The sequence below is a fragment of the Drosophila biarmipes genome, chromosome 2R, assembly GCF_025231255.1.
Source record: "Drosophila biarmipes strain raj3 chromosome 2R, RU_DBia_V1.1, whole genome shotgun sequence".
NCBI lineage: Eukaryota > Metazoa > Arthropoda > Insecta > Diptera > Drosophilidae > Drosophila > Drosophila biarmipes.
In genome coordinates this window covers 23719203-23789906 of record NC_066615.1, presented here as the reverse complement: position 1 = coordinate 23789906, position 70704 = coordinate 23719203, and the positions used below count along the sequence as shown (strand labels likewise).

The 70704-nt window shown below is 35.5% G+C and overlaps 4 protein-coding genes and 2 long non-coding RNA genes across 11 annotated transcripts; 1 reads left to right on the top strand and 5 right to left on the bottom strand.

Moving 5' to 3' along the window:
* Positions 1-10888: 10888 nt before the first annotated feature.
* On the bottom strand, positions 10889-20057 carry LOC122818192 (uncharacterized). Of its 3 annotated transcripts, XR_007763935.1 has the most exons (5): positions 20012-20057; positions 12607-12646; positions 11261-11415; positions 11015-11143; positions 10889-10907 (listed from the first exon to the last, which is right to left on the bottom strand). It is a non-coding gene; the product is annotated as an uncharacterized LOC122818192 (long non-coding RNA). The 3 variants fall into 3 exon arrangements; XR_007763937.1 differs by lacking the exons at positions 10889-10907; positions 11015-11143; positions 12607-12646 and adding an exon at positions 19850-19889 and having other exon boundaries at positions 11309-11415; XR_007763936.1 differs by lacking the exons at positions 10889-10907; positions 11015-11143; positions 11261-11415; positions 12607-12646 and adding exons at positions 18510-18658; positions 19850-19889.
* An 18249-nt stretch (positions 20058-38306) lies between these two features.
* LOC127010962 (uncharacterized) lies at positions 38307-41949 on the bottom strand. Its single transcript, XR_007763938.1, has 4 exons — positions 41908-41949; positions 41762-41811; positions 39047-39106; positions 38307-38369 (listed from the first exon to the last, which is right to left on the bottom strand). It is a non-coding gene; the product is annotated as an uncharacterized LOC127010962 (long non-coding RNA).
* A 1732-nt stretch (positions 41950-43681) lies between these two features.
* LOC108022204 (uncharacterized) lies at positions 43682-44875 on the bottom strand. Of its 2 annotated transcripts, none has more exons than XM_017091057.2 (4): positions 44717-44875; positions 44468-44648; positions 44155-44413; positions 43682-44102 (listed from the first exon to the last, which is right to left on the bottom strand). In XM_017091057.2, coding segments are annotated over exons 1-4 (813 nt in total). In that variant the 5' UTR covers positions 44719-44875; the 3' UTR covers positions 43682-43731. The 2 variants fall into 2 exon arrangements, with proteins under 2 accessions (XP_016946546.1, XP_050743166.1); XM_050887209.1 differs by having other exon boundaries at positions 43682-44099.
* Positions 44876-46711: 1836 nt separating this feature from the next.
* LOC108023116 (protein takeout) lies at positions 46712-47939 on the top strand. Its single transcript, XM_017092382.3, has 4 exons — positions 46712-46853; positions 46946-47183; positions 47245-47378; positions 47438-47939. Exons 1-4 carry the CDS (start codon positions 46769-46771, stop codon positions 47893-47895), a joined length of 915 nt encoding a protein of 304 aa, XP_016947871.1. The 5' UTR covers positions 46712-46768; the 3' UTR covers positions 47896-47939.
* Positions 47940-48631: 692 nt separating this feature from the next.
* Positions 48632-50455, bottom strand: LOC108023115 (MORN repeat-containing protein 3). Of its 3 annotated transcripts, none has more exons than XR_001768067.3 (3): positions 49845-50454; positions 49222-49781; positions 48632-49160 (listed from the first exon to the last, which is right to left on the bottom strand). XR_001768067.3 is itself a non-coding variant. In XM_017092381.3 (2 exons), exons 1-2 carry the CDS (start codon positions 50320-50322, stop codon positions 49342-49344), a joined length of 918 nt encoding a protein of 305 aa, XP_016947870.1. In that variant the 5' UTR covers positions 50323-50455; the 3' UTR covers positions 48632-49341. The 3 variants fall into 3 exon arrangements, 1 of the variants encoding a protein (XP_016947870.1); XR_001768068.3 differs by having other exon boundaries at positions 49226-49781; XM_017092381.3 differs by having other exon boundaries at positions 48632-49781; positions 49845-50455.
* Positions 50456-67462: 17007 nt separating this feature from the next.
* Positions 67463-70436, bottom strand: LOC108023080 (protein krueppel). Its single transcript, XM_017092330.3, has 2 exons — positions 70087-70436; positions 67463-69559 (listed from the first exon to the last, which is right to left on the bottom strand). The coding sequence occupies exons 1-2, from the start codon at positions 70121-70123 to the stop codon at positions 68085-68087; spliced, it is 1512 nt and encodes a 503-aa protein (XP_016947819.1). The 5' UTR covers positions 70124-70436; the 3' UTR covers positions 67463-68084.
* Positions 70437-70704: the final 268 nt, after the last annotated feature.

The following is a 70704-nucleotide window of genomic DNA, read 5'->3' as shown; positions in this document are numbered from 1 at the left end:
GATTCTGGTTTGGCCATAAATTCTTGATGCTAATTTTCAGTAAAAAAATCGTTTTTTGTACATAACAAATCCAAAAATTGTCCACAAGAAGGGTGACATACCGCGATGGGTTTGTATTTAAATTCCAAATTAATTCGCATTCAAATCTAGACACTTAATTTTTTTTGTACAAAACCAAGCCAAAAAATTTCCAAATGAAGGGCGACATACCGCGATGGGTTTGTATTTAAATTCCAAATTAATTCGCATTCAAATCTAGACACTTAATTTTTTGTCGATTTTTTGCCAAAAAATTATGATGTCCACTTATAAAATATGAAAAAATTGACGACCAAAAACCGCAGTGAAAAGGTTCTGTTTTGGCCGTAAATTCTTGATGCTAATTTTCAATACAAAAAAATCGTTTTTTGTACATTACAAATCCAAAAATTGTCCAAATTAAGGGTGACATACCTCGATGGGTTCGTATTTAAATTCCAACTTAATTCGCATTAAAATCTGAACACTTAATTTCTGGTCGATATTTTGCAAAAAAAATAATGATGCGCTCTTATAAAATATGAAAAAATTGCCGAAGTTGAGATTCTTTTAAATCTTTCCGAAATAGCTGTAGACAGTTTGCTTAGGTGATTGGCTGCACAATAAGGTAAGCCTTTTTATCAGGAAAACCCGATTTAGCAGCATTGCGATCAAAAATCGCAGTGAATATGTTCTGATTTGGCCATATATACTTGATGCTAATTTTCACTTAAAAAATTGTTTTTGTACAAAACCAAGCCACAAATTGTCCAAATGAAGGGCGACATACCGCGATTAGTTCGTTTTTAAATTGCCAATCAATTCGCATTAAAATCTTGACTTAATTTTTTGTCGAATTTTTGACAAAAAATTATGAAGACCACTTAAAAAATAAAAAAAAATTGCCGAAGTTGAGATTTTTTGGATCTTTCTGAAATTGGTGCAGATCGTTAGCTTAGGTTTTTGGCTGCACAATAAGGTAAGCCTTTTGTCAGGAAAACCCGATTTAGCAGCATTGCGATCAAAAACCGCAGTGAAAAGGTTCTGTTTTGGCCATAAATTCTTGATGCTAATTTTCAGTAAAAAAAATCGTTTTTTATACATAGCAAATCCGAAAATTGTCCAAATGAAGGGTGACATACCGCGATGGGTTCGTATTAAAATTCCAACTTAATTCGCATTAAAATCTGGACACTTAATTTTTTGTCGATTTTTTGCCAAAAAATTATTATGCCCACTTATAAAATATGAAAAAATTGCCGAAGTTGAGATTCTTTTAAATCTTTCCGAAATTGCTGTAGATCGTTTGCTTGGGTTAATGGCTGCACAATAAGGTAAGGCTTTTTATCATGAAAACCCGATTTAGCAGAATTGCGACCAAAAACCGCAGTGAAAATGTTCTGCTTTGGCCATCAATTCTTGATGCTAATTTTCAGTAAAAAAAATCTTTTTTTTTACCAAATAAAGCCAGAAATTGTCCAAATGAAAGGTGACATACCGCATTGGGTTCCTACTTAAATTCCCAATGAATTCGCATTAAAATGTGGACACTTAATTTTTTGTGTTTTTTTGCCTAAAAATTGTGACAAAAAGTATTATAAAATATGAAAATACTGCCAAAGTACATCATTTAGATTGGGTTATTTGCTGCACAAAAAGGTACAAAACTCGCTGTCTCTTCAACACAACTCGACCGCTGCGATTGGCGTATTGTTAGCATATTTTGTTAGACATATAGCATATTGCATAAGGATAATTGCATATAGCATAAGGAGACATATAACCGATTGTCACATTGCGATAAAAGAGGACGGCAATACTGTCGCCGCTATTTTAACAGAGCTCTAACGCTGCGATTGGCGCATTGCTAGCACATTTCTGTTTTTGCCAGAGGTTGTTAGCCTCAATATTGCGCCAACAATTTTTAGTACTCTCCTTTTATTATTTTTAAGCTTCTGTAAACATCAGGAAAAATTACCTAATTTATAAAATCCCGATTACACACCTTATATTATTTAGAATGTTTTGTAGAATTTATTGAAAGTTTAATTTTCAGTAAAAAATCGTATTTTTTATTGTAAAAAAATAAGCCAACAAATTGTTCAACCAATTGGCATTAAAGTCTGGACACTTCATTTATTGTTCTATTTTTGGCAACAAATCGTGATCTAACGCCTTGCAACAAATAGCCGAACAAATTGATTAGCTGCACAAAACGGTCGGCCGTTGGCAGGGGAATCCGATTTAGCCGATTAACGTAAAAGAAGCAGTGACAAATTCCCCTTGTTTGTTCAAAACAAAGCAACAAATTGTTCAATTGTAGAGTGTCATACCGCGCTGAGTTCGTAATTGAATTCCCAATTAATTGGCATTAAAATATGGGCGCTTTCATCAACAAACGCAGTAAGAAACTTCTCTTTTGGCAAAAAATTGCTGATGCTAATTTTCAGTAAAAAAAACCTTTGTACAAAACAAGATAAAACCGCAAAGCAACAAAGTCAAAATGTGGAATGCTATACGACGTTGTGTTCGAATTAAAATTCGCAATTGATTGGAATTTAAAACTGGATACATTAATTTTTTTTATATTTTTTTCAAAAATTAATACAACAAATTTAAAAATATCTTGTGTGTCCGTTTACATTTTTTGAATTAGTGAGGCGTGTGCATTTGCCCGTTTGTTGCTGTTTTGCCTTCTTTCCCTTGAATAAACATTAACTGTCCACTCACCTGAATTTAATGTTGATCCTTGTTTTCTGTTTTTGTTTCACTTTATCTGTAGTTCGTTCACCTGTGAAGTAATAATGATGTAATCAATTAGATAAAGGTACACATAATTTCAAGAAACAAGTTTTACATTATGTATGTCACATGTAAAAAATAGTGTTTCTGAATGTTAATTTTCATTAAAACAAAATAGTTATTTGTCTGACACAAAGCAATTTACTGATTTGCTCATAAATTCTTGACGATAATTTTTAATTTGTAAAAAAAATTAGGTTTTTGTACAAAACAAATCAAAAAATATCCAGGTATAGAATGTTATACCCCATCGGGTTTGTAATTACATTCGCAATCGATTGCCTTTAAAATCTTAAAACTTTAGTTTCTCTCAATTTCTTTAAAATATTACTGGAAAATATACTTTACTTTAATTATTTGTGACTTTTAAGAGTAGTTTAAAATAAATGTGAATGTGTGTGGAGTGAGGCCCGTGCGTATGTATGTATTTACTTGTTTAAAAACCACATTTGGGAACGTTTTTGCAGTTTTTGTTTCTTTCACTTAAAAAAGTGCACTTTTAACCACCTTTATCAATTTTGTCCACTCACCTGAATTTAATTTTAATCCTTGTGTTTGTGTTTAACTGCTCGTGTAACTCGTTTACCTGTGAAAAAACGGATGCAATATATTAGATACAGGTAAATAGGATTTTTTCTTTTACATATAATTACAATAAATAAAATATGCATGCTGTGTGGCTGGCCAACTTACCTTTTTGTAAAAAATTCTCGTTCGCGACGTCCGTTCTCACTACACTGCGCACTTAATGAGCACCGCTCAGAGTCCGGTAAATAGGAGTCAGGCAGCGCGAAAGAAGAGTGTGAACACAAAGAAATATAAACTTAAATTAAGAGAGCAAGCACCGTGGGAGTGAGAGGAAGAGATGGTGAGAGAGGGTGGGAAACAGAGAGCGGTAGGTAGAGAAAGGGTGACAGAGACGGTCAGAGAGCGGTCTTACCCAGGCTGCTGAAATAGACGAAACTCCAGAGTGCGTGAGCTTCTGGGAGGGTTACAGTTAGAGGGAGCTGGAGAGGGCAGGAAAACACGATACATTCTCATTATGTACTGCGTATTTAGTAATCTACATATGTAAAGCAGCTTAATAACGGCCAACCAAAAAATTAACAAGAAAAAAAGGAAAGCTTCATATATAAGTAGAAATTCTTTGGAATGTTTCCGAAAGTGCTGTAGACCAATAGCTTGTGTTATTGACTACACAAAAAGGTCAGCCTTTTGGAAGGGGAAACCCGATTTAGCAGAATTGCGACCAAAAACCGCATTGAAAAATTACTGTTTTGGCCATAAATTCATGATGCTAATTTTCAGTAAAAAATTGTTTTTTGTACAAATTGTCCTAATGATGAGTGAATTAATTTTTGGAAATTGCTGTAGATTGTTAGCTTGGGTTATTGACTGCACAAGAGGTCAGTCTTTTGTCAGGAAAACCCGATTTAGCAGAATTGCGACCGCAGTGAGAAATTCCTTTTTTGGCGATGAATTCCTTATATTTTTTATTTGGCTATAGTTTGATTTCTTGTACGAAATAATTATTGAATTCCGAATCAATTAAATTTAAAATCGTGACTCTTTAATTTGTGTCTATCTGTGGCAAATATTAATGAAAACAAATTAAAAGATTTTTTGGGTGCCCGATTTAATTTCTTAATGACCCTTTTCCAAATCGATTGGAACGCAAAACTGGACACTATAATTTTTGTCGTTTATTTTTTATTTAATTTTAAATGTTAAAGCCAATCAAAAAGATTGTTTTACCCTTTTATATTCTTATATTTATGAATATATTTATTTTTTTATCAATGCACCTATATGTTGTTTACCTTTCTATGTTTTTTCTGTTCGTCCTTTTTAGCGAAGTTTAAATATCTATTGTAAATGTGTGTGGATTGTATTTATAAAAGAATAACATTTTGCCACGTTCTTGCATTTTTTGTTTCTTTCACTTAAAAAAAACAGCTTTTTTAACTAATTTTAACACTTTTGTCCACTTATGTAAATGTGGACTTTTTCACTTAAATAAACGTGCACTTTTAACTACTTTTAAAACTTTTGTCCACTTTGGATATGTACGTATTCATTTATTAATGAACACTTTAAAGTTAAGTTTTAAAAGTAGTTAAAAGTGCACGTTTATTCAAGTAAAAAAATACACATATACATAAGTGGACAAAAGTGTTATAGTGTTTTGGCCTGTTCTCGCTGTGTTTCTTTCTTTTAACACTTTTACTTTTAACACTTTTGTCTACTCACCTGAAATTAATTTTGCGTTTTACTCAGGAGACTCGTTTACCTGTGAAAAAATAGATGCAATAAATTAGATAAAGGTACATTTGATTTTTTCTTTTACATATAATTGCAATAGGTAAAATAGGCATGCTTTATGGCACATGTAAAAATAATTGCCCAACTTACATTTTTGTAAAGAACATTTCGTCCGCGACATCCGACCTCATTGAACACTCCGCTCTAAATGAGCACCACTCAATCGGAGGGGAAGGACAGAGGAATTTAGAGCCAGAGAGTGAACACAAAGAGAAACTAATATTAAAAAAAAAAGTACAGAGCTAGAGAGGGAGAGAGAGAGGGAGAGAGAGGGAGAGGGATTTGGTGAGAGGGAGAGGGGAGGAAAAACACGTTACATTCCCGTTATGTACTAAGCATTTAAATATGTACATATGTAAAGCTTAATAACGGCCTGCCAAAAGAATAAACACGAAATAGAAAAGGAATTGTACAGATGAAAACAGATTACACGATTTAATTCGCATTAAGATGTGGACACTTAATTTTTTGTCGATTTTTTGCCAATAAATTGTGACATAAAAAATTATAAAATATGAAAAAATGTCGAGGTTGAGATTCTTTTGGATTTCTTCGAAATTGCTGTAGATTATTAGCTTGGGTTATTGGCTGCACAAGAGGTCACCTTTTTGGCAGGGGAAACCCGATTTAGCAGAATTGCGACCAAAACCACAGTGAAAATGTTCGGTTTTGGCCATAAATTCTTGTTGCTAATTTTCACTAAAAACAAAATCGTTTCTTGTACAAAACAAAGCCAAAAATTGTCCAAATGAAGGGCGACATACCGCGTTTGGTTTTTTAAATTGCCAATCAATTCGCTTTAAAATCTTAACACTTATTTTTTTTTTCGATTTTTTGCCAAACAATTATGGTGACCACTTATAAAATATAAAAAAATTGCCGAAGTTGAGATTTTTTGGAATTTTCCGAAATTGCTGCAGATCGTTAGCTTGGGTTATTGGCTGCACAAAAAGATCAGCCTCTTGAAAGGGGAAACCCGATTTCGCAGAATTGCGATCAAAAACCGCAGTGAAAATGTTCTGCTTTGCCATCAATTCTTGATGCTAATTTTCAATAAAAAAAATCGTCTTTTTGTACCAAATAAAGCCAGAAATTGTCCAAATGAAGGGTTACATACCGCAATGGGTTCGTACTTAAATTCCCAATTAAATCACATTAAAATCCGGACACTTAATTTTATGTCGATTTTTTGCCAATAAAACATAAAACATTTTTTGACATTAAAAATTTTAAAATATGAAAAAATGCCGAGGTTGAGATTCTTTTGGATCTTTTCGAAACTGCTGTAGATCATTAGCTTAGGTTATTGGCCGCACAATAAGGTAAGCCTTTTTATCAGAAAAACCCGATTTAGCAGCATTGCGATCAAAAACTTAATTTTTTTCGATTTTTTGCCAAAAAATTGTTACAAAAAAATTATAAACTTGAGGTTGGATCTGTCCGAAATTGCCGTAGATCGTTAGCTTGGGTTATGGGCTGCACAAAGCAGCATTGCGATCGAAAACCGCAGTGAAAATGTTCTGTTTTGGCCATAGATTCCTGATGCTAATTTTAAGTAGAAAAATCGTTTTTTGTACAAAACAAAGCCACAAATTGTCCAAATGAAGGGTGACATACCGCGATTGGTTCGTTTTTAAATTGCCAATCAATTCGCTTTAAAATCTTAACACTTAATTTTATGTCGATTTTTTGACAAAAAATTATGAATACCACTTATAAAATATAAAAAAATTGCCGAAGTTGAGATTTTTTGGAATTTTCCGAAATAGGTGTAGATCATTAGTTTGGGTTATTGGCTGCACAAAAAGGTCAGTTTTTTGTCAGGGATACCCAATTTAGCAGAATTGCGACCAAAAACCGCAGTGAAAATGTTCTGCTTTGGCCATCAATTCTTGATGCTAATTTTCAATAAAAAAAAATCGTTTTTTGTACAAAACCAAGCCAAAAAATTTCCAAATGAAGGGCGGCATACCGCGATGGGTTTGTATTTAAATTCCAAATTAATTCGCATTCAAATCTAGACACTTAATTTTTTTTGTACAAAACCAAGCCAAAAAATTTCCAAATGAAGGGCGACATACCGCGATGGGTTTGTATTTAAATTCCAAATTAATTCGCATTCAAATCTAGACACTTAATTTTTTGTCGATTTTTTGCCAAAAAATTATGATGCGCACTTATAAAATATGAAAAAAATTGCCAAAGTTGAGATTCTTTTAAATCTTTCCGAAATTGCTGTAGATCGTTTGCCTAGGTTATTGGCTCCACAAAAAGGTAAGCTTTTTGGTAGGGAAACCCGTTTTAGCAGCATTGCCATCAAAAACCGCAGTGAAAATGTTCTCTTTTGGCCATAAATTCTTGATGCTAATTTTCCGTAAAAAAAATGAAAAGTTACATACTGCGTTGGGTTTGTATTTAAAATCCCAATTAATTCGTATTAAAATCTGGGCACTTCATTTTTTTTCGATTTTTTGCCAAAAAATTGTGACAAAAAAATTATAAAATATGAAAAAATGCTAAAGTTGAAATTCTTTTAGTTTTTACGAAATTTCTGTAGATCGTTACTCGGATTGTTGCCTGTATAAAAAGGTCAGCTTTTTGGCAGGGAAACCAGATTTAGAAGAATTTCGATCAAAAACCGCAGTGAAAATGTTCTGTTTTGGCCATAGATTCCTGATGCTAATTTTAAGTAAAAAAATCGTTTTTTGTCCAAAACAAAGCCACAAATTGTCCAAATGAAGGGCGACATACCGCGATTGGTTCGTTTTTAACTTGCCAATCAATTCGCTTTAAAATCTTAACACTTAATTTTTCGTCGATTTTGTGACAAAAAATTATGAAGACCACTTATAAAATAAAAAAAAATTTCCGAAGTTGAGATCTTTTTGATCTTTCCGAAATTTTCCGTTTTTTGTCCAAAACAAAGCCACAAATTGTCCAAATGAAGGGCGACATACCGCGATTGGTTCGTTTTTAAATTGCCAATCAATTCGCTTTAAAATCTTAACACTTAATTTTTTGTCGATTTTTTGACAAAAAATTATGAAGACCACTTATAAAATAAAAAAAAATTGCCGAAGTTGAGATTTTTTGGATCTTTCCGAAATTGCTGCAGATCGTTAGCTTGGGTTATTGGCTGCACAAAAAAGTCAGTTTTTTGTCAGGGATACCCAATTTAGCAGAATTGCGACCAAAAACCGCAGTGAAAATGTTCTCTTTTGGCCATAAATTCTTGATGCTAATTTTCCGTAAAAAAAATGAAAAGTTACATACTGCGTTGGGTTTGTATTTAAAATCCCAATTAATTCGCATTAAAATCTGGGCACTTCATTTTTTTTCGATTTTTTGCCAAAAAATTGTGACAAAAAAATTATAAAATATGAAAAAATGGAAAAGTTGAAATTCTTTTAGTTTTTTTACGAAATTTCTGTAGATCGTTACTCGGATTGTTGCCTGCATAAAAAGGTCAGCTTTTTGGCAGGGAAACCAGATTTAGCAGAATTTCGATCAAAAACCGCAGTGAAAATGTTCTGTTTTGGCCATAGACTCCTGATGCTAATTTTAAGTAAAAAAAATCGTTTTTTGTACAAAACAAAGCCACAAATTAACACTTAATTTTATGTCGATTTTTTGACAAAAAATTATGAATAACACTTATAAAATACAAAAAAATTGCCGAAGTTGAGATTTTTTGGAATTTTCCGAAATAGGTGTAGATCATTAGTTTGGGTCATTGCGATCAAAAACCGCAGTGAAAATTTTTTGTTTTGGCCATCAATTCTTGATGCTAATTTTCAGTAAAAAAAAATCGTTTTTTTTTTACCAAGTAAAGCCAGAAATTGTCCAAATGAAGGGTGATATACCGCGTTGGGTTCCTACTTAAATTTCCAATTAATTCGTATTAAAATGTGGACACTTAATTTTTTGTGAATTTTTTGCCTAAAAATTGTGACAAAAAGTATTATAAAATATGAAAATACTGCCGAAGTTGAGCTTGGATTTTTCCGAAATTGCTGTACATCATTAGATTGGGTTATTTGCTGCACAAAAAGGAACAAAACTCGCTGTCTCTTTAACACAACTCGGCCGCTGCGATTGGCGTATTGTTAGCATATTTTGTTAGACATATAGCATATTGCATAAGGATAATTGCATATAGCATAAGGAGACATATAACCGATTGTCACATTGCGATAAAAGAGGACGGCAATACTGTCGCCGCTATTTTAACAGAGCTCTAACGCTGCGATTGGCGCATTGCTAGCACATTTCTGTTTTTGTCAGAGGTTGTTAACCTCAATATTGCGCCAACAATTTTTAGTACTCTCCTTTTTTTATTTTTGAGCTTCTGTAAACATCAGGAAAAATTACCTAATTTATAAAATCCCGATTACACACCTTATGTAGAATTTATTGAAAGTTTAATTTTCAGTAAAAAAAAATCGTATTTATTATTGTAAAAAATAAGCCAACAAATTGTTCAACCAATTGGCATTAAAGTCTGGACACTTCATTCTATTCTGTTCTATTTTTGGGAACAAATCGTGATCTAACGCCTTGCAACAAATAGCCGAACAAATTGATTAGCTGCACAAAACGGTCGGCCGTTGGCCGGGGAATCCGATTTAGCCGATTAACGTAAAAGAAGCAGTGATAAATTCCCCTTGTTTGTTCAAAACAAAGCAACAAATTGTTCAATTGTAGAGTGTCATACCGCGCTGAGTTCGTAATTGAATTCCCAATTAATTGGCATTAAAATATGGGCGCTTTCATCAACAAACGCAGTAAGAAACTTCTCTTTTGGCAAAAAATTGCTGATGCTAATTTTCAGTAAAAAAAACCTTTGTACAAAACAAGATAAAACCGCAAAGCAACAAAGTCAAAATGTGGAATGTTATACGGCGTTGTGTTCGAATTAAAATTCGCAATTGATTGGAATTTAAAACTAGATACATTAATTTTTTATATTTTCTTTCAAAATTAGTACAACAAATTAAAAAATATCTATTGTCCGTTTACATTTTTTGAATTAGTGAGGCGTGTGCATTTGCCCGTTTGTTGCTGTTTTGCCTTCTTTCCCTTGAATAAACATTAACTGTCCACTCACCTGAATTTAATGTTGATCCTTGTTTTCTGTTTTTGTTTCACTTTATTTGTAGTTCGTTCACCTGTGAAGTATTAATGATGTAATCAATAAGATAAAGGTACACATAATTTCAAGAAACAAGTTTTACATTATGTATGTCACATGTAAAAAATAGTGGTTCTGAATGTTAATTTTCATTAAAACAAAATAGTTATTTTTCTGATACAAAGCAATTTACTGATTTGCTCATAAATTCTTGACAAAAATTTTTAATTTGTAAAAAAAATTAGGTTTTTGTACAAAACAAAGCAAAAAATATCCAAGTATAGAATGTTATACCCCATCGAGTTCGTAATTACATTCGCAATCGATTGGCTTTAAAATCGGAAAACTTTAGTTTCTCTCAATTTCTTTAAAATATTACTGGAAAATATACTTTACTTTAATTATTTGTGACTTTTAAGAGTAGTTTAAAATAAATGTGAATGTGTGCGGACTGAGCCCCGTGCGTATGTATGTATTTACTTGTTTAAAAACCACATTTCGGAACGTTTTTGCAGTTTTTGTTTCTTTCACTTAAAAAAGTGCACTTTTAACCACCTTTATCAATTTTGTCCACTCACCTGAATTTAATTTTGATCCTTGTGTTTGTGTTTAACTGCTCGTGTAACTCGTTTACCTGTGAAAAAACGGATGCAATATATTAGATACAGGTAAATAGGATTTTTTCTTTTACATATAATTACAATAAATAAAATATGCATGCTGTGTGGCTGGCCAACTTACCTTTTGTAAAAAATTCTCGTTCGCGACGTCCGTTCTCACTACACTGCGCACTTAATGAGCACCGCTCAGAGTCCGGTAAATAGGAGTCAGGCAGCGCGAAAGAAGAGTGTGAACACAAAGAAATATAAACTTAAATTAAGAGAGCAAGCACCGTGGGAGTGAGAGGAAGAGATGGTGAGAGAGGGTGGGTAACAGAGAGCGGTAGGTAGAGAAAGGGTGACAGAGACGGTCAGAGAGCGGTCTTACCCAGGCTGCTGAAATAGACGAAACTCCAGAGTGCGTGAGCTTCTGGGAGGGTTACAGTTAGAGGGAGCTGGAGAGGGCAGGAAAACACGATACATTCTCATTATGTACTGCGTATTTAGTAATGTACATATGTAAAGCAGCTTAATAACGGCCAACTAAAAAATTAACAAGAAAAAAAGGAAAGCTTCATATAAAACGAGATTAAACGATAAAATATGAACAAATTATCGAAGTAGAAATTCTTTGGAATGTTTCCGAAAGTGCTGTAGACCAATAGCTTGTGTTATTGACTACACAAAAAGGTCAGCCTTTTGGAAGGGGAAACCCGATTTAGCAGAATTGCGACCAAAAACCGCATTGAAAAATTACTGTTTTGGCCATAAATTCATGATGCTAATTTTCAGTAAAAAATTGTTTTTTGTACAAATTGTCCTAATGATGAGTGAATTAATTTTTGGAAATTGCTGTAGATTGTTAGCTTGGGTTATTGACTGCACAAGAGGTCAGTCTTTTGTCAGGAAAACCCGATTTAGCAGAATTGCGACCGCAGTGAGAAATTCCTTTTTTGGCGATGAATTCCTTATATTTTTTATTTGGCTATAGTTTGATTTCTTGTACGAAATAATTATTGAATTCCGAATCAATTAAATTTAAAATCGTGACTCTTTAATTTGTGTCTATCTGTGGCAAATATTAATGAAAACAAATTAAAAGATTTTTTGGGTGCCCGATTTAATTTCTTAATGACCCTTTTCCAAATCGATTGGAACTCAAAACTGGACACTATAATTTTTGTCGTTTATTTTTTATTTAATTTTAAATGTTAAAGCCAATCAAAAAGATTGTTTTACCCTTTTATATTCTTATATTTATGAATATATTTATTTTTTTATAAATGCACCTATATGTTGTTTACCTTTCTATGTTTTTTCTGTTCGTCCTTTTTAGCGAAGTTTAAATATCTATTGTAAATGTGTGTGGATTGTATTTATAAAAGAATAACATTTTGCCACGTTTTTGCATTTTTTGTTTCTTTCACTTAAAAAAAACTGCTTTTTTAACTCATTTTAACACTTTTGTCCACTTATGTAAATGTGGACTTTTTCACTTAAATAAACGTGCACTTTTAACTACTTTTAAAACTTTTGTCCACTTTGGATATGTACGTATTCATTTATTAATGAACACTTTAAAGTTAAGTTTTAAAAGTAGTTAAAAGTGCACGTTTATTCAAGTAAAAAAATACACATATACATAAGTGGACAAAAGTGTTATAGTGTTTTGGCCTGTTCTCGCTGTGTTTCTTTCTTTTAACACTTTTACTTTTAACACTTTTGTCTACTCACCTGAAATTAATTTTGCGTTTTACTCAGGAGACTCGTTTACCTGTGAAAAAATAGATGCAATAAATTAGATAAAGGTACATTTGATTTTTTCTTTTACATATAATTGCAATAGGTAAAATAGGCATGCTTTATGGCACATGTAAAAATAATTGCCCAACTTACATTTTTGTAAAGAACATTTCGTCCGCGACATCCGACCTCATTGAACACTCCGCTCTAAATGAGCACCACTCAATCGGAGGGGAAGGACAGAGGAATTTAGAGCCAGAGAGTGAACACAAAGAGAAACTAATATTAAAAAAAAAGTACAGAGCTAGAGAGGGAGAAAGAGAGGGAGAGAGAGAGGGAGAGAGAGAGGGAGAGAGAGAGGGAGAGAGAGAGGGAGAGAGAGAGGGAGAGAGAGAGGGAGAGGGATTTGGTGAGAGGGAGAGGGGAGGAAAAACACGTTACATTCCCGTTATGTACTAAGCATTTAAATATGTACATATGTAAAGCTTAATAACGGCCTGCCAAAAGAAAAAACACGAAATAGAAAAGGAATTGTACAGATGAAAACAGATTACACGATTTAATTCGCATTAAGATGTGGACACTTAATTTTTTTTCGATTTTTTGCCAAACAATTATGGTGACCACTTATAAAATATAAAAAAATTGCCGAAGTTGAGATTTTTTGGAATTTTCCGAAATTGCTGCAGATCGTTAGCTTGGGTTATTGGCTGCACAAAAAGATCAGCCTCTTGGAAGGGGAAACCCGATTTCGCAGAATTGCGATCAAAAACCGCAGTGAAAATGTTCTGCTTTGCCATCAATTCTTGATGCTAATTTTCAATAAAAAAATCGTCTTTTTGTACCAAATAAAGCCAGAAATTGTCCAAATGAAGGGTTACATACCGCAATGGGTTCGTACTTAAATTCCCAATTAAATCACATTAAAATCCGGACACTTAATTTTATGTCGATTTTTTGCCAATAAAACATAAAACATTTTTTGACATTAAAAATTTTAAAATATGAAAAAATGCCGAGGTTGAGATTCTTTTGGATCTTTTCGAAACTGCTGTAGATCATTAGCTTAGGTTATTGGCCGCACAATAAGGTCAGCCTTTTTATCAGAAAAACCCGATTTAGCAGCATTGCGATCAAAAACTTAATTTTTTTCGATTTTTTGCCAAAAAATTGTTACAAAAAAATTATAAACTTGAGGTTGGATCTGTCCGAAATTGCCGTAGATCGTTAACTTGGGTTATGGGCTGCACAAAGCAGCATTGCGATCGAAAACCGCAGTGAAAATGTTCTGTTTTGGCCATAGATTCCTGATGCTAATTTTAAGTAGAAAAATCGTTTTTTGTACAAAACAAAGCCACAAATTGTCCAAATGAAGGGTGACATACCGCGATTGGTTCGTTTTTAAATTGCCAATCAATTCGCTTTAAAATCTTAACACTTAATTTTATGTCGATTTTTTGACAAAAAATTATGAATACCACTTATAAAATATAAAAAAATTGCCGAAGTTGAGATTTTTTGGAATTTTCCGAAATAGGTGTAGATCATTAGTTTGGGTTATTGGCTGCACAAAAAGGTCAGTTTTTTGTCAGGGATACCCAATTTAGCAGAATTGCGACCAAAAACCGCAGTGAAAATGTTCTGCTTTGGCCATCAATTCTTGATGCTAATTTTCAATAAAAAAAAATCGTTTTTTGTACAAAACCAAGCCAAAAAATTTCCAAATGAAGGGCGACATACCGCGATGGGTTTGTATTTAAATTCCAAATTAATTCGCATTCAAATTTAGACACTTAATTTTTTTTGTACAAAACCAAGCCAAAAAATTTCCAAATGAAGGGCGACATACCGCGATGGGTTTGTATTTAAATTCCAAATTAATTCGCATTCAAATCTAGACACTTAATTTTTTGTCGATTTTTTGCCAAAAAATTATGATGCGCACTTATAAAATATGAAAAAAATTGCCAAAGTTGAGATTCTTTTAAATCTTTCCGAAATTGCTGTAGATCGTTTGCCTAGGTTATTGGCTCCACAAAAAGGTAAGCTTTTTGGTAGGGAAACCCGTTTTAGCAGCATTGCCATCAAAAACCGCAGTGAAAATGTTCTCTTTTGGCCATAAATTCTTGATGCTAATTTTCCGTAAAAAAAATGAAGAGTTACATACTGCGTTGGGTTTGTATTTAAAATCCCAATTAATTCGTATTAAAATCTGGGCACTTCATTTTTTTTCGATTTTTTGCCAAAAAATTGTGACAAAAAAATTATAAAATATGAAAAAATGCTAAAGTTGAAATTCTTTTAGTTTTCTACGAAATTTCTGTAGATCGTTACTCGGATTGTTGCCTGTATAAAAAGGTCAGCTTTTTGGCAGGGAAACCAGATTTAGAAGAATTTCGATCAAAAACCGCAGTGAAAATGTTCTGTTTTGGCCATAGATTCCTGATGCTAATTTTAAGTAAAAAAATCGTTTTTTGTCCAAAACAAAGCCACAAATTGTCCAAATGAAGGGCGACATACCGCGATTGGTTCGTTTTTAACTTGCCAATCAATTCTCTTTAAAATCTTAACACTTAATTTTTCGTCGATTTTGTGACAAAAAATTATGAAGACCACTTATAAAATAAAAAAAAATTTCCGAAGTTGAGATCTTTTTGATCTTTCCGAAATTTTCCGTTTTTTGTCCAAAACAAAGCCACAAATTGTCCAAATGAAGGGCGACATACCGCGATTGGTTCGTTTTTAAATTGCCAATCAATTCGCTTTAAAATCTTAACACTTAATTTTTTGTCGATTTTTTGACAAAAAATTATGAAGACCACTTATAAAATAAAAAAAATTGCCGAAGTTGAGATTTTTTGGATCTTTCCGAAATTGCTGCAGATCGTTAGCTTGGGTTATTGGCTGCACAAAAAAGTCAGTTTTTTGTCAGGGATACCCAATTTAGCAGAATTGCGACCAAAAACCGCAGTGAAAATGTTCTCTTTTGGCCATAAATTCTTGATGCTAATTTTCCGTAAAAAAAATGAAAAGTTACATACTGCGTTGGGTTTGTATTTAAAGTCCCAATTAATTCGCATTAAAATCTGGGCACTTCATTTTTTTTCGATTTTTTGCTAAAAAATTGTGACAAAAAAATTATAAAATATGAAAAAATGGAAAAGTTGAAATTCTTTTAGTTTTTTTACGAAATTTCTGTAGATCGTTACTCGGATTGTTGCCTGCATAAAAAGGTCAGCTTTTTGGCAGGGAAACCAGATTTAGCAGAATTTCGATCAAAAACCGCAGTGAAAATGTTCTGTTTTGGCCATAGATTCCTGATGCTAATTTTAAGTATAAAAAAATCGTTTTTTGTACAAAACAAAGCCACAAATTAACACTTAATTTTATGTCGATTTTTTGACAAAAAATTATGAATAACACTTATAAAATACAAAAAAATTGCCGAAGTTGAGATTTTTTGGAATTTTCCGAAATAGGTGTAGATCATTAGTTTGGGTCATTGCGATCAAAAACCGCAGTGAAAATTTTTTGTTTTGGCCATCAATTCTTGATGCTAATTTTCAGTAAAAAAAAATCGTTTTTTTTTTACCAAGTAAAGCCAGAAATTGTCCAAATGAAGGGTGATATACCGCGTTGGGTTCCTACTTAAATTTCCAATTAATTCGTATTAAAATGTGGACACTTAATTTTTTGTGAATTTTTTGCCTAAAAATTGTGACAAAAAGTATTATAAAATATGAAAATACTGCCGAAGTTGAGCTTGGATTTTTCCGAAATTGCTGTACATCATTAGATTGGGTTATTTGCTGCACAAAAAGGAACAAAACTCGCTGTCTCTTTAACACAACTCGGCCGCTGCGATTGGCGTATTGTTAGCATATTTTGTTAGACATATAGCATATTGCATAAGGATAATTGCATATAGTATAAGGAGACATATAACCGATTGTCACATTGCGATAAAAGAGGACGGCAATACTGTCGCCGCTATTTTAACAGAGCTCTAACGCTGCGATTGGCGCATTGCTAGCACATTTCTGTTTTTGCCAGAGGTTGTTAACCTCAATATTGCGCCAACAATTTTTAGTACTCTCCTTTTTTTATTTTTGAGCTTCTGTAAACATCAGGAAAAATTACCTAATTTATAAAATCCCGATTACACACCTTATGTAGAATTTATTGAAAGTTTAATTTTCAGTAAAAAAAAATCGTATTTATTATTGTAAAAAATAAGCCAACAAATTGTTCAACCAATTGGCATTAAAGTCTGGACACTTCATTCTATTCTGTTCTATTTTTGGGAACAAATCGTGATCTAACGCCTTGCAACAAATAGCCGAACAAATTGATTAGCTGCACAAAACGGTCGGCCGTTGGCCGGGGAATCCGATTTAGCCGATTAACGTAAAAGAAGCAGTGACAAATTCCCCTTGTTTGTTCAAAACAAAGCAACAAATTGTTCAATTGTAGAGTGTCATACCGCGCTGAGTTCGTAATTGAATTCCCAATTAATTGGCATTAAAATATGGGCGCTTTCATCAACAAACGCAGTAAGAAACTTCTCTTTTGGCAAAAAATTGCTGATGCTAATTTTCAGTAAAAAAAACCTTTGTACAAAACAAGATAAAACCGCAAAGCAACAAAGTCAAAATGTGGAATGTTATACGGCGTTGTGTTCGAATTAAAATTCGCAATTGATTGGAATTTAAAACTAGATACATTAATTTTTTATATTTTCTTTCAAAATTAGTACAAAAAATTAAAAAATATCTTGTGTGTCCGTTTACATTTTTTGAATTAGTGAGGCGTGTGCATTTGCCCGTTTGTTGCTGTTTTGCCTTCTTTCCCTTGAATAAACATTAACTGTCCACTCACCTGAATTTAATGTTGATCCTTGTTTTCTGTTTTTGTTTCACTTTATTTGTAGTTCGTTCACCTGTGAAGTATTAATGATGTAATCAATAAGATAAAGGTACACATAATTTCAAGAAACAAGTTTTACATTATGTATGTCACATGTAAAAAATAGTGGTTCTGAATGTTAATTTTCATTAAAACAAAATAGTTATTTTTCTGATACAAAGCAATTTACTGATTTGCTCATAAATTCTTGACAAAAATTTTTAATTTGTAAAAAAAATTAGGTTTTTGTACAAAACAAAGCAAAAAATATCCAAGTATAGAATGTTATACCCCATCGAGTTCGTAATTACATTCGCAATCGATTGGCTTTAAAATCGGAAAACTTTAGTTTCTCTCAATTTCTTTAAAATATTACTGGAAAATATACTTTACTTTAATTATTTGTGACTTTTAAGAGTAGTTTAAAATAAATGTGAATGTGTGCGGACTGAGCCCCGTGCGTATGTATGTATTTACTTGTTTAAAAACCACATTTCGGAACGTTTTTGCAGTTTTTGTTTCTTTCACTTAAAAAAGTGCACTTTTAACCACCTTTATCAATTTTGTCCACTCACCTGAATTTAATTTTGATCCTTGTGTTTGTGTTTAACTGCTCGTGTAACTCGTTTACCTGTGAAAAAACGGATGCAATATTAGATACAGGTAAATAGGATTTTTTCTTTTACATATAATTACAATAAATAAAATATGCATGCTGTGTGGCTGGCCAACTTACCTTTTTGTAAAAAATTCTCGTTCGCGACGTCCGTTCTCACTACACTGCGCACTTAATGAGCACCGCTCAGAGTCCGGTAAATAGGAGTCAGGCAGCGCGAAAGAAGAGTGTGAACACAAAGAAATATAAACTTAAATTAAGAGAGCAAGCACCGTGGGAGTGAGAGGAAGAGATGGTGAGAGAGGGTGGGTAACAGAGAGCGGTAGGTAGAGAAAGGGTGACAGAGACGGTCAGAGAGCGGTCTTACCCAGGCTGCTGAAATAGACGAAACTCCAGAGTGCGTGAGCTTCTGGGAGGGTTACAATTAGAGGGAGCTGGAGAGGGCAGGAAAACACGATACATTCTCATTATGTACTGCGTATTTAGTAATGTACATATGTAAAGCAGCTTAATAACGGCCAACTAAAAAATTAACAAGAAAAAAAGGAAAGCTTCATATAAAACGAGATTAAACGATAAAATATGAACAAATTATCGAAGTAGAAATTCTTTGGAATGTTTCCGAAAGTGCTGTAGACCAATAGCTTGTGTTATTGACTACACAAAAAGGTCAGCCTTTTGGAAGGGGAAACCCGATTTAGCAGAATTGCGACCAAAAACCGCATTGAAAAATTACTGTTTTGGCCATAAATTCATGATGCTAATTTTCAGTAAAAAATTGTTTTTTGTACAAATTGTCCTAATGATGAGTGAATTAATTTTTGGAAATTGCTGTAGATTGTTAGCTTGGGTTATTGACTGCACAAGAGGTCAGTCTTTTGTCAGGAAAACCCGATTTAGCAGAATTGCGACCGCAGTGAGAAATTCCTTTTTTGGCGATGAATTCCTTATATTTTTTATTTGGCTATAGTTTGATTTCTTGTACGAAATAATTATTGAATTCCGAATCAATTAAATTTAAAATCGTGACTCTTTAATTTGTGTCTATCTGTGGCAAATATTAATGAAAACAAATTAAAAGATTTTTTGGGTGCCCGATTTAATTTCTTAATGACCCTTTTCCAAATCGATTGGAACTCAAAACTGGACACTATAATTTTTGTCGTTTATTTTTTATTTAATTTTAAATGTTAAAGCCAATCAAAAAGATTGTTTTACCCTTTTATATTCTTATATTTATGAATATATTTATTTTTTTATAAATGCACCTATATGTTGTTTACCTTTCTATGTTTTTTCTGTTCGTCCTTTTTAGCGAAGTTTAAATATCTATTGTAAATGTGTGTGGATTGTATTTATAAAAGAATAACATTTTGCCACGTTTTTGCATTTTTTGTTTCTTTCACTTAAAAAAAACTGCTTTTTTAACTCATTTTAACACTTTTGTCCACTTATGTAAATGTGGACTTTTTCACTTAAATAAACGTGCACTTTTAACTACTTTTAAAACTTTTGTCCACTTTGGATATGTACGTATTCATTTATTAATGAACACTTTAAAGTTAAGTTTTAAAAGTAGTTAAAAGTGCACGTTTATTCAAGTAAAAAAATACACATATACATAAGTGGACAAAAGTGTTATAGTGTTTTGGCCTGTTCTCGCTGTGTTTCTTTCTTTTAACACTTTTACTTTTAACACTTTTGTCTACTCACCTGAAATTAATTTTGCGTTTTACTCAGGAGACTCGTTTACCTGTGAAAAAATAGATGCAATAAATTAGATAAAGGTACATTTGATTTTTTCTTTTACATATAATTGCAATAGGTAAAATAGGCATGCTTTATGGCACATGTAAAAATAATTGCCCAACTTACATTTTTGTAAAGAACATTTCGTCCGCGACATCCGACCTCATTGAACACTCCGCTCTAAATGAGCACCACTCAATCGGAGGGGAAGGACAGAGGAATTTAGAGCCAGAGAGTGAACACAAAGAGAAACTAATATTAAAAAAAAAGTACAGAGCTAGAGAGGGAGAAAGAGAGGGAGAGAGAGAGGGAGAGAGAGAGGGAGAGGGATTTGGTGAGAGGGAGAGGGGAGGAAAAACACGTTACATTCCCGTTATGTACTAAGCATTTAAATATGTACATATGTAAAGCTTAATAACGGCCTGCCAAAAGAATAAACACGAAATAGAAAAGGAATTGTACAGATGAAAACAGATTACACGATTTAATTCGCATTAAGATGTGGACACTTAATTTTTTGTCGATTTTTTGCCAATAAATTGTGACATAAAAAATTATAAAATATGAAAAAATGTCGAGGTTGAGATTCTTTTGGATTTCTTCGAAATTGCTGTAGATTATTAGCTTGGGTTATTGGCTGCACAAGAGGTCACCTTTTTGGCAGGGGAAACCCGATTTAGCAGAATTGCGACCAAAACCACAGTGAAAATGTTCGGTTTTGGCCATAAATTCTTGTTGCTAATTTTCACTAAAAACAAAATCGTTTCTTGTACAAAACAAAGCCAAAAATTGTCCAAATGAAGGGCGACATACCGCGTTTGGTTTTTTAAATTGCCAATCAATTCGCTTTAAAATCTTAACACTTAATTTTTTGTTGATTTTTTGTCAAAAAAATATGATGCCCACTTATAAAATTGATTCTTGAGATTCTTTTAAATCTTTCCGAAATTGCTGTAGATCGTTTGCTTAGGTTATTGGCTGCACAATAAGGTAAGCCTTTTTATCAGAAAAACCCGATTTAGCAGCATTGCGATCAAAAACCGCAGTGAAAAGGTTCTGTTTTGGCCATAAATTCTTGATGCTAATTTTCAGTAAAAAAAATCGTTTTTTGTACATAACAAATCCAAAAATTGTCCACAAGAAGGGTGACATACCGCGATGGGTTCGTATTTATTTATTCCAAATTAATTCGCATTAAAATCTGGACACTTAATTTTTTGTCGATTTTTTGCCAAAAAATTATGATGTCCACTTATAAAATATGAAAAAATTGACGATCAAAAACCGCAGTGAAAAGGTTCTGTTTTGGCCGTAAATTCTTGATGCTAATTTTCAGTACAAAAAATCGTTTTTTGTACACAACAAATCCAAAAATTGTCCAAATGAAGGGTGACATACCTCGATGGGTTCGTATTTAAATTCCAACTTAATTCGCATTAAAATCTGAACACTTAATTTCTGGTCGATATTTTGCAAAAAAAATAATGATGCCCACTTATAAAATATGAAAAAATTGCCGAAGTTGAGATTCTTTTAAATCTTTCCGAAATTGCTGTAAATCGTTTGCTTGGGTTAATGGCTGCACAATTGGCCATAAATTCTTGATGCTAATTTTCAATTAAAAAAAAATCGTTTTTTGTACATAACAAATCCAAAAATTGTCCAAATGAAGGGTGACATACCCCGATGGGTTCCTATTTAAATTCCAACTTAATTCGCATTAAAATCTGAGCACTTAATTTTTTGTCGATATTTTGCCAAAAAATGATGATGCCCACTTATAAAATATGAAAAAATTGCCGAAGTTGAGATGCTTTTAAATCTTTCCGAAATTGGTGTAGATCGTTTGTTTGGGTTAATGGCTGCACAATAAGATAAGCCTTTTTATCAGGAAAACCCGATTAAGCAGCACTGCCATCAAAAACCGCAGTGAAAAGGTTCTGTTTTGGTCATAAATTCTTGATGCTAATTTTCGATAAAAAAAAAATGGTTTTTTGTTTATAACAAATCCAAAAATTGTCCAAATGAAGGGTGACATACCTCGATGGGTTCGTATTTAAATTCCAACTTAATTCGCATTAAAATCTGGAAACTTAATTTTTTGTCTATTTTTTGCCAAAAAATTATGATGCCCACTTATAAAATATGAAAAAATTGCCGAAGTTGAGATTCTTTTAAATCTTTCCGAAATTGCTGTAAATCTTTTGCTTGGGTTAATGGCTGCACAATAAGGTAATCCTTTTTATCAGGAAAACCCGATTTAGCAGCATTGCGATCAAAAACCGCAGTGAAAAGGTTCTGTTTTGGCCATAAATTCTTGATGCTAATTTTCAGTAAAAAAATCGTTTTTTGTACATAACAAATCCAAAAATTGTCCACATGAAGGGTGACATACCGCGATGGGTTCGTATTTATTTATTCCAAATTAATTCGCATTAAAATCTGGACACTTAATTTTTTGTCGATTTTTTGCCAAAAAATTATGATGTCCACTTATAAAATATGAAAAAATTGACGATCAAAAACCGCAGTGAAAAGGTTCTGTTTTGGCCGTAAATTCTTGATGCTAATTTTCAGTACAAAAAAATCGTTTTTTGTACATAACAAATCCAAAAATTGTCCAAATGAAGGGTGACATACCTCGATGGGTTCGTATTTAAATTCCAACTTAATTCGCATTAAAATCTGAACACTTAATTATTGGTCGATATTTTGCAAAAAAAATAATGATGCCCACTTATAAAATATGAAAAAATTGCCGAAGTTGAGATTCTTTTAAATCTTTCCGAAATTGCTGTAAATCGTTTGCTTGGGTTAATGGCTGCACAATTGGCCATAAATTCTTGATGCTAATTTTCAGTAAAAAAAAATCGTTTTTTGTACATAACAAATCCAAAAATTGTCCAAATGAAGGGTGGCATACCTCGATGGGTTCGTATTTAAATTCCAACTTAATTCGCATTAAAATCTGAACACTTAATTTTTTGTCGATATTTTGCCAAAAAAAATAATGATGCCCACTTATAAAATATGAAAAAATTGCCGAAGTTGAGATTCTTTTAAATCATTCCGAAATTGCTGTAGATCGTTTGCTTGGGTTAATGGCTGCACAATTGGCCATAAATTCTTGATGCTAATTTTCAATTAAAAAAAATCGTTTTTTGTACATAACAAATTTTAAAATGGTCCAAATGAAGGGTAACATACCTCGAAGGGTTCGTATTTAAATTCCAACTTAATTCGCATTAAAATCTGAACACTTAATTTTTGGTCGATATTTTGCCAAAAAAATAATGATGCCCACTTATAAAATACGAAAAAAAAAGGCCGAAGTTGAGATTCTTTTAAATCTTTCCGAAATTGCTGTAGATCGTTTGCTTGGGTTAATGGCTGCACAATAAGGTAAGCCTTTTTATCAGGAAAACCCGATTTAGCAGCATTGCGATCAAAAACCGCAGTGAAAAGATTCTGTTTTGGCCATAAATTCTTGATGCTAATTTTCAGTAAAAAAAATCGCTTTTTGTACACAACAAATCCAAAAATTGTCCAAATGAAGGGTGATATACCGCGATGGGTTCGTTTTAAAATTCCAACTTAATTCACATTAAAATCTGAACACTTAATTTTTTGTCGATATTTTGCCAAAAAATTATGATGCCCACTTATAAAATATGAAAAAATTGACGAAGTTGAGATTCTTTTAAATCTTTCCGAAATTGCTGTAGATCATTTGCTTGGGTTAATGGCTGCACAATAAAGTAAGCCTTTTTATCAGGAAAAGCATCATTGCGATCAAAAACCGCAGTGAAAAGGTTATGTTTTGGCCATAAATTCTTGATGCTAATTTTCCGTAAAAAAAATCGTTTTTTCTACATAACAAATTTAAAAATTGCCAGTCAATTCGCTTTAAAATCTGGACACTTAATTTTTTGTTGATTTTTTGTCAAAAAAATATGATGCCCACTTATAAAATTGATTCTTGAGATTCTTTTAAATCTTTCCGAAATTGCTGTAGATCGTTTGCTTGGGTTAATGGCTGCACAATAAGGTAAGCCTTTTTATCATGAAAACGCGATGTAGCAGCATTGCGATCAAAAACCGCAGTGAAAAGATTCTGTTTTGGCCATAAATTCTTGATGCTAATTTTCAGTAAAAAAAATCGCTTTTTGTACACAACAAATCCAAAAATTGTTCAAATGAAGGGTGATATACCGCGATGGGTTCGTTTTAAAATTCCAACTTAATTCACATTAAAATCTGAACACTTAATTTTTTGTCGATATTTTGCCAAAAAATTATGATGTCCACTTATAAAATACGAAAAAAAAAGGCCGAAGTTGAGATTCTTTTAAATCTTTCCGAAATTGCTGTAGATCGTTTGCTTGGGTTAATGGCTGCACAATAAGGTAAGCCTTTTTATCAGGAAAACCCGATTTAGCAGCATTGCGATCAAAAACCGCAGTGAAAAGATTCTGTTTTGGCCATAAATTCTTGATGCTAATTTTCAGTAAAAAAAATCGCTTTTTGTACACAACAAATCCAAAAATTGTCCAAATGAAGGGTGATATACCGCGATGGGTTCGTTTTAAAATTCCAACTTAATTCACATTAAAATCTGAACACTTAATTTTTTGTCGATATTTTGCCAAAAAATTATGATGCCCACTTATAAAATATGAAAAAATTGCCGAAGTTGAGATTCTTTTAAATCTTTCCGAAATTGCTGTAGATCATTTGCTTGGGTTAATGGCTGCACAATAAGGTAAGCCTTTTTATCAGGAAAACCCGATGTAGCATCATTGCGATCAAAAACCGCAGTGAAAAGGTTATGTTTTGGCCATAAATTCTTGATGCTAATTTTCCGTAAAAAAAATCGTTTTTTCTACATAACAAATCCAAAAATTGTCCAAATGAAGGGTGACATACCGCAATGGGTTCGTATTTATTTATTCCAAATTAATTCGCATTAATATCTGAACACTTCATTTTTTGTCGATATTTTGCCAAAAAATTATGATGCCCACTTATAAAATATGAAAAAATTGCCGAAGTTGAGATTCTTTTAAATCTTTCCGAAATTGCTGTAGATCATTTGCTTGGGTTAATGGCTGAACAATAAGGTAAGCCTTTTTATCAGGAAAACCCGATGTAGCATCATTGCGATCAAAAACCGCAGTGAAAAGGTTCTGTTTTGGCCATAAATTCTTGATGCTAATTTTCCGTAAAAAAAATCGTTTTTTCTACATAACAAATCCAAAAATTGTCCAAATGAAGGGTGACATACCGCAATGGGTTCGTATTTATTTATTCCAAATTAATTCGCATTAAAATCTGAACACTTCATTTTTTGTCGATATTTTGCCAAAAATTGCCGAAGTTGAGATTCTTTTAAATCTTTCCGAAATTGCTGTAGATTGTTTGCTTGGGTTAATGGCTGCACAATAAGGTAAGCCTTTTTATCATGAAAACCCGATTTAGCAGCATTGCGATCAAAAACAGCAGTGAAAAGGTTCTGTTTTGGCCATAAATTCTTGATGCTAATTTTCAATTAAAAAAATCGTTTTTTGTACATAACAAATCCAAAAATTGTCCAAATGAAGGGTGACATACCGCGATGGGTTCGTTTTAAAATTCCAACTTAATTCTCATTTAAATCTGAACACTTAATTTTTTGTCGATATTTTGCCAAAAAATTATGATGCCCACTTTTGAAATATGAAAAAATTGCCGAAGTTGAGATTCTTTTAAATCTTTCCGAAATTGCTGTACATCGTTTGCTTGGGTTAATGGCTGCACAATAAGGTAAGCCTTTTTATCAGGAAAACCCGATTTAGCAGCATTGCGATCAAAAGCCGCAGTGAAAAGGTTCTGTTTTGGCCATAAATTCTTGATGCTAATTTTCAGTAAAAAAAATCGATTTTTGTACATAACAAATCCAAAAGTTGTCCAAATTAAGGGTGACATATCGCGATGGGTTCGTATTTAAATTCCAAATTAATTCGCATTAAAATCTGGAAACTTAATTTTTTGTCGATTTTTTGCCAAAAAATGATGATGCCCACTTATAAAATATGAAAAAATTGCCGAAGTTGAGATTTTTTTAAATCTTTCCGAAATTGCTGTAGGTCGTTTGCTTGGGTTAATGGCTGCACAATAAGGTAAGCCTCTTTATCAGGAAAACCCGATTTAGCAGCATTGCGATCAAAAACCGCAGTGAAAAGGTTCTGTTTTGGCCATACATTCTTGATGCTAATTTTCAGTAAAAAAAATCGTTTTTTGTACATAACAAATCCAAAATATGTCCAAATGAAGGGTGACATACCGCGATGGGTTCGTATTTAAATCCCAAATTAATTCGCATTAAAATCTGGAAACTTAATTTTTTGTCGATTTTTTGCCAAAAAATTATGATGCCCACATATAAAATATGAAACAATTGCCGAAGTTGAGATTTTTTTAAATCTTTCCGAAATTGCTGTAGGTCGTTTGCTTGGGTTAATGGCTGCACAATAAGGTAAGCCTCTTTATCAGGAAAACCCGATTTAGCAGCATTGGGATCAAAAACCGCAGTGAAAAGGTTCTGTTTTGGCCATAAATTCTTGATGCTAATTTTCAATTAAAAAAAATAGTTTTTTTGTACATAACAAATCCAAAAAGTGTCCAAATGAAGGGTGACATACCGCGGTGGGTTCGTATTTATTTATTCCGAATGAATTCGCATTAAAATCTGGATATTTTGCAAAAAAATTTTGTTGCCCACTTATAAAATATGAAAAAATTGCCGATCAAAAACCGCAGTGAAAAGGTTCTGTTTTGGCCATAAATTCTTCATGCTAATTTTCAGTAAAAAAAATCGTTTTTTGTACATAACAAATCCAAAAATTGTCCAAATGAAGGGTGACATACCGCGATGGGTTCGTATTTAAATTCCAAATTAATTCGCATTAAAATCTGGAAACTTAATTTTTTGTCGATTTTGTGCCAAAAAATTATGATGCCCACTTATAAAATATGAAAAAATTGACGAAGTTGAGATTCTTTTAAATCTTTCCGAAATTGCTGTACATCGTTTGCTTGGGTTAATGGCTGCACAATAAGGTAAGCCTTTTTATCAGGAAAACCCGATTTAGGAGCATTGCGATCAAAAACCGCAGTGAAAAGTTTCTGTTTAGGCCATAAATTCTTGATGTCAATTCGCTTTAAAATCTGGACACTTAATTTTTTGTCGATTTTTTGTCAAAATAATATGATGCCCACTTATAAAATTGATTCTTGAGATTCTTTTAAATCTTTCCGAAATTGCTGTACATCGTTTGCTTGGGTTAATGGCTGCACAATAAGGTAAGCCTTTTTATCAGGAAAACCCGATTTAGGAGCATTGCGATCAAAAACCGCAGTGAAAAGTTTCTGTTTAGGCCATAAATTCTTGATGTCAATTCGCTTTAAAATCTGGACACTTAATTTTTTGTCGATTTTTTGTCAAAATAATATGATGCCCACTTATAAAATTGATTCTTGAGATTCTTTTGGATCTTTCCGAAATTGCTGTAGATCGTTTGCTTGGGTTAATGGCTGCACAATAAGGTAAGCTTTTTGTCAGGAAAACCCGATTTAGCAGCATTGCGATCAAAAACTGCAGTGAAAAGTTTCTGTTTAGGCCATAAATTCTTGATGTCAATTCGCTTTAAAGTCTGGACCCTTAATTTTTTGTCGATTTTTTGTCAAAAAATTATGATGCCCACTTATAAAATATGAAAAAATTGCCGAAGTTGAGATTCTTTTAAATCTTTCCGAAATTGCTGTAGATCGTTTGCTTGGGTTAATGGCTGCACAATAAGGTAAGCCTTTTGTCAGGAAAACCCGATTTAGCAGCATTGCGATCAAAAACCGCCAAAAAATTATGATGCCCACTTTTGAAATATGAAAAAATTGCCGAAGTTGAGATTTTTTTAAATCTTTCCGAAATTGCTGTAGGTCGTTTGCTTGGGTTAATGGCTGCACAATAAGGTAAGCCTCTTTATCAGGAAAACCCGATTTAGCAGCATTGCGATCAAAAACCGCAGTGAAAAGGTTCTGTTTTGGCCATAAATTCTTGATGCTAATTTTCAATTAAAAAAATCGTTTTTTGTACATAACAAATCCAAAAGTTGTCCAAATTAAGGGTGACATACCGCGATGGGTTCGTATTTAAATTCCAAATTAATTCGCATTAAAATCTGGAAACTTAATTTTTTGTCGATTTTTTGCCAACAAATTATGATGCCCACTTATAAAATATGAAAAAATTGCCGAACCCGATTTAGCAGCATTGCGATCAAAAACCGCAGTGAAAAGGTTCTGTTTTGGCCATAAATTCTTGATGCTAATTTTCAGTAAAAAAATCGTTTTTTCTACATAACAAATCCAAAAGTTGTCCAAATTAAGGGTGACATACCGCGATGGGTTCGTATTTAAATTCCAAATTAATTCACATTAAAATCTGGAAACTTAATTTTTTGTCGATTTTTTGCCAAAAAATTATGATACCCACTTATAAAATATGAAAAAATTGCCGAAGTTGAGATTTTTTTAAATCTTTCCGAAATTGCTGTAGATCATTTGCTTGGGTTAATGGCTGCACAATAAGGTAAGCTTTTTGTCAGGAAAACCCGATTTAAAAATTATAAAATATGAAAAAATTGCCGAAGTTGAGATTTTTTTAAATCTTTCCGAAATTGCTGTAGGTCGTTTGCTTGGGTTAATGGCTGCACAATAAGGTAAGCCTCTTTATCAGGAAAACCCGATTTAGCAGCATTGCGATCAAAAACCGCAGTGAAAAGGTTCTGTTTTGGCCATAAATTCTTGATGCTAATTTTCAATTAAAAAAATAGTTTTTTTGTACATAACAAATCCAAAAAGTGTCCAAATGAAGGGTGACATACCGCCGTGGGTTCGTATTTATTTATTCCAAATTAATTCGCATTAAAATCTGGACACTTAAGTTTTTGTCGATTTATTTCCAAAAAATTATGATGCCCACTTATAAAATATGAAAAAATTGCCGAAGTTGAGATTCTTTTAAATCTTTCCGAAATTGCTGTAGATCGTTTGCTTGGGTTAATGGCTGCACAATAAGGTAAGCCTTTTGTCAGGAAAACCCGATTTAGCAGCATTGCGATCAAAAACCGCAGTGAAAAGGTTCTGTTTTGGCCATAAATTCTTGATGCTAATTTTCAGTAAAAAAAATCGTTTTTTGTACATAACAAATCCAAAAGTTGTCCAAATGAAGGGTGACATACCGCGATGGGTTCGTATTTAAATTCCAAATTAATTCGCATTAAAATCTGGAAACTTAATTTTTTGTCGATTTTTTGCCAAAAAATTATGATGCCCACTTATAAAATATGAAAAAATTGCCGAAGTTGAGATTTTTTTAAATCTTTCCGAAATTGCTGTAGGTCGTTTGCTTGGGTTAATGGCTGCACAATAAGGTAAGCCTCTTTATCAGGAAAACCCGATTTAGCAGCATTGCGATCAAAAACCGCAGTGAAAAGGTTCTGTTTTGGCCATAAATTCTTGATGCTAATTTTCAATTAAAAAAATAGTTTTTTTGTACATAACAAATCCAAAAAGTGTCCAAATGAAGGGTGACATACCGCCGTGGGTTCGTATTTATTTATTCCAAATTAATTCGCATTAAAATCTGGACACTTAAGTTTTTGTCGATTTATTTCCAAAAAATTATGATGCCCACTTATAAAATATGAAAAAATTGCCGAAGTTGAGATTCTTTTAAATCTTTCCGAAATTGCTGTAGATCGTTTGCTTGGGTTAATGGCTGCACAATAAGGTAAGCCTTTTGTCAGGAAAACCCGATTTAGCAGCATTGCGATCAAAAACCGCAGTGAAAAGGTTCTGTTTTGGCCATAAATTCTTGATGCTAATTTTCAGTAAAAAAAATCGTTTTTTGTACATAACAAATCCAAAAAGTGTCCAAATGAAGGGTGACATACCGCGGTGGGTTCGTATTTATTTATTCCAAATTAATTCGCATTAAAATCTGGACACTTAATTTTTTGTCGATTTATTTCCAAAAAATTATGATGCCCACTTATAAAATATGAAAAAATTGCCGAAGTTGAGACTCTTTTAAATCTTTCCGAAATTGCTGTAGATCGTTTGCTTGGGTTAATGGCTGCACAATAAGGTAAGCCTCTTTATCAGGAAAACCCGATTTAGCAGCATTGCGATCAAAAACCGCAGTGAAAAGGTTCTGTTTTGGCCATAAATTCTTGATGCTAGTTTTCAGTAAAAAAAATCGTTTTTTGTACATAACAAATCCAAAAATTGTCCAAATGAAGGGTGACATACCGCGATGGTATCGTTTTAAAATTCCAACTTAATTCTCATTAAAATCTGAACACTTAATTTTTTGTCGATTTTTTGCCAAAAAATTATGATGCCCACATTTGAAATATGAAAAAATTGCCGAAGTTGAGATTCTTTTAAATCTTACCGAAATTGCTGTAGGTCGTTTGCTTGGGTTAATGGCTGCACAATAAGGTAAGCTTTTTGTCAGGAAAACCCGATTTAGCAGCATTGCGATCAAAAACCGCAGTGAAAAGGTTCTGTTTTGGCCATAAATTCTTGATGCTAATTTTCAGTAAAAAAAATCGTTTTTTGTACACAACAAATCCAAAAATTGTCCAAATGAAGGGTGACTTACCGCGATGGGTTCGTATTTATTTATTCCAAATTAATTCGCATTAAAATCTGGACACTTAATTTTTTGTCGATTTATTTCCAAAAAATTATGATGCCCACTTATAAAATATGAAAAAATTGCCGAAGTTGAGATTTTTTTAAATCTTTCCGAAATTGCTGTAGATCATTTGCTTGGGTTAATGGCTGCACAATAAGGTAAGCTTTTTGTCAGGAAAACCCGATTTAAAAATTATAAAATATGAAAAAATTGCCGAAGTTGAGATTTTTTTAAATCTTTCCGAAATTGCTGTAGGTCGTTTGCTTGGGTTAATGGCTGCACAATAAGGTAAGCCTCTTTATCAGGAAAACCCGATTTAGCAGCATTGCGATCAAAAACCGCAGTGAAAAGGTTCTGTTTTGGCCATAAATTCTTGATGCTAATTTTCAATTAAAAAAATAGTTTTTTTGTACATAACAAATCCAAAAAGTGTCCAAATGAAGGGTGACATACCGCGGTGGGTTCGTATTTATTTATTCCAAATTAATTCGCATTAAAATCTGGACACTTAATTTTTTGTCGATTTATTTCCAAAAAATTATGATGCCCACTTATAAAATATGAAAAAATTGCCGAAGTTGAGATTCTTTTAAATCTTTCCGAAATTGCTGTAGATCGTTTGCTTGGGTTAATGGCTGCACAATAAGGTAAGCCTTTTGTCAGGAAAACCCGATTTAGCAGCATTGCGATCAAAAACCGCAGTGAAAAGGTTCTGTTTTGGCCATAAATTCTTGATGCTAATTTTCAGTAAAAAAAATCGTTTTTTGTACATAACAAATCCAAAAGTTGTCCAAATGAAGGGTGACATACCGCGATGGGTTCGTATTTAAATTCCAAATTAATTCGCATTAAAATCTGGAAACTTAATTTTTTGTCGATTTTTTGCCAAAAAATTATGATGCCCACTTATAAAATATGAAAAAATTGCCGAAGTTGAGATTTTTTTAAATCTTTCCGAAATTGCTGTAGGTCGTTTGCTTGGGTTAATGGCTGCACAATAAGGTAAGCCTCTTTATCAGGAAAACCCGATTTAGCAGCATTGCGATCAAAAACCGCAGTGAAAAGGTTCTGTTTTGGCCATAAATTCTTGATGCTAATTTTCAATTAAAAAAATAGTTTTTTTGTACATAACAAATCCAAAAAGTGTCCAAATGAAGGGTGACATACCGCGGTGGGTTCGTATTTATTTATTCCAAATTAATTCGCATTAAAATCTGGACACTTAATTTTTTGTCGATTTATTTCCAAAAAATTATGATGCCCACTTATAAAATATGAAAAAATTGCCGAAGTTGAGATTCTTTTAAATCTTTCCGAAATTGCTGTAGATCGTTTGCTTGGGTTAATGGCTGCACAATAAGGTAAGCCTTTTGTCAGGAAAACCCGATTTAGCAGCATTGCGATCAAAAACCGCAGTGAAAAGGTTCTGTTTTGGCCATAAATTCTTGATGCTAGTTTTCAGTAAAAAAAATCGTTTTTTGTACATAACAAATCCAAAAATTGTCCAAATGAAGGGTGACAGACCGCGATGGGTTCGTTTTAAAATTCCAACTTAATTCTCAATAAAATCTGAACACTTAATTTTTTGTCGATTTTTTGCCAAAAAATTATGATGCCCACATTTGAAATATGAAAAAATTGCCGAAGTTGAGATTCTTTTAAATCTTACCGAAATTGCTGTAGGTCGTTTGCTTGGGTTAATGGCTGCACAATAAGGTAAGCTTTTTGTCAGGAAAACCCGATTTAGCAGCATTGCGATCAAAAACCGCAGTGAAAAGGTTCTGTTTTGGCCATAAATTCTTGATGCTAATTTTCAGTAAAAAAAATCGTTTTTTGTACACAACAAATCCAAAAATTGTCCAAATGAAGGGTGACTTACCGCGATGGGTTCGTATTTATTTATTCCAAATTAATTCGCATTAAAATCTGGACACTTAATTTTTTGTCGATTTATTTCCAAAAAATTATGATGCCCACTTATAAAATATGAAAAAATTGCCGAAGTTGAGATTCTTTTAAATCTTTCCGAAATTGCTGTAGATCGTTTGCTTGGGTTAATGGCTGCACAATAAGGTAAGCCTTTTGTCAGGAAAACCCGATTTAGCAGCATTGCGATCAAAAACCGCAGTGAAAAGGTTCTGTTTTGGCCATAAATTCTTGATGCTAGTTTTCAGTAAAAAAAATCGTTTTTTGTACATAACAAATCCAAAAATTGTCCAAATGAAGGGTGACAGACCGCGATGGGTTCGTTTTAAAATTCCAACTTAATTCTCAATAAAATCTGAACACTTAATTTTTTGTCGATTTTTTGCCAAAAAATTATGATGCCCACATTTGAAATATGAAAAAATTGCCGAAGTTGAGATTCTTTTAAATCTTTCCGAAATTGCTGTAGGTCGTTTGCTTGGGTTAATGGCTGCACAATAAGGTAAGCTTTTTGTCAGGAAAACCCGATTTAGCAGCATTGCGATCAAAAACCGCAGTGAAAAGGTTATGTTTTGGCCATAAATTCTTGATGCTAATTTTCAGTAAAAAAATCGTTTTTTGTACATAACAAATCCAAAAGTTGTCCAAATGAAGGGTGACATACCGCGATGAATTCGTATTTAAATTCCAAATTAATTCGCATTTAAATCTGGAAACTTAATTTTTTGTCGATATTTTGCCAAAAAATTATGATGCCCACTTATAAAATATGAAAAAATTGCCGAAGTTGAGATTCTTTTGGATCTTTCCGAAATTGCTGTAGATCGTTTGCTTGGGTTAATGGCTGCACAATAAGGTAAGCCTTTTGTCAGGAAAACCCGATTTAGCAGCATTGCGATCAAAAACCGCAGTGAAAAGGTTCTGTTTTGGCCATAAATTCTTGATGCTAATTTTCAGTAAAAAAAATCGTTTTTTGTACATAACAAATCCAAAAATTGTCCAAATAAAGGGTGACATACCGCGATGTGTTCGTATTTAAATTCCAACTTAATTCGCATTAAATTCAAAAATTTTCCAAATGAAGGGTGACATACCGCGATAGGTTCGTATTTAAATTCCAACTTAATTCGCACTAAAATCTGAACACTTAATTTTTTGTCGATTTTTTGCCAAAAAATTATGATGCCCACTTAAAAAATATGAAAAAATTGCCGAAGTTGAGATTTTTTTAAATCTTTCCGAAATTGCTGTAGATCGTTTGCTTGGGTTAATGGCTGCACAATAAGGTAAGCTTTTTGTCAGGAAAACCCGATTTAGTAGCATTGCGATCAAAAACCGCAGTGAAAAGGTTCTGTTTTGGCCATAAATTCTTGATGCTAATTTTCAGTAAAAAAAAATCGTTTTTTGTACATAACAAATCCAAAAGTTGTCCAAATACAGGGTGACATACCGCGATGTGTTCGTATTTAAATTCCAACTTAATTCGCATTAAATTCAAAAATTGTCCAAATAAAGGGTGACATACCGCGATGTGTTCGTATTTAAATTCCAACTTAATTCGCACTAAAATCTGAACACTTAATTTTTTGTCGATTTTTTGCCAAAAAATTATGATGCCCACTTAAAAAATATGAAAAAATTGCCGAAGTTGAGATTTTTTTAAATCTTTCCGAAATTGCTGTAGATCGTTTGCTTGGGTTAATGGCTGCACAATAAGGTAAGCTTTTTGTCAGGAAAACCCGATTTAGTAGCATTGCGATCAAAAACCGCAGTGAAAAGGTTCTGTTTTGGCCATAAATTCTTGATGCTAATTTTCAGTAAAAAAAATCGTTTTTTGTACATAACAAATCCAAAAGTTGTCCAAATGAAGGGTGACATACCGCGATGAATTCGTATTTAAATTCCAAATTAATTCGCATTAAAATCTGGAAACTTAATTTTTTGTCGATTTTTTGCCAAAAAATTATGATGCCCATTATAAAATATGAAAAAATTGCCGAAGTTGAGATTTTTTTAAATCTTTCCGAAATTGCTGTAGGTGTTTTGCTTGGGTTAATGGCTGCACAATAAGGTAAGCCTTTCTATCAGGAAAACCCGATTTAGCAGCATTGCGATCAAAAACCGCAGTGAAAAGGTTCTGTTTTGGCCATAAATTCTTGATGCTAATTTTCACTAAAAAAAATTGTTTTTTGTACAAAACCAAGCCAAAAATTGTCCAAATGAAGGGCGACATACCGCGTTATGTTCGTTTTTAAATTGCCAGTCAATTCGCTTTAAAATCTGGACACTTAATTTTTTGTCGATTTTTTGTGAAAAAAATATGATGACCACTTATAAAATTGATTCTTGAGATTCTTTTGGATCTTTCCGAAATAGCTGTAGATTTTTTGCTTAGGTTATCAGCTGCACAATAAGGTAAGCCTTTTTGTCAGGAAACCTTGATTTAGCAGCATTGCGATCAAAAACCGCAGTAAAAAGATTCTGGTTTGGCCAAAAGTTCTTGATGCTAATTTTCAGTACAAAAAAATCGTTTTTTGTACATAACAAATCCAAAAATTGTCCAAATGAAGGGTGACATACATCGATGGGTTCCTATTTAAATTCCAACTTAATTCGCATTAAAATTTGGACACTTTATTTTTGGTGATTTTTTGACAAAAAAATATGTTGCCCACTTATAAAATGTAAAAAAATGTCGAAGTTGAGATTCTGTTTGATCTTTCCGAAATTGCTGTATATCGATTGCTTAGATTATTGGCTGCGCAAAAAGGTAAGCTTTTTGGCAGGGAAACCCGATTTCTCACAATTGCGATCAAAAACCGCAGTGAAAAGATTCTGTTTTGGCCATAAATTCTTCATGCTATTTTTCAGTAAAAAAAATCGTTTTTTGTACATAACAAATCCCAAAATTGTTCAAATGAGGAGTTAGATACTGCGTTGGGTTCGTATTTAAATTCTTAATTAATTCGCATTAAAATCTGGGCACTTCATTTTTTTTCGATTTTTTCCCAAAAAATAATGATGCCCATTTATAAAATATGAAAAATTTGCCGAAGTTGAGATTCTTTTAAATCTTTCCGAAATTGCTGTAGATCGTTTTCCTTTTTATCAGGAAAACCCGATTTAGCAGCACTGCGATCAAAAACCGCAGTGAAAAGGTTCTGCTTTGGCCATAAATTCTTGATGCTAATTTTCAGTACAAAAAAATCGTTTTTTGTACAAAAAAAAACCAAAAATTGTCCAAATGAAGGGTGACATACCGCGATAGGTTCGTATTTAAATTCCAAATTAATTCGCATTAAAATCTGAACACTTAATTTTTTGTCGATATTTTGCCAAAAAATTATGATGCCCACTTATAAAATATGAAAAAATTGCCGAAGTTGAGATTCTTTTAAATCTTTCCGAAATTGCTGTAGATCGTTTGCTTGGGTTAATGGCTCCATGAAAAGGTAAGCTTTTTGGTAGGGAAACCCGATTTAGCAGCATTGCGATCAAAAACCGCAGTGAAAAGGTTCTGTTTTGGCCATAAATTATTGATGCTAATTTTCACAAAAAAAAATTGTTTTTTGTACAAAACCAAGCCAAAAATTGTCCAAATGAAGGGCGACATACCGCGTTATGTTCGTTTTTAAATTGCCACTCAATTCGCTTTAAAATCTGGACACTTAATTTTTTGTCGATTTTTTGTCAAAAAAATATGATGATCACTTATAAAATTGATTCTTAAGATTCTTTTGGATCTTTCCGAAATAACTGTAGATCGTTTGCTTAGGTTTTTTGCTGCACAATAAGGTAAGCCTTTTTATCAGGAAAACCCGATTTAGCAGCACTGCGATCAAAAACCGCAGTGAAAAGGTTCTGTTTTGGCCATAAATTCTTGATGCTAATTTTCAGTACAAAAAATGGTATTTTTTACATAAAAAATCCAAAAATTTTCCAAATGAAGGGTGACATACCGCGATGGGTTCGTATTTAAATTCCAACTGAATTCGCATTAAAATCTGGACACTTAATTTTTTTTTCGATTTTTTGCCAAAAAATGATGATGCCCACTTATAAAATATGAAAAAATTTCCGAAGTTGAGATCCTTTTAAATCTTTCCGAAATTGCTGTAGATCGTTTGCTTGGGTTAATGGCTGCACAATAAGGTAAGCCTTTTGTCAGGAAAACCCGATTTAGGAGCATTGCGATCAAAAACCGCAGTGAAAAGGTTCTGTTTAGGCCATAAATTCTTGATGTCAATTCGCTTTAAAATCTGGACACTTAATTTTTTGTCGATTTTTTGCCAAAAAATTATGATGCCCACTTATAAAATATGAAAAAATTGCCGAAGTTGAGATTCTTTTAAATCTTTCCGAAATTGCTGTAGATCGATTGCTTAGGTTATTAGCTGCACAATAAGGTAAGCTTTTTGGCAGGGAAACCTGATTTGGCTGCATTGCGTTCAAAAACCGCAGTGAAAATGTTCCGTTTTGGCCATCAATTTTTGATGCTAATTTTCACTTAAAAAAAACGTTTTTTGTCCAAATAAAGCGAAAAATTGTCTAAATGTAGGGTGACATACCGCGATGGGTTCGTTATTCAATTTTAAATTAATTCGTATTAAAATCTGGACAAAAAATTGTAACAAAAAAAATTATAGAATATGAAGCAATTCCGAAGTTGAGATTCTGACCGCAGTAAAAAGTTTCTGTTCTGGCCACATAATTTCCTGATGCTAATTTTCAGTACAAAAAATCGTTTTTCTTTACAAAACAAAGCCACAAATTGTCCAAATAAAGAGTGACATACCGCGTTGGTTCGCATTTAATTTCCCAATAAATTCGTTTTAAAATCTGGACACTTAATTTTATGTAGATTTTTTGCCCAAAAATTATGAAAAAAAAAATTATAACATATGAAGAGGTTGCCAAAGTTTAGATTCTTTTGGATCTTTCCGGACTGCCTTTCGGCACGGGATCCCGATTTAGTCGATGTGGGTAAACAAACGCTTTGAAAAATTTATGTTTTGGTCATAATTTTTTAATGCTAATTTATTGAATAAACATTTTTCTCCGATAGTTCCAATGGGAGCAATAAGTTATAGTTGTCCGATCCGGATGATTCCGACTTATATACTACCTGCATTTTAGTATATAAGTCGGAACCAGCCGTTTTAAAACGTACGACTACATCATAAGCTGTCATAGAAACAATCGAAAAATTAGTCGGAAAGTATGGAAAGATTTTATCTTCGGTGTTTTTTAACATATAACCTTCTAAACTTGGAAATAACATTTTTAATTCAGTTCTTGATTTCTAATTAAATTTTATCAAAATCGGACGACTATGTCATATAGCTGTCATAGGAATGATTTAAAAATTGGTAAGAAAATATAATGAAAAAAAAATTATAGCTTTGGGGCTTTTTGATATATTATCTTATAATATTGAGAATATAATTTTTTATATTTTTAAGAACTTCGAATTCAATTTAATAAAAATCGGAATACTCTAACTTATAGATGTCAAGAAATGGTATTAAATAAAAAATGAAATAATTTCTTTTTTAATATCCTTGAAGCCAGCAACAATACTTAAAAATTTCTCATTGTGTTACTAAAGTTCATTACATCTTATAACTGCAAGGATATACAAACTTCGGCTTGCCGAAGATAACTTCCTTTCATGTTGAAATAATAATATTCCCGTTTGCTGCTGTTTTTGTTTCTTTCACATAAATAAACATGCACTTTTAATATTTGTTCACTCACCTCATTTTAATGCTGATCCTTGTGTGTGTTTGTGCCTCACTTCTTTTGTGGTTCGGTCACCTGAGATGTAATATTGATGTTATTATTATTATTATATTAAATAAAGCTACAAATAATTATAACAGACAACAAACTTATGTATGTCACTTGTAAAGAATTTCCCCACTTATCATTACATTTTTTTGAATATTTCCGAAAGTTATGTTAATTTTTAAGAAAAAAACTGAAAACTCGATTTATTGCTTAATTAGATTAAATTAAATTAAATTAATTAGACGTTTTTTTTTTCACTAAGCAAAGCAACAAATGTCAAAATTTTAGGTCTACTGGCATTCAAATCTGGACACCTCAATTTTTTTTTTAAATTACAACATTTTTATAATGACTGTTTTCGAAAAAATATTTCTTAATTTATTATCAAACGTTTATTAAATTTTGCAAGCAAAGCAAGAATTAGCCAAAATTCGGCTGTGACTTACTAATAAAGTTCCCAATCGATTAGCATTTAAACATGAACACTTTAATTTTTGTACATTTTTTGCAAATAATAATGAAAACAAATTGGTCAAAATCTTGGTCGATATTATATTAAAATATTTTTAAGTTTTTTATACACAGCAAATATGGAATGTCATCACGCGGTGTGTTCACTATTTAGTTGCCAACCGATTGACATTCACATCTGGACAATAAATGTTGTGTTTTCTAACACGCACTTTTAATACTTGACCACTCACCTGAATTTAATTTTGATCCTTGTGTACGTGAGTGTTTTACTCCTTTTGTTGTTCGTTACCCTGAAAATAAATAGATGTATTAAATTAGATAGAGGCTCTATTATTATTCTGGAAACCAGAACTGGCAAACTTACAATTATCTATAAGGGACTCGTCTGCACTCACTAAACACTCCTCTCCAATGAGCACTGCTCACGCAGTCTGTTCAATGAGTGAGCTCGAAAGAAAACATGGCCGCCAAAGGAATTTAAAATCAGAGAGTGAATACATAATGAGAAGGAGAGAGAGAAAAACAAGAAGAGATAAAGAGCATCACAAGGAAGAGAAACGCAAAAAAGAGTACACTAAGAGAGAATACACAAAGAGGGAGTACACAAAGGGAGAGTACTCAAAGAGAGGGAACAAGACAAAGAGAGAGAAAAGAAAAATGCGTTAATTTTCCGTTATATCATGTGCGTTATGTGGATATGTAAAGCAGCTAAGTAATGGACAAGAAAAGGAATGACACGGAAAAAAATTGTTGCACTCTTTTTTTATTGTCTGAAAACCCCTATGAAATATTATTTGGAGGATATTACAGTACTATTTTTGTTTGTATTTTGCGTGTTTGGGTTTTGTAAATATGTATGTAATTAATGCAGATGGTACCGGACAAACGTATATATGTCTATATATATTATTATTATATTTTATTGTAGGTGTACATTAAATTCCTTATCAATTGGCATTGAAATCTGGCCACTTTCAATTTTGTACGTTTTTGCAAAAAAAAAAGAGAAAGTAACCCCTTATTAAAACTGCAAGAAATAGTCGAAGTAGAAATTTTTGGGGATCTTCTCAAAAGAAATGTACATCGTTAGCTTGGATTATGGGCTGCACAAAGCGGTCAGCCTTTTGGCAGTGGATCCCGTTTTAGCCGATTTACGTCAAAAAAACGCAGTGAAAAATTCCTGTTTGGCCATAATTTCTTGTTGCTTATTTTCTGTTAAAAAATTATTTTTTCTCCAAAATAAAGCTACAAATTCTCCAAGTGTAGAGTGTCATGCCACGATGAGTTCAAAATTAAGTTCCCAAACAATTTTTTTTTTTTGAAAAAAATTTGTAAAAAAAATTAAAACTATGGCGAAAAAGAGATTCTTTTTGATCTTTCCGAAAGCGATGTACATAGTTATCTTGGGTTATTGGCTGCACAAAACGGTCAGTCTTTTGGCAGGGTAACCTGATAAAGCAGGTTACCAAAAACCATTGTGAAAATTATTTTTTGGGCAATAAATTCTTGAGCTAATTTTCAGTACATTTTTTATTTTTACAAAAAGTCTCAAATTCTGTTCATGTAGAGTGACATACCGCGTTGGGTTCGTATTCGAATTCCCAATCAATTCGCATTAAAATCGGGACACTTGAGTTTTTGTCGATTATTTACCAAAAAATTGTGATGACCACTTAAAAAATATCTTTCCGAAAGTGCTGTAGATCGTTTGCTTGTATTATTGGCTACACAAAACGGTCATTCTTTTGGTAAGTAACCCGATTTAGCAGTATTGCGACCAAAAACCGTTGTAAAAAATTTCTGTCTTGGCAATAAGTTCTTGATCCTAAATTAAAAAAAAATTATGTTTTTGTACAAAACAGAGCTAACTTTACTTTACACTTTAATTTTTTCTTATAAAATGTGAAAAAATTGCCAGAATAGAGTTTCTTTTGTATCGTTAGCATGGGTTATAAGCTGATTTACGTCATAAAACGCTGTAAAAATTACTGCTTGGGCCAAAGACTGTAGTTGTCAGTAAAAAAAAATTTGTTTTTTTAAACACAACATAGCAAATAAATTCTCCAAATATAGATTTTCATACCGCTTTCAGTTTGTAAATAAATTACGAAACAATTGGCAATAAAATCTGGACACTTTCATTAAAATTAAATGGAAATAACCGATGCAGTGATTTTTTAAGATCTTTCCAAAAGCAAAGTACATTGTTAGCTTATAATATTAAGTAAAAAAAAATATTTTCTTGTACAAAACTTAGCAACAAATGGTTTAAATATAAAATGTCATCATGCTCTGATTTTCGGTTTTTGGTTGGGAAACCCGTTTTAAAGGGGCATTTATTAATTTATTATGTTTTTTTTTTGTACACAGCAAAGCAACAAAGTAAAAATGTGAAATGTCATACCACGTTGTGTTCGTAATTAAAATACCCAATCGACTGGCTTTTAAATAGGGACACTTAAATCCATTTCAATTTTTTTTGACAATATCAATTTAATTTATTTTAAATTAGGTTTTTTTATATACAGCAAAACAACAAAGTCAAAATGAGGAATCTTATACTACGTTGTGGTCATAATTAAAATTCCCAATCGATTGGCATTTAAATCTGCACACTTCATTTTTTGTCAATTTTTTTTGCCGTGTTTGTGGTTCTTCTCTTTTGTGGTTCGTTCTCAATAGATTGGCATTCAAACGTAAACTTTTCTTTTTTGGCAATTTATTGCAAATATTTATGAAAAAAAATTAAATAATTCAATTCCTTGAAGCCAATTTAAGAAAATAATTTATATTAATAAAATTCATTTTAAATTTTTTGCATTGCTGTGTGCGGCATAACGCGATGGTGTATTTAATTGCCAATCGATTGGCATTTAAATCTGGACAATTTCATTTTTTGTAATCAACAACTACACTGTTTTTTCTTTTTATGTTTTTTCACTCACCTGAATTTATTGTTGAACCTTGTATTTTACTCCTTTTGTTGTTCGCTCGCCTGAGAACAAAAAGGTGTAATAAATTAGATGCTACTTATATTATCACAAACAAGTTGTACATGTTGTATGTAACTTGTAAGAATGGGCAAACTTACCGTTATCTATAAAACACTCGTGCACGACGTCTGCCCTTCTTGAGCACTTTTTTCGTTTTAACATAAACGTAAGCAAAATCAAGTGTCAGTAAGAAGGCGAGTGCAGGATCTTTCGGGCAGAACTCAAGAGAAGAAGAGAAGAGCACGAAAGAGAAGATGGCCGCAGAAGCTCTCGCCCAATTTCCAGTGCACTGTGCCAGAAGTACATAAATACATGATAATATTGTTTAGAAGGTTACAGAAAATCAATTCGTGGAAATATCTTTAGTAAAAACCTAACGAATATTAACTACTAAGTTGATTATAAAAAATAGGTAATATAAAACTATAACAAAATATTAATAATAAAATATAAATAATTTATTATTGTTTAGGAGGAAATAATTTGTAAATGTATGGTATCCAAACAACAGAGTTGGAGTTATTAAGTTTCTTTAAATTAAATGATTGGATTTCTTCAATCAGTTACATTTTAGTTTTCCTAAAATTAAGCATTGCCTTAAGGGGGAGAGTGAGCACAGAGAGAGAGAGTAATTTATAAGAGAGTGAACACAAAAAGAGATAGAAGAGTACATTACGTTTTCGTTATGTACTGTGCCTTATGTACTACGTACATCTAAATAAAGCAAAAACTAATAAAAGGCAAGAAAAAGAAAGGAATGAAACAGATGTGAGAAAAGCACCGACAACTGATCTGAACGGCGCCAAATATTATTGCGCTTAGTTTTGTTTGTATACAAAACAAGCAAGACAAACATATTTTTCTCTGCTGTTCTGCTTTTTATTTGTGTTTCTCCTTATTGGCATTAAAATCAAGGCACTTTAATTTTTGTTAAATTTTTGCAAATTCAAATGCCAAAAAGAAAAACGATTATTGCAGCCATTAACACGCCAAAAAAGTCAGTGTCTGTTTGTTCGTTCAAGCATATTAAATCCAACAAAAACACCTCTTAACGAGATAGAGGTTTGGACGATTAAGAAAAAAAATTATTAACAATTTAAAAGCAATAATTGCATAATAATGATATTGATTAAGAATAAGGAATAAAAATATAAGAAGAACAACAATAGTAATAATCTCCATAAAAAAGCATAATCGTGACGATTAAAATTATACTAATTCATAATAATGACAACAACAATCGTGTGCAGAACTGCACATGTTCACATGGGTACCATTTGGTTGGTTGGTGTGGCGGCTCCCTCTGCATAGTAATCACTAAAAATTTTAGGGACAGATAAGTAAGTATTCTAGTAATAAGTGGGTAATCTAAAATTTCTAAATTAAATAGGTAACTTAAGGTAGAAGAACTTTACTTTTATAAAACTACAAAAATGGTTCTTCCTCTTCCGTAGTATCATTATAGAACATTTTTTCGGTCTGGCAGCACGAAGTCTTTATTTTACAGATTCCAGTGATGCAAAAAGCAAATCAAAGGATTCGGTGCTGAGGAAGAAGTCATGGCTGTGTTATTCAAAAATGTTTTAATTTTTTTTTTAGCACACCAAGATAGGGTCTGGCAGCAATTCCCATTAACCACAGTAACATAGCCAACACCTAGTCATTGTCATTGGGGCAGCGCTGGAAATCTTCTTTTAAATACCAACAAATCCAATCTCATTCTTGATATGCGCAAGACGTTGCATCAATTCGCCGCTAAAAAGATGAGAGAGAGAGAGATTGCGAAAGTGGAATGGACAATCCCCAGGTTCTAATCAAATCAAAAAATTAATGCTGCCAATAACGCCGATACGCCAAAGCAGACGAGGTCAGTTTGATTGGAAAGAGGTTTTATTCACAAGTTATAAAATGTAAACTAGTTTCTATTCTGCGGTCTCCATTTTGAGAACAAATTTCTCCATTACTGCGTTCAAGCGCTTACGCTCTTTTATCTGCTGCTGCATTAAATCTGTTATCTGTGAGCCCAGAGCTAATAATGCCTCCGTGTTAGCTTCAGATCGCTGAGCGTTGAGTCGGGTTTGTCTATTTAAGTCACGAAGTTCTTTTGCTATATCCATGAGGACCGGAACAAAGCTGTCCTGCTCAGTCTCCAACACACTTTCTTCATCTCGCTTTCTTTTTTTAGGAGTGGTTCTTGCAGTGTTCGATTTAATGCAATGTTTTAGCTTCATCCCAGAACTATTAATATTGATGGGGTTGACGCAATCTTCTTCCTCCTCATCGTCATACTCTTCTAAAAAATAATTACAATAAGGAATGTTGTTACCATCAATGTGTTTGCTTACCATTATCTGTCACCGAGGCATCGTCGTGGTCAGTTTTTATGCTTCGCAGAGAGACGCCTTGAGTCATTTCGTGTTGCGCCTTTGGGCGTGATTCGACAATGGTGTCTGCCATGTCGTACAAGTCGCAAATAACGGCTACTGCGTCCTCCAGAGGAGTGAGAGTGTCTTGATAAAGTGATCCTTTACCACTAGCCTTCGAGTCCTCTAGCCGGTTATTAGCAATCTTCTTTCGAATGCACGTTTTCCAATCCTTCCACACCTGCCGAATCGTTTTTTAAAGAGTGGCTTGTGCAAGGGTTTTTGAAGCACTTACCCGCTTCCATTCACAGGCTTCCTTGACAGGCGGACCTACACTATTGAGTTCCTTCGACAGCCTCTTCCAGGCTGCTTCTGCCGCTGGCTTGTCGCCTCTCAGGTAATTTTTCGCGATGATAGGATGACGCTCCATGAAGGCGACGAAAATTGCATCCTGTTGTGCAGTTCTGTGCTTACCCCTGTCCAAATAACAGTCAATGCATTCATATAAGTTTTTTGAAACGCTTTCACAGCCGATCCCACTTACATTACTACGAGCTGAATGGCGAATACTCGATGCTTGTACTCTTTAGATTAGTTTAAGGGTCAACAGAGAGCACAGCTTATGCGTTTATTAAATATATGCGTAACATAAATGTTTTTTATGTTCCTCTTCTTATTTTTTTTCTGTTGACAATGGCGAGCAGTTGGCTGCACCTTGAATACACGAAATATACCATATACTTCCTAAATATACTGAAATGTAGTATTTTTACATATGTTGTGTTGTACCCAAGACAGCAACCACTTTAGCATTTATTAGCTCTGTTTAACGCTAGTTGTCGCACCAGCGCGAACAAATTCCGATCCCAGCGCCACGCCACCTAGTGGGGGGAAGCCATACTTCTGAAAGCAGTTTCAAATTAGTTAAAACTTTTTAAATAAAAATGAACCCTTATGCCCTTCTTTATTTCCAACTGTCCCCGTCAGAAACCTCGTTTTTAAATAAAATTTAATTCACCTTCATTAATCGGACCTCGTTGGTCTCGGAAGCTCGGTATATTCAGCCCAAAAAGGTTTCCATCATGTATTCGCTTTTGCGCTCATCTTCTGGCCTCTCGTCCCGAAGTTGATGCAGGACGTCCTTATAGGACTCCCTTCGGAATGTCGCCGTCTTGTTGCCCACCTGAGAGGCACATTGGCAACTCAAGTAAACGTGCTCGTGAATGTGTATGTTCATCATCCTCAGCATTTCTCGTCATGTTGTGGTAAATCCATTTAAGTTTTTAACTCGTGTTTTATGTACTTTAGCAAAAATTTGATGTCCGCACGCAATAGGCGTTTTCCTCCCCCTTACCTTTTCCTTTCTTACCTTCGACATTCTGAGTCCGAGGCCAGCCATCATTTTATTGCACTTGAAAACTTAATTAGGCCAAAATGCGGTGTGAACGCCTATTGATGGAAGAGAGAATTTTCGTTTCGCCAGCTGTGCGGGATTTTTATTACACGCATCAAATGTAATTTGTTACAAATTTGATGGTGGTGTGTGATTCTATCTTCTTAAAAACGGCATAAATAAAAAAGTTGATGGTAAGACCTGGAGGTTGTTGGGGCCATCATAGCCATCATTTAAATGCGCTGCAGGTTTTATGATCGGTCAACTTTTGATTTTAACTAAGTGGTTCTTTTATAAGTATAACACATTCGTTTAGATTAAAAACCAAAGTAATTCTTTCATCCCCTTAACTTTACCTTTACGTATGTACATTCTGCGTGGTCAAATCTATTGACGGAAAGTACAATGGCGATTAGGTTTGAAATAATACACACAGTGGTTTTTTGCTTTTCTCTGTTTTAATTTATATTAAGTTGTCTTGGATTTTGATGTAAGGGATGAATTTAAGAACCCTTATCGTAATAAATTGAAAAAACACTGTTCAACTTTGCGTTTTTATTTTTCCTCCAATTATTGGTAGAGTCTTTTCTTTTTGATTTCACATTGGTTAAGGGCGAGGGAATAAAACCATAGCCGTGGGTTACTTCTGCGGTTCGCTTGTTTGCTTCGTTAGCAAATAGAGAATTTGCATCAAAAAATATAAACATTTTGTTCTCCCTGATTGGTGTTGATGTTATTCCTTATCTAGTTTTGTGACATCCTTGCGCATATCTAACAACTTAAGCGCCAAGTCCGGCCCCTTGAGGAGGGAGACAAATTTATTATTTAAATTCCGCAGCCGATTTACTTGAATTTGTTACTCAGTATTACAGGCCATATGCAGCATTGTTTTAATTCACTTAAAACTACATAAATTTAACTTTGCATGCAAAGCGACAGCTCACGTGCCCCTGAGCACCGTCAACGGCCGTACGCTTCTTAATTTCCAATAGATATAACTATGTCTTTGCCTTGTGTGCCTGCAAGTGCGAGCTGCGTGTAAAAAGCTACGAAAATGTCGCGAGAGAGAGAGACTTTAGTCAAGCTTGCTTAATTGAATCAAAAGCACTATCTGCTGCCTGATGAATCGTTAGTCGATCGGCCAAGCGCAACCACTACGGTTTATCCGGATCGAGGAACCGCTAGCTAAAGAACACCCTGAAGATGCTTCCCTGTTGGTGTTGCAAGGGCTTCGTCTCGTTGGTGGCCTGTATGTTGGTGCTGTGTCCCTTCATTTGTGCAAAGTTGCGTAAGTGTATATTTGCTATTAAGGCTTTGTTGTGTAAAAGGCCTAAGGAAAAAGTTGAGTGCATACACCCCAATTAATAACATTTATGATAGCGTCCACAATCAGACCATGTGCCCGCGATGATCCTCAACTGGAGCGCTGTATCATCGATGCTGTATACCGAATAAGGCCACTATTAGTCCACGGAAATCTAGGGGACGGCTATAAAACACCTCCATTGGAGCCTTTGTCACTAGATAATATAGAATTAGGTCGGAGTAGTCAGTTTCAAGCTGTGTTCACGGAGCTCGAGGCCAATGGAGGGAGTAACTTTATCATTGACCGTCTTATGTAACTAAGTATTATCATTTAAACAACTTTCGTTTCTAAGTTTTAAATATTTTGCATGAAGCGCTAAACCGATGGATATTTCTTATGATCTTTGGATTACCCTTCCACGCATCGACTTTAGAGGAAAGTACTCGCTGCATCTTAATTTGCTACTCTTGGATATAAAAGGAAAGGGAAATATGCAGGGTTATTGCGGTATGTTTTAATTGTCCACATAAGAACGAACACCCAAATATTTGTTTTTACTAAATCAGAAAATGCTAGAGCGTCTGTAAAAATGCGAGGTTCTCGCTATCTGCGTAATGGTGAAGACTACGTAAAGTTCACAAAGATGACCATGCGAATCGATTTTAAGGATTTCAAATTGAACTTAGAAAACCTGTTTAATGGCGATCGGATTTTTGGTGACGTTGGAAATAGCCTCATCAACAATAATCAGGAATTGTACCTAAACGAAATTGTGCCAGGTTTAGAACAAGGTCTTTCTAAAAAGTTTTTAGATGTGGCGAATGAAATCCTTGCCACTGCTACCTTTGACGAAATGTTTCCGCCTGGAAGGACTGTCATAAATCCGATATCATATCCTTCACGAATACCATCTTTAAGTCTTGGTCCATCTATATTTGAGCCTCCTTTAGCGTCGCGGAATCCAGAAGGTAGTATTTTGGGAAGTTTATCCCCTAGAAATTACCATGAATCAAGACATGACTAACTTTTAAGGTATTACTAGTGAAAATTGTTTTTATTTCTGCAATAAAAACAACACAAATTTGTACTTGTATTTTACTCTCTTACTTTATTTAGTTTCTTACACTTGTTGTACATTAGTATTTATACAGTGTTGTTAGTATATACTATGTTTTACTTGTTATCAAGGAAGAATATTCAATTTTTCCACATGCCACTTTCCTGGGAGCGCCTTATGTCTAACTCCGTTTCCCTCTCGTGGAGGGTTGCAGGGGAACTGGCAAAACTTTTTAATCCGCTACCAAGCCTGTTTCTGGTTTAGCATATTAGGCTTAAACTTTTTAAAACGTGTAGTCACCGCCTAACGGCACCGGGGGGACAGTTTAAAGGGCGCATATATATACACTTTGTCCCAGCATTACACCTGTTCAATGGGTCAGGGAGCGCAGTGCTGTTTCTTGTTGGCCTCCTCTTGCTTGTGATTAATCACCAGCAGCGACAAAGATGAATTCACAGAGATTTTTCCCCTTAAAAGTTTTTACTTACGTTGCGGGGAGTGGGCAGTTAATTGCGTTGGATGGACTTTGGGTCTCCAAAAAAGTGTTGGTGATATTCAGCTGGCTCTAATTAAATTCATGCGACGCAGCTGTCACTAGCAAGAAAAAAGCATTATCGACTTTTAGGCGCTTAATATTTCAAATGAAAATGTTTTTGATGTAAACAGAGGCAAGTCAAAGGAAAACCCTGGCAACATCTTCAACTTCCGTTACTGGCCAATGCCTTGCAAAGTGTCGCCGGCATTAATTTCATTTATTAATTTTTAACTACGCCCGCGCAACAAAATAAAAGGAACTTGATAAATGGAGGGCTAGCAGGAGGAGTCTTACGTAGAGCCTGCATTGGGAGGTGGTTTGAAATCTTTTTCTTTTCTTTCATTGTGCGCGTCCCCATTTTTTGTTGCTTCCTTTTTTTCCATTGCTTTCTTTTCCGACCTTTTTTGTTAATTTTTTTTAATTCTTTGCTTTTCACTTGAAAGACGCTCAAAATGTGGAGATGTGCCGAGGCTCGCTAATGTCCTTTCTTTTATCATTAAGTAGAAAACGTGGGTGTCGCTTTTGGGGATGGTCGGTGGGTGACTCGTCTTGGGCGTGGCAAGTCCGTTTTGCTGGATGGGATTGGGGTGATGGGGATACGCAGGTATTTTAGCTGCCATTAGAGAAAAGCCTCACTCCGTCGGCTTAAAGTTCTAAAGTAGCGAATTTTGTTAGCATTTAGAGGACATCTCAGCAACTGTATAGGGCAAGGAAATATGCTTTTAATAAATAATAAGCAATTTATATAAAGCGCTTACTGACTGGCTAGGGTTGATATGAAACACCAACAACAAGTTGCACAATTTCACCACATAATTTTGTTTCTCAGTATTCCGACTAATTTATAAATCTATTTTGCGAAACCAACATTTAAAAAACTATATCTGACTAACATTAGTTTCATTTCTCGCAATTTGTTCACAATCGCAAGTACATGCGAACTCAGAACTGGGATATAGGTCCACAATTGTTGGCGAAGCGAAGCGCTCTTCGACGGAGGCGTACTGCCGGTGATGATGTATAAAGTCAAGACTGACTTTGTCATTAAACCTACGATGGGGCTTATCGCTAAAACCTTTGTATCTCTGAAAGAGTTCTCGCATTATTTCATTGGGGTATTTGAGATAGTTTCGTGGAATCGGATACGGAGTTACTGCCACGTTACATCGAATATCGGGGTCATCCTGCATCACCGACGTCTTCACGTTATCATTGTCCCACATGCCTTTTTGGATTTGACCCGTGTGCATATGATAGAAGACTCCCTCACCATTTTTATATCCCCGCGCAAAGTGTCCCTCGTAACGATTACCATTAGCTGTTTTTTTTTCAAATAAGTTGTATGAGGGAAGTATCAGTTAAATTACTGTCTAATACGAACCGTAGAACATGACTCCCAGACCATGGCGGAAATCTGTCTCCCACTCGCCCGCATATATGCTGCCATCACTGTACCACTGGATACCCAGTCCATGTCGACGGTTTCTAAGCCATTTTCCGAAGTAGACACACCCGTCGGAATAGAATTGCTTGCCCTCTCCACATTTCATGTCATCGTACCACCTTCCAGAATATATCAGTTGTACATCAGTACCTCGCTTGCGAAGCATAGATCCGACTCCCTGCCTCCTGCCCTGATGCCAGTGACCCTCGTAGACTAGCTGCCCCTCGGGATGCTTCTTACCAAAAAAATACTGCGAAGTTCGCTTTGCGGTCTTCTTGACGCCCCAACCCTGATGTTTGTTGCACAGCCAGTAGCCAGAGTAAGACCCACCGCCAGGATAATAGAAAGTGGCCCTTCTGCCAGAGCTGTAAACTGGTTTATTTGGGCAAAAAAACCGTTCCAAACAGGTACTCATGCTTGTGACAAAAATTTGACCTGGACGTTTTAAGATATGCTAATGTGTGAGTAAGGATTTGCTTGACAATTGGAAATTGATTATTTGTATACAAAAATAAATGTGAAGTTTCGCACGAATCTGAAGTATCGGGTCCTCTTAGAGCAACTTTAAGTGTTGGAAAGATATGAGCCGACACTAGCAGACTACATAAATAGAATTTACAGGCTTGCCCTGAGGACTACATTTTCGAATGTCAGGAAATGTAGTCTCACAAAGTTTTTTGGGGTTTGGTTTTGTGAATGAATTTGACAAAAAGGTTGAATATGAACTTTCGACATTGATTGGGTTACCTTTTTTGTGCGACTCAAGGTTTCCGATGAGTGCAAAATGGAATTGTGAAAAAATATAAGTAAGCAAAGTGTTATAACTCTCGGGATTTGGCTTTATAGAGGTTTATACAAGAAGGAGCCGGTGGCTGTTCAGAATTTGGTTGTTGGCGCCTGATTCCACATTTAGTTTACTTTTCCCCGAGTGGGAATGGCCACCTCAATTAATTACTCGTAACAATACTTGAAGTCGACTATTAATAATCAAAGAACAAATTCGATTTCTTTGCTTGCAACTTAAGCAACGGTTGATCAGTTCGGTAATTTCTCAACTTCCGGGTGAAAGTGAGTCGGATATCTGCCTGCGGGCAAAATAATTGCAAGTGACAGGCGGTTTAATTCTTTTTCCTTTTCGATAGCTTGAATTTAGATTGAGATTGGGTTGCCATGTTTATGATTAACTTAATTCACTGGGTGGTGCTTCTTTTGTAGAAAAAATCACAGTCAATACAAACGCTCGGTTTTTGTTTTCCTTTCCATCCGACCTCTTGCTTCTTAAACTTCAAATAAACAAATTCAGCGAAAAGAAAGAAAAATATAACATTTTAAAAAGTCCAACTTTTTGGGTTTTCGGTTGAATGAAATGGAAAATTTTAATTGCTGTGCGTAACGTGCTTCCATCACTGCTTTTTTGGGTTTATTCAAAGCAAGTGAGTGTTGATGTAACTTCAGTTAAAATAAACAATATATAATTTCTGTTTTAGATACCAAAGCTATTTTATACAAAAGCTTTAAAGCAATTATACATTCCAGTAAAGCACTTCTAAAACGACTAGGACCCACAACTTTAACATTCAGATAAGCAGCAACCCCAACTCCTATGAATTTTAAATTATTGTAAAGGGCACACAAGCGAAAACGCTAAGAGAACGCGACACGTTCACGAAAGACGCAAATTGCAGATTTTTCTCATTAAGCTCATGTCGGATTAGCCAGAGTCTCAGAAGGGGAAAGAGGAGGCAAAACGCAAAGGGGAAAGACTCTTGGAGCTTGGTTAAAGTCAGGCCGTACACGCGGGTGTCATAAATTATTGGCCCAGGGCAACCCTTGGAAAGAGAGCCAAGTTTCCTTTTAAAAACCGAGACAAAGCCACGATTGCGTACACGGTTTGCTAAAAACTAAATGATGGGGGTGCTCTACACGAAAGATGGGAAATGAGTCGGTTGGCCTTCGAGCTTTCTTTTGCAACATAAAGCTGGCGTTTCTGTGTTGTCACTGATGAAAAATAAAAGGGAGAACTGCATGGAACCAAGAAGTAGACTCCAAATTAGTCAATTAACCAAATAGTCAGAAAATTACTGTTAATAGTGAACTAAAAGAAAATGCAAAACTTTTTTGAAATAGGGCTGTGTTTATTTAGTATCTTAGATATAAATTCGTTGGTACCTTTCGTAAGAGAATACATTTCCTCATGAAACAATTTGCATATCTTACCGTGACGCAACGCCTGCTCTTTGTGGGGGGTTGGTTCTTGATTGACAACATTTAAAGCATAAGCAAAGCTCATACGACCCAAAAAATTGATGGCATAAAGACGGGGTCCGTCTTCGAGAAATTAACATTTATGAAGGGATGTTTTTAAACTCGTTCCTATAGGCATAGAAAGTGCTTTGTTTTAATATAACCCTTTTAGGTTCAACCCTTGCCCAGTGGCCAGTGCGGAAGCAACCAATGAGGTTTCAGTAGCTGATTAACCCTTTCTCTGTTTTTAAGGGTGAGAAGCTTTACTGCTACACCCACACGCGCACTCGCTCGGGCTCATTCTGAAATTTGGAAAATTAACTTTAAAATTGTTCTTATTTTGGTTAGACGACCAAACTTTGATTTCTTTGATTTGGTGAGCCGAAGTTTCTTCAACCGAAAAAACAGAAACGAGCACCAACCAAAATTTGAGCTGAAAACAAATTAACAGTCCAGTGATTATTGTCAAAAGCAAGAGAGGAGGAAGCCAAAACAAGTACCTATCGTGCGGTCCTCGTATTCCTCGTACCGCTTACCTCTCCCTTCTAGCGACCAATTCAAAAATTAGAAAAGGGCATAATTTTAATGAACTTTCTTCTGGAGTCCAGGGCTCGAAGCAAATAAATACTCCCTGGTAGCCAAAGCAGCTGTCGAAAAAGGACTTACAAGTTTGCATTCCGCTTTGCCCACTTGTCTCGGCTTTTGAGATGTTTCGTGAGCCTCTTTGATGGGAGTTTGTTTTTCAAAAGAATTTTGGTGAAAGGCAAAAAATAAAAAGTTGTAATTCGTTGATCTCGACTGGTTTTAAAAGGAAAAAATCATCGTGATGCTCTGCGCCGGCGCTATTCATGGCCTGGCATTAATCACTAAACTCGAACAATTTCGGATTGTAATTACATCTCTGTTAGTTGCGGGCTCCGTTCTCTCTGTAGACAACTGTAATCTGAAATGGGTCTCGAATTGCAGCGGCTGCAAGCCAAATAGAAGAGGGACAACACCTGCTCTTCTAACCAACAATTGCATGACCCAAGGGTGGACGAAATTTCTTAGACTTCTGCTAAGGCACCCTATTTGTATATAGTTATGCAAAATTGCATTCTTTTGCATTGTTAGTTCAGCTGGACAATAACTTAAATTTGTAAAAGCTCCAATGAAGTTTGTGTGTGTGTTTATCGTCTGCTTTTACTGGTATTTTTTGATCTTCAAGCCATTAGATCATTAGATCTGCCTTTCAATTTTTGCAGGGCGACAATGCAATAATAGATAGATTTCAATTGTCTAAGAAGAAAAAAACCCAAAATGATTGATTAGAGGCTAGGTTGGCCAGGCAGGTAGCCGTCAAAGACCTCAATATGCTTCTAAACCCAATCTTGCCTAATATTTTACGCTCATTTAGGGCATTACTGAAACAGCCATCGGATTGTCTGCAACGCACCCTCCTCCTAACAATAGTCTTAACTCTTGAGCGGGCCCAAAAGGAATTGCAACTGTGGATCAAAGGATCACAATGAAGCGGATGGAAAAACAAAAACCAACGCCCGCTTGACATTTGGCTGCTAAACAAACAAATACTGCAAAAAACGGGAGAGCATCAGGGGAAAGAACGTAGAAAACGGACAACCTGGCAAGTACCGATTTGGAGAGGGGGTGGGTTGCAGGTCAATCAACGCATGTACAGACGTTCGTGCGCAGTTGCACTTCGGTGTTGCCTTTCCTTTCAGGAAAAGGAATATGAATCCCCTTCCTTGGTAAAAAAAATGAAACTGAAATTGAAATTGTGTCATTTCATGCCAAGGCCTGAAGCGATCACTGGGGTGGAGGCAAGGCCAGGGGACCCATATACACCTGGTCTTCAAGGAGTTTATGTCCTTTGTGCAGCCTGCTTCCTCCTAACTGTCATTTTTAATTGTTTGCGTTTAACGGTTATCAGCCGGATACCAACGAATACAGAAAGACCAAATTTATCTGAATTTTTGTTTTTCTTTCGGCTTTTTATGGTCTGAACTCTTGACGTGGCCAGTTGCCCATTAAGCTTACTTTTAAGTGCCATTCAGCCCCATTCTACCTCGTCCTCCCCGTGCCCTTCTCCAACAGAACGCTTTGCACTTGAAAAATTTGCGCATGCACAGCAATTTCTCGTCTCGCCTTTCACTTTGTTTCTCATTTTCATTTCCTTGCTTTCCCCGTATTCCAATCTTAATTTTTTGTTGCTGCTTCTTTGGGGTTGAAAATAATTCATTTATGCAAATGAGGGGGTGTTTAAAATTAAGCAAAGAGCACGTAGGCCAAAGAAACAGTACCACCAGCAACAACGGCAAGGAGCGGTAGCTATAATGAAGGAGGTGACTGGCTGAGGCGAACAAGAAAGGGAAAGAACTCGAGCTTTGCGAGAGCAGTAAGGGCATTGGAAAATGATAAAAACAAAAGGTTTTCCCCTCCTTAGAGCCACTCAAACCCTTAAGGGTCGGCTTTACCCCCGAGCAGCTTCATATTTTTTGGGGCTTGGTATAAGTTACAATTCGAAAGCTTTTAATGGCGCCGCTGGACAAAAGGAGTGGGGCACGACGCCCATTGCTTGAAGAGGTGAAAAATATTTCCGTAGCATACCACAAATTCAGATTTGTCAAACTGTAAATACATTTTATGAGGATTTTACTTCAAATGTATGTTAAACCATTGACTCTGCCCGAGAAAATCACTAAAAGTTCGTAATTCATCTGGTTATTGGATAGCTTCAGTTATCTGCCATCTTTTTATCGTCAAATAAGCAGCTCATTTCTCAAAGTAAATTGATAAGACCGGGGTTTCTTCTTTGGGTCTGACCCATCTCACCACAAACAACAATCGCAATTCAAGGCACTGAAAGGAGTAGCTCAGCCTGATCCTGAAAAAACATGACATTTATTACGCTCTATTAGCAATGCGAGTCGAGGGGGACTGCAGAACTCGTATGTGTTGGTGTGAGGTCATGCGAATCCTTTGGCGTTTTGAGGGTGAAGCGTATGTGTGGTGGCAGTAGGTGAAAGGCAACGATTTGTAATGCTGTTGGTGTGAGATTTTTATGCAAATATAACGCACATGTGTATAGCCACAGGAGTAAGGCGGGTAACCAGCACTAAATGTTTACGCGTGCTGTTTCTGCGGCCAACACATACGCATATGTGACTGTTGACTGGAAAAAGGAGCAAAAGTTCATGGTAGAGTTGGAGTAGAAGGTTGCGCTGGGCAGAGGGATGTGTTGTGGCCTCCAGCCGTTGTTTGTGTTTTCTTGTTTCTGTTCCACCACGCTGAAAGGTTAAATGTTGCCACTAGGCACATAATTTTGTCAAGTGCTGTCAAGGGGTCTCACACTCCGACGTAAGCTCCCACATGTTTGTTTTGTATCTGCTCCTTACGTGCACAGTCTATAGAGCCTAATGGGAAATTAACAACTTAATTAATATCAATGCCATTTATCTTCAGTCTGCCAAGAAACCTCAACGCCACAAAACTCAGCTAATTTCCATTGGTCAAGGCTTGGCGCATTTGTATCCGCTTCAATTTCCCCGCGTGTTCTCCCATGTCATTTATTTATGCACATGTAGCAGGGCAAAAAGAAAGCGTTTTCTTGGGTCTTGATCCAAGTTTTGAATTCGTAAGATGCAAAGAGGATAACAGTTTAACGGTTTTCCGTCTCAAAAATACCAAATTATTGTTTTTCTGTCTAAAACATATTTAAAATAATCTATTCACGGATATAAGGTCTAAATGATTTTATATGAATAAGTTGTTTTAATGATTTTCAGTGGGTAGTATTTTGTGAAGTATAATATATTTTATGCTATTCAGCAAGAAAATACTACTCGTATAGGAGCTGTACTTATTGATACTGTTTGATTTTAAGATGGTCAGCATATAGCTGGTTATGTAGACTTTTAGACTTAACTAAATTATTTTACAACTCTAAGATTATTATCGATAGAACGTAGACCTTTGGCCCATACTAAATACTTGCCACGGTAACTTGCTAATAACGCACAACAGAGCGTACTTCCCATTTTATAAATTAAAAACAAATGTAATATGGTTTTTGACGGTGATACAACATCTCTCTTTAGCGATGTTTATCGCAAAAGCATGTTTCATATCACGAACTATAAAATATTCATATGCGATTTTCTGTACTAAGAAAACACATTAACGAAATTTGGCTGCGTGGAGTGAAGTGTCGTCAAAGCTGAAGTCTTCGTTAGCTTTCCTGGCACTCATCTAATTGCATTAGAAGAAACGACAGTAAAAGAAAATGTCCGAAGGGCACCCCAAGTTTGGGGAAATTGCAATTCCCTGCTTACTAGGCATATGGTGCCTTATCTTTTCTTACCCCTCCACTCCTCTAAGCTTGTCGTCCGACTGCTTTTCAAATTTTATGACATTTTTATTCGCTGTGGTTCTCAATGATGTCAAAATACCTACGTATGAATGTAACATATTTTTCCTGCCCTCTTTGAAGCAGGCTTTTCGCATAAACAAAAACATTTATTTTTATTTTCCGAAATCTCCGTGCTGGTGTTTCTATGCACTACCTTTTAAGTTTTTATATCCGTAATAATTGGCGTAATTGTTTTGGTAGTTTCGCTGAAGGCTGGGTCTAAAAGCTTTTCACTGTACGAACTCGTACGTCCCAGGCCACCGTGATGTCTAAAAACACGTATTGGAGTCGTAAGCCTCACAGCTAATTTTTTCACATTAAATGTTTATGCTCACCACCACAAATTTTTAAATTCCGTTCTCTTTTTCTCAATAAGTAACATTTCTAAAACAAAACAACAAATTTTCAAGATTAAATTGGTTTAAAAAGAATTTAAACATTGGAACTCGCGTATAAATGTGCTGAATGCAAAAGAGCCGGGGGACGGAAAGGAGCGATAGATGTTGATATGGAAAAAATCCAAATCCAAAGGGCTCATAATGAAAACGAATCGAATGCAAATGAACAAAAGGCTGCGTACATATATTTGCCTCACACACAGACATCCTCTTGCGAACTGAGTTTCATCATCAACATCCTTGGAAAAGAAATCAAAGCAACAAATGAGATAAAAAGGGAAAACCAAGCCAAAAGCCAACGCTAAGGAAACGCATTGAGTAAAAAGAACAAGAAATGAAAAATTGAGAAAAAATAAAATTAAAATATCGATCAAGAGCGGTGGTAACGAACCCCTTTGCTGGAGCAGGATTACCAAATGAGGCAGCAGGCGAAAGGGCTTCTGTGCTTTTCTTACAGTAAGAACAACGTTGAAAAGTTTTGTGAATGCCCTTTCTTTTTGATTTAAAATGAATGGTATGTTAGTGGAGTACCTAACTCTGGTAAAGTAACATAATATTGACAGAAAGCCCCACGACATAAGATATGAAAAAACAAAAAATGTATTTAATTTCTTAAAGTTGGTTTTCGTTTCTCAATATATTTCGCTTCCCCGCCTGTCACTTCTGCCAAGTTTATTCACCCTTTGCAAATGAGCTAGCTGCTTGGGAGAAATAAGTATCGTGGAAGGCGGGGTGTGCCCACAAGGAAAAAAACAGAATTTTCCACGAAGGCTGCGCAGTCGACGGCAGCGTTGGCGGGGCTCTATTCAAATTCTCTACTCTTGCTTTACACGCGCGATTTTCGTTGTTTTCGCTTTCACATTTTTTAATAGGTATAGAGTTTTTTTCTCGCGCCAGCCTCTGTCGCGAGGGTGGCACATTTTTTTCAATTCCCTCCTAAAATGACAACCCTGCCAGCCACTTTCTGCTGGGTGGGCCTGGCACTTAAATCGGTAGCCTGAAACTTGCTGAATTTGCCGCTGACTCCTTCTCATTTCACTCTCAGGACGAACCCTCACTCTGATTTTACTGCCACCACTACCCATCCGCACTTGTGGGTATTAAACTTAATGTTGATAGTGTAATTTAATATTTTAAAGAAATGGCTAAAGAACTTAAGGGTTGAGTTTGAGCTCCGACTGGAAAGCTTTTTTTAGCGACGTGCAGCTGTCTTATATGTATCGTGTTCACATTTACCAATGTCCACCTAACTTACGTAAGTTACTAAGTTAGTTAAGATTTTTATTAATTGTATTTGCTATTTAAGCAAAACTAGAAAATAATTTATATTTCAAAAATTTTTAAAAACTTTTATAAGTATGTTTTAAAATATAAAATATATTTTTGGTTTGACAATTTGGTAATTAACCATGGCTCCCCTTGGGGTAAATATTGTCGTTTTTCTTATCCCTTCTTCCTCTGGCTTAATATAAATTACCACATCGATTTTTTTGTGCTTTGCCATTCCTCAACTTGTTTTGAAGAGGCCGCTGGCAACAGAGTTGGGAAAAAAATCTTTCTGACGTTTACTTCCAACGAAGTAACCGCTGTCGTTTCGCAGTAGAACCCCCAGACGCTAGATAAAAAATCTTTGGCAGTTAGCTTTTTTATGCATTTGTAAGGGTTGCTCTCAACGATTTTTTCATCAGCCACTGAACTTCTTTTGGGCTCCTTGCTTACCTAATGAAAAGCCACCGTCAATTAAAAGAGGGACACGCGTCAAAAAAAAGTTCAAGGAAAATCCAAAACTAATTCATAAGTCGGCGAGCATCAAAAATGTTTGAAATCCTGTGTAAGCAAATTAAGCAAGCAAATGAGTTCTAAGGAAAGAAAGTAATACAAGTTACAAGACAGAGACATCAAAATTAAAAAGTAGGGATGCGTGACCATGAATGAAAGTTTACTATTAGATATTCAAAAACGAGGTCGAGCAGGTGAAATTTAAATCACAATAGTCTTTCGATTTCAATGGTTGTAGGATAACCCTTACTCCGATATTTCCGTAACTAAATGATAAAGCACGTTTGCGATGAAGCATAAGTATAGAACGATAAGGCAGATTGGGTTCGAAGGCTAGTACAGTTCTTATAATCTAGCTGATTTTTCTGGCCAGCATGTATTTTTTGCAGGATTTTCGACCAGACCTTTTGTCTTCCTGCTGTGCACGTGTGTTTGCCAGTTTTCAATATTTACCTCAAATGATGTCACGGAAGCAAGCTGATTTCTTATACCAACTATTGGGAAAAATAAATGGGGTGGTGGGGGAGTGTACGTAAGTTCTATATGCGGCCTGTTTGAACATGTGTCCTTTCTTTACGGAGTGACCGTTCTATTTGAAAAAGGTATTTGGATCAGGATGTGTTTGAAAGTGGCAAGGGTCAGCAGGCGCAACAGCACCGCAGGACATGCCAACATAAATGGAAGGGGCAGCTGTCAGTGCCAGGGCATAAGCCCGCAAGCCTTTGAGTTTTTTCGCTCACCTTGGCGAGCAGCTGTCCGAATTGCTAATAGGCGTAAATGAGACGCCCAATGGACTCGAAAAGAAATATACAAGGAAAAAGTAATTTCCGCTACTTACAAATGCAGAAAAGAAAATGACGTGTGCCAGTCGCATTCTTTGCGCAAAATCCATGGTTGATCTTCATCTGCGTGTGCGGCCCCTAAATCGGGATTATTCATCGTATGCTAAACAAAAAGAAGACAGGAAAACTATGAACTGCAAGCCGGTCGGAAACCGAAACCCTTTTCAAATTCCATAAATCCCTATCGTGTGTAACATGCCGATCTCTGTCTATAGGGTTTTTTTTTCCATGCAGCCGGCATTTGCATACACAAAAAAATTAAATATTCAAAAAAGTGAGACTGTGCCTGGCAGGACACACGACATTCTCACCCCTCACAGTAATTTTTTTCTGTTCGTTACCCAGACAACAATGAAAGTCCTGCGGCTGGGATAGCGACAACCCTTTTTTGCATTTTTAAAAGGGGTTTCCACAACTTTTAATTTGCATTTTGTTGCTTTGTGTTGCTGTTAGGATTTTAAAATCAAGTTTATAACTTACCCCTGAAATTGTAGGCATCAGGATCTCTCCATAAAACCCGAATGCCTCATTTTTTTTGGTACAGTTTTTTTTTCCAAATTTGACAAGTGAATATTCAAGTAAGCTGTGTAAGGGTTAAAAACCAAAGAGGGCTAGGATATAGGTATAAAAAACGTGGGTACTTTAGCATGTGCTCAAGCTGAATAATTTGGGCTGATGTGGTAAATGTAAAGAAAAAATGTAGACCGATGAAAGGGTGTTTCTGAAAGTAAACTAATGAAAACCATAATAAAGATAAAATAAAGGTATTGACTAGTTTGGCTCTTATTAATTCTTCTTAAATGGTTTTAAAAATCAAGCACGTGCCTTAATGAATTTGGAGACATTTACAATAATAATACAAGATAAGTGTTGAAAATGGGTTCGGGTAAATATAAATTTTTTCAGTGTAACACCAGTGAAATCTAAAAAATGAAAGTAAAGCTATAGCCGGGCAATACGAAAACGAATTCATCTAAAGGGGTTAAAAAGCCGCATTTCCTTGCATGCAAAGCGAAAGTTAATCACGAAATACATTACAGTGGAAATAAAAAATAGATGAACGAAAAAAATGAAGCAGACGTGGGGTCGTTTTTTTCTCCTGAGAGGGGTTAACTTAATTTATGCGCATCGTTGAGTTGGAAGCGTGTCAGCGCCGTGGATTGCGGCAGTAGATGCCATGCCGAAGCTGATTATGCAGTACGCAAGCATCACGAAATGTTTTCCATCTTAGCTCGATTTTTTAATTTGGAAAATATGCCTGGGTCTGTGAAACGGATTGCGTGGCTTCCACGCTAATGTGGCGTTCTTGAGCTTTATTGGAAATTATTGATTTATTGCTGCACGATGCGATAGACAATAATTAAAGCATCTCATTAAGGGTTAACTTTGCTACTACCGTAACGTAAGGAAATAAATAAATCCCTGGGTTCTTGAAGCAGTGCAAAAGGAATGAATTGTTGTTAAGGTCCTTCTTCTGTTTTCTCGCTCCCATTAGGCGCACTTCAAACTCCAATTAAAAATTATAAGCGGGGGCTCTTAAGTCAAAGGCTCTCCCTTAAAGTACATACTGTACCTATAATACTACCTTGATAAAAATTTATACATTAAGAAAAACTGCGTGGCCACCTGCGCAGCTCGACGCCAAATGATGCCGTTAAGATGCTTACAGCAAACGAAGGGCGGCAAGAAGGGACGCAAATACTTCAAAAGGCATTTAAAACAAAAAAGGAAACCGACACAAAATGAAAGCCAAGATACCCCACTGCCGCAAAGGGGGGTGGTTTAAAGGGGTGGCAAACGAAATTAAATTTTGTACTTCGCATAAACTTAATTACTCGCCTTGGCCGGCTGGAAGCGGCGGGTGTAGAGGGATGTCCAGGACGACGGGCTAAGAAGAGCTATGCCATCTCCTGAGAGAGCCTGCGCAGTTGCGAAACTTGCCTTTGCTTCATTCATTAATGGTCGCGCTTAATGGGAAATATTAAATTATGCCCGCGCTGCAGTGTGCTTTTGTTGGCTTCATTTTGGGTCCTTTGCTAATTTAACCCTCCGGACGCCAGGATGCCAAACAAAAAAGCCTTTTGTCCCCCCAGTGGGATGACTGCTTTCATTTGAGTGTCAAACAAAGTCATTTCCATGTTAATTGCGCGCCATTTTGTGCCTTTGGTCCTTGTCCTGGTTGATAGGCTGATTATCCTTTCATTTATGCGAAGTCCTAGCTGTTGTTAATTCGCTTATTCGTTGCCGACATCCTGGTCCTGGATTTGTCTGCATCTTAATTAATGTTTTCCTTGTTGTTATGCAAAGAGGTCTTCTTATTAAAAGAATATCGCGAGGAGTCCTGCTTAATGCCTGGCCACTTTGCCGGATATAAAAGGTAATTAAAATTTTTTATTGCGTTGTTTAATTGCGTTTTGCATATTTTGCGGTGAAAGCTTCTGATGGGAATAAAGTGGGTAACTTTTGTGAATGCATATCCTTGAAGTTGTGTTGGTCCCTATGTCGTCGACATGCGAGGCTTTTATGCCGTTTGAAAGACTACTTTGCGCTACTGGCCTAAATAAGTTAAAAGGATATCTGACGAAAAATCGCCACTTCCACAGTTTCTGTGTTGGCTCTTTTATTCTGTAAGCGAATTACAAATCCATTAGGACTCTGAAACGATGTGAAAGCTGGCTACTACAATATCTAATAAATGGTTGTAAGAAAATCCTTTTTGGCCATACATATATGGCTTATAATTAGATTTAGCAACTAATGTGAAGCCTCGTGTGGCAATATATCGTTGCAAAACTGACCTCCATCACTGGCCTTCATCCCTTTTCCCACACACATGCCAAAGAGTATGCTACGGTTTTCAAAATTGGCACAGAGCACCCGCCGAGTATAAACAACAGTGCGAAGAAAACCCACAACAAATCGCTTAAGTCGTATCAACAGTTTGCCAACACGCCCTCGCCCACATATGCATAAACAGATTCGAGTGTGTGTAGTGAATGATAGCTTGTTGATAGCTCACTTTCCAAGGGACACAGAATGTCAACAGGCACTCCTCCCCGACTGGCACTTGCCCAACCCGACAACCAACCACACCATGCATATAATTTTCAAACGTTTTTTACTTGATTTTCTCTAAACAAATTTCAAAAAAGGGGAAGAAAGGGTCCCGACCTTCCCAAGGGAGAAGCAAAATCCCTGGCGAAACTCATGGAAATCGCGTGTGTAGTGGCGTTTGCCGTTATTGTTGTTGGAAAATTGCCATTTCCGCCGTCAAAGTCGTTGCGGTTTATGCATGTAAATTTGTCCAAAATTGTCGAAAATTTGTGGCAAATAAAAAACATATGTGAGAGGGTGGAAGTAATCGCACTTGTCTAATGTTTATGTAATCATCAGTACTTTTATCATAGAATTGGCGTTCTGGTTGTTGGGCTGGGCCGTTTCATTGTGAACAGAGGCATAAGGCTTGCTTAGAAAGGGAAAAGGGGGGGGTGAAAAGGATATCTGAAATTAGCTTGCAACCTAGGACGCTCATACGTTAGAAGCGGAAACGGGACGCTGTGGGTTTCGGTATTTTTCCATTGAGCTATTACACTGGATTTTAAAATAATTGCAAGTGTAACGTACAACTGTTTAAGTATAACTACTGACTCAATGCTTGCTTGTTTTAAAGCCTTTCTCCATGCTCTCAACCGAGTCCGTTTAATGAATGCTTCGAAATCCTGCATGAAGATACCCGATGTTGCTTCCCTGCTTTTCTACTTACGACATTAATTCCATGAATAATATACGCTCATTTCTTTAGCTTTCGCGCTGCCGTCTCTTCGTACCCACTTCCTTGGCTTCACCAGCTCCGTCCTTTCTCCACTTCTAATTCCAAAGGGGTTGTTCGTAATTTTCTTTAAACAAAAATGTCTTTTTGCTTTCACGTAGCTTTTCGTGAACTTCAGAGAGGCCAAGATAAAAAATAAATGTAAAATGAGTCAGAGAAACCGCTGAGAGCTGCTGCTTGGAAAAGCTTTCCTCCAAGGGTGCCGGGTGAAGGGCGGAGATGCAAAACGTCTCAATGAGTTTAACGCTCGCTGCTTGATAATGAGCGGCAAGGAAGCGAGTCAGCGAGGACCAAGGAGCTTTGCCCCACTCCAGCCCTCGCTTTCCCCGGCCGTGACTGCGTTGTTCCAGCATTAAACTCTTTGAAACGGAGGCAAAGGTGCAACAGGGACGCAAGCGTGGGCCACCCTCTCTTTCCGACAGACGCAGGTGGCCTATTGCCGCCATGCTTCGAAATAACGAAGGTGCTGCGAGGGGTTGGGAGAGAAAGCGAAAGCACTTCGTATGCAAATGAGTTTTTCGTTATCCTTGTTGCTGACGCCGCTGTCGCGTCGCAGTCGCTGCTGTTCTGTTCGAGAGGGTTGTTTTTCATTTTTTCTGCCGTAATTCTTTTCGCCCTTTCTTCGCTTCTGCTCCATGTATTGCTCGATATGAGAGGGAGCCAATCTCGTAAATTCCATGCGAAATTAGTAAAAGTCAAATTGTAAAGTTATAATGAGCGTGGTTTTCGCTCATTTTTAGACTCTTTGGTATACTAACAATTTGCAACATGCTGTGCACATTTCTGCCGGCCTTTATACATACTTTCACCGGGCTGCCATGCTGGGTGAGCGCAGTTTTAGGCATTGTCTCAGTGTGCCGATCTTGATCCAGATCCTGGCTAATTGTGTTTGCAAAAATTTGCATGCCTTTTTGGCATGACCTGCCAGGCGCGGCGGGGTTGTTGCTTGCATGTGTTCTTCGCTTCCCTTAGAGCCTCTTTGTTTGTCTCCATGCAACCATTGTTAGAATTTATTTTCTAGTCTCCGGGATGTGGCTCTGTAACTAACAAGTTTTTTTTGGGTACACCTAACTAAATGTTCTTCACTTGAAGGAGAGCACGAGGATTGCCGTGCTAAAACTTTTCCTTAAAATAGGATCGGAAATTACAAGAAAAAAGAATTCAATAAAAAAATATGGCCTTTGCAACTCCATTATTTTTGAATATATTCAAAAGAACTCGAATTCTGAATTTCAGAAATTTAAAGACAACTTTTCCCATAAATTGTGAAATTGTCTACTCCTAAAATCGCTTTTTTCATTCTGACAACAATTTAAAAAAATATCTTTTACAAAGCAGTACTACTAATACATTACTCTAAAATAGGGCAAATGACCTAAGGGTAAAAAATAAAAGAAAGACTCTCCATCTTCCTTTAGGGAGCTTATTATAATGCCTAGCTTGGTTGGGCGCCAACGTCCAAGTCCCCATTTTAATTTTCGGACAACACGAATCGCGGGTGCAAATCATAATTTTTCAATTTGAATAATGAACGACAGTTGGCTGGGTGGGCGGTTGGTTGCCAGTGAAGCCTTTAAATTTATTTTGAATGCCTTTTATTTCTTAGGCTTTCTTTCTGATGCGGCTCTCAAAAAAAAAAAGCCTCAACAGCCAAACACTCGTAAACTCATTTGAGAAAAAATGTTGTGCCCCCAAATCCAAATCATTTACTCGAAAGCTAAAAAGAAGATGAAGTGGTAGAAGGTGAGGATGAGGGTCAAAAAAAGGCATGGATGCATACACTTGAAAAAAATGTAATAACTGAGGACTTTCTTTTTTCACACAAATAGCTTTAGGAACTAAATTGTTAAAGAAACGACAAAACCAATGTTGTACGAAGTGTTCAAATAAAAATATAAAAATTTGGATACCTTTTTAACCTATTTTTATTTATGTGCAGGCGGACTACAGAGCTCTAAACGAAGAAAGGCTAAAATGCTAATAAGCAGCGCAGAACGCGAACATTTGTGCTCCGTCTCACTCTTCTAGACCATTCTATGTAAGCACATAAGACGCCCTCTATGTAATACTCGTACATGCCATTTTATATATAAGGGGCTGCCAGGATGAAGCCTTTTTTGGCTGTTGAAAGGGGCACAAAGAAGTGGAGGCGTCCGTTTCGCTGGTGGGTTGAGTGGGTGGTGATGGGGTGGTATGGAATGGATGGGTGGTGTCGCCTTCCTTCACTTCGTTGTAGTTGTTTGCTCTCTCAGTGGAGATTAAATGGGGAAAAACACTGTGACATTTTCTGGCTGCGCGGCGCGTTTTTTATATTCGTTTTTTCTCAGCTACTGCTGCCTTCAGACGCAAATTCAAATTCCGGTGAAGGGATGACTAAAGGGGGCTGAGTTGGGCATGGTGAGGGTGGTGGCGACAGCATTAGTGGGGCGTCTTGTGGCAAATGTAAAATAATGCGAAAGGGCTTCGTTTGCATAAATTAAAAATTTATGTAATGTCGCCCGTTTTCGCCTTTCGAAAAAAGCTTTGGCTAATTTTGCTGGAGCGGGGATGTTTTTTATAAATTCATAGTAAACATTTTTCGTTTGTTTAACACAATTTTGTAATATATATTTTTTTTGTTTGTTTCGCAGACATACAATTTATTTATTATAACATAATATATTTTAGCTTTGAATTAATGAATAATGGTAAAGTATATATACGTATTTTTTTAATGTATTGGCGCTCAAATGCCAAATGCAAGTACAACATTAAACTAGAAAAGGAGTAGGTATGTATGACCAAACCGACAGCTCTGTTTACTTATTATATGCTTATAGGCATATTTAATGCAATGATTTATATTATTATAAATTAACTAGTTTTTATTTAATGATGTTCTGCGCGACGCGCGTGTATGTCTCTAAATGAATAAATATGAAAACCGCAAAACTATCCCAAACTGCGGCTTATTTTTGTATATTTTCGGTTATATCGCACAACTCGAGCTGCAGTTAGCTGTATAATTGTAAGATTATTTACATAAAAATTGACTCATGTAATTCTTAATATTTCATTACATCTAATGGGTTAAACGAACTACATTTTAGTGTCGAGTATTAATGTACACAATTAATATGAAACATATGTGAGGCTTATGTGCAATGCGCTGAGTTTCAAAAGATTCGAAATGCGCTTGCCATCTGATTTTATTATTTTTGTAATCTTTTAATCTTGAGGAACTTGTATACCATACATTTGAATGAACAAAGAAAATTACATAATATTTTGTTGCATTTTTATGACTTTAGAACGTACGAACTAAGAGCGCATCGATAAGTTTGTTTGCTTACCGATGAATGGAACCAAAGATTGCACTAAAATTATTTTGCAGTGTAAGTTTATTTCGCTATGTACAATTTAATTATAGTGAATATACATGGTAATATGTACACCTAATTCTAACTCGTCTATTGTTCAAAAATCGTGTTTAATTCTAGTTACCTTTAAAATATGCATCAAAATTTGCGTCTCAATTTATTTCTCTAAATGTTGTATATAAATTCAGTTGAATTGTACGATTGCCAAATTGTTGTATGTATATACTGATCAGCTCACAACAATTTCGATACAAAGAGGTATTGGAGGTATTTGGTTATAGCATTTTCTTCCTGTTTACTTGGTTCAAGTCTTACAAATAGAATAAATATTTACGAATATTAAATGAGAGATTATTATACAGTTATGCATTGAGCTATATTATTATTAAGATTATTCTTACGGAATACTTTAAAAAGTTCCTAATAGTTTGCAACGATAAACAAAACTATGTTTTAAAAATGGAAGAAGATAAAATGTAACAGCGCCAGTAATTATATTTTTCAATATTTTTGGCATTCCAATGAAAACGAAGCAAGTAAATAAAAATGTGATATTTCAAATTTTTAATAAATTTATTTATTCTATTGCATGCAACAACAGAGTAACTAAATATACATATAAATTTTAATATAAAATAAAATATTTACTTTTGAGACAAATAAAACGAGAATTATTCAGTTTCTATGAGCTAATCAATTAAATAATAGTTTAAAAGAGTAATGTCAAACAAAACAATTAGCGTAAAAAATGTTTTTTTATTCATAACTTAAAGTTAATTTTGATTTCATGATTATTGGCATTGTTTTCTTTAAGAATTTGATTAAATAATATTCAAATAAGCTAACATTAAATAAAAACCTTTGATAGCTTTCATATTTTTTGCTTTTCATTTCATTTGGTTGTACAATCAAATTTTTGGAGCGCCGTATAATTTACAATTGGCAGCTGCATAAGCTGGATATTTACAATTTAAGATACCTTAGAAACATAAGAATTAAACTTAAAGTAAGGGTTAAGAATGGCACGACATTTTCGGTTCGATTTGGTGGGGTTTGGCGGCGATAAGCTTATGGCAAGTTTTAGCTAATTTTGTACAATTTTGTGTTTTTTTTGTTTTGATTTATGTGCTATTATTTTACTAATTTCCTATATTTTGTGGATGTTGTAATTCTTGTACTTATCATTAAATTCCTGTTGCAACAATTTTTACTTTCCACTTTGAAATGGCAAAATTTTCAATTTTGTTTGGATCATTGCCAGTCACTTTCATCTAATGAAAGGGGATCATGGCTATGTACAATTCTGTGTTGGACTGGTCTAGTGTTGATGATGGCGCAGATAGAGAGCAGCGGCGTCATCCAAATCATCCAAATCAATGTCTTCGGCCTGTTCGTGAGATCCCACAGAGCGTGGCGAATGCATGCTCAAATCCTCTGGTTCGGTTTGCTCGGGCATATCACTTGCAACGTGAGGGATTTGAGGAGGCGGTAGGCGAAACACTCGGCGAATATCCTGGGCCTTGCGCCGAGCCATGCTGCTGCTGCAATGGCCATCCACGGAGCTGGCTCCATCCTCAGACAAATCCAACGGAGCTTCGTCCTCCATGGTTCCCTTCTCCATGTCGACCGACTCTTCCGAACCCCCATAGCTGGCACACATGGCCGCGAATTTATTGGTGGATGACTCGAGCGCCATGGCGGTGACGGTCATGGGGTAATCTCCACTCATGGCTGGTGACAGCGCCGGAGTGGGCGGCGACTGGATGCCACACTTGTGATTCATCAGATGGTGGCGCCGTCGGAACTTCATGTGGCAGCGCTCGCACTCGAACGGCTTTTCGCCATTGTGGACCAGCATGTGGGACTTGAGCTGATTGGAGTCACTGAATTTGCCGTCGCAGATTTCGCAAGTGTAGGGACGCTCTCCGGTGTGGACTCGCAAATGCCGTCTAAGATTGGCCACCTGAACGAATTGACGATCGCAGTGCGAGCAATGATAGGGCTTCTCTCCAGTATGGAGACGCATGTGGGTTTTTAGATGGTGGTCCCGGGTAAACCGTTTGTGACACTCCGGGCATTCGAAGGGCTTCTCACCGGTGTGTGTGCGTTCGTGGTTCTGCAGCACGTGCTTGTACCCAAAGCTGCGGGAGCAGATTTTGCAGGTGAAGCTCTTGTCCCGAGATGGATCCTTGGAGACAGCCCCGCCTGCGGCATTTCCACCCGCTCCCTCGTGCGTAGAATTAGGGGAACTGCCGCTGGAAGGTGGAGAAATAGGACCTCCCGGTGTGTGGTACAGATCGTTTACACTCATGCTGATCTCGGTCTGAAACTCCTTCTTCACCGACAACTTGCGGGTCTTCTTCGCAGGCTCGTGGAGCTGGGGAGTGCTGTTGGGGGAACTCAGTGGATGTTTGCCACTGCCCAAAGGTGTGGACATCGGCGAGTGCGGACTGGCTGGCGGCGAATGCAAATGTGTGCCTTGGGGCGGCAGTGACTGTTGAGCGGCCCAAGCCCCGAACAAAGCCGCAGGATTGTGTGGGAACAGAGTGTTGGCCAATGTAGTCATGGGCAGCTGGGCCATGAAAGCAGCCGCCTGGCGATTTGCAGCCAGGAGTTGAGTGGGTGAGAGCATTCCGAAAGCTGAGGCAGCGGCCGCCTGTTGGAGACCCATGCCCGGGTACATTGCTGCGGCGCTGGTAGCTGATGTGTTGGCCGACATGGGGGGCGATAGCGACATGGAACGGTCAACAGCAACGTCCTCTCGCTTAATGCCAGCTAATGCAGCAGCTAAGTCTAAAAAAAATAAAATTTCAAATTAGTGGACTGCTCACAATGGTTAACACAAATGTTGATCAAGGGGGGCACGTAACTAAGGGTTATTTAAAAGTTCTTCCTAAGAGAACAAGTTTAAAAGAGCGAAAATTGCACATATGTTACATGTGTGAGAGAAAGTTTCATGCTCTCGGTTCTCTTATTTGGCCCCTCTCTGCTTGGGGCTCGCTAGCTTTTGTTTTGGTGGGTTAAGAGTTAGGTGCCGGTTTCTGGGCAGACATGTAAACAAAGCCTAGCTGATCAATATGTGTGGATGTGCGTTTATGCATTAACACAAAAAAATACATATGGCTATAGGTTGGAAAAAAGGCTTTTAACCCAATAATTTAATGACGGGGAGACGTCTACTTCCAAGTTATAGAGTAAGCTCTTTTTCATCGTCGCATAGGGCACACACTTCGGAAACAACGAGTGTAAAATATTAAACAAGTTAGGATTTCGAGGAGTTGCAAAAAATAATTTTTTTGTCAATCCTGGCTTTTACTTACTTCGTGTTTGCGCGTCCTGAAGCATTGATATGGCCATCAATGTGATTTCCTGTGTATGTTCCTTAAATTTCTTCTTCACCAAAGCAGTTTCACTTGGAATATTCGCAGAATAAGTTGTTGTTTTAATTTATTCGGCAACAAATTTTCATTTGAGCAATTTGTGCACTTTTAAGGATATGAAATATTTCTTTCGCGCACTTTTGTACTTTGAGGTAGTGAGTTTTCACTGATTCTTTCCTTTTTAAAGAAGTTCACCGATTTTGCAAAATGAGGTAGTTGTAATTTGATTAGGATTATTTTATTCGCGTTCGTGTGTGGCACAACAAATGGTTGTTCCTCTCACTGACAGAGCCAAATCACGACTGATACAAATTCGCTGCGTGAGCTAACTATAAGTACGCTCTGCCTCGGCGAATGAATCTCACTCACCCTCATCCGTACGCACACTGGCACTCAATTCGTTCTCCCGCTCACACGCACGCAAATACGGCGAAAGCGAAAAACGATCCCCAGACCCAAAGCAGGTAAAGTAAGAACTGGGCACTCCGTTGAGTTGAGTTGAGTTATTTTCATCGGTTTCTTTTACCTAAAAGTGCTGATTTTTCATATGCAAATTGG

Excerpts from the sequence above, each read along its gene's own strand:
- LOC108022204 (XM_017091057.2), bottom strand. Across the intron at positions 44,414-44,467 it reads AAGCCTGTGAATGGAAGCGG|GTGTGGAAGGATTGGAAAAC; the intron begins GTAAGTGCTTCA and ends ACGATTCGGCAG. Across the intron at positions 44,103-44,154 it reads TGCCTCGGTGACAGATAATG|AAGAGTATGACGATGAGGAG; the intron begins GTAAGCAAACAC and ends ATTATTTTTTAG.
- LOC108023116 (XM_017092382.3), top strand. The coding sequence starts at position 46,769 with ATGCTTCCCTGTTGGTGTTGCAAGGGCTTCGTCTCGTTGGTGGCCTGT. Across the intron at positions 47,184-47,244 it reads TTTATCATTGACCGTCTTAT|CGCTAAACCGATGGATATTT; the intron begins GTAACTAAGTAT and ends TTTTGCATGAAG. Across the intron at positions 47,379-47,437 it reads AAATATGCAGGGTTATTGCG|AAAATGCTAGAGCGTCTGTA; the intron begins GTATGTTTTAAT and ends TTACTAAATCAG.
- LOC108023115 (XM_017092381.3), bottom strand. The coding sequence starts at position 50,322 with ATGAGTACCTGTTTGGAACGGTTTTTTTGCCCAAATAAACCAGTTTAC. Across the intron at positions 49,782-49,844 it reads TCTGGGAGTCATGTTCTACG|CTAATGGTAATCGTTACGAG; the intron begins GTTCGTATTAGA and ends AAAAAAAAACAG.
- LOC108023080 (XM_017092330.3), bottom strand. The coding sequence starts at position 70,123 with ATGGCCATATCAATGCTTCAGGACGCGCAAACACGAA. Across the intron at positions 69,560-70,086 it reads TCAGGACGCGCAAACACGAA|ACTTAGCTGCTGCATTAGCT; the intron begins GTAAGTAAAAGC and ends TATTTTTTTTAG.